Below are 72089 nucleotides of genomic sequence, written 5' to 3' on the forward strand. Positions count from 1 at the left end.
AAGGATCTATTTTTCCTTTGTTGAGTTGTGTTTGTTCATGATTTGATATCATTCCTTGTGTGAAGTTATTGTTTTTGTTGGAACCCTAAAATTTTCAAATTTTAGAGTTCCAGATTTATGCCAAAAAGCAGATTTCTATGCTCAATCATGTGTAACATCTATAATCAAGTAAGTTCATTCAATTCTAACTTGCAGAGACCAAGTCTGATGCATCCATCAAGAGGTTAGCTCAAGGTATGTATATGTTTCACAAGTTTTGGAATCAAGCCAGGTATACCTTTTCGAACCATAATTCTTTTTCATCTCAACACTTCAGGTCAAATTAACTATTCCTTTGTATTTCATGTATATCTCAAGACCTACATTTCAAATTTCGGATTCATATGAGATTATTTGATATGTTTTCTAAAGGCAAATCTAAATTCAGAGCTTTTCAGTCAGATGTTAGTAAATCATTTTGCAGGAGCATAACTATGTAAGTAAATCATTTTGCAGGAGCATAACTGAAGAACATGGAGTTGCGTCAAAAGAGGGAAAGCCTTTATCCAACATTGTTTGTGGGATAGGCTCTTTTAACATTTAATGTAGGGTCCACCCCCGACTTGACTTGTTTGACTAGAGTTGACCTTTAATTCATGCATGATAGACACTATTGGGCATAGGCTATTTCAGATGATTTATAGGATGTTGATACTATCATTAATGATCGTGTGATTTATTAGACACTATATGCTTATTATGTGATTGACTATCGAAAGATTATATTGATCATGTGATTTGATAAGCATAATTGTTGACGGATTTTACATGCCTTACTATAATCGTGAATTATACTAATCATGCACTTGATGATGTTTTTATGTACTAACCATATTTAATGATTATCTATGATGAGTTGATCTTATGGTGTGTTTGATTGTTGTATGACTATCTTCGAGATAGAGACAATTCCACATCACTCATTTGCGAGCGGGATGTGTCGTTGCAATTCTCTAACCCTTGTCTGTTATAATATATATATGCATATGTCATATCATTGCTTTGTGGATGCAGGATTTGCAGGTACCAGACATCGACTCCACTTGGCTCCACAGGTCTGAGTGTGTCTTTAAATCCCAATAGTATGTGGTTCGGAGTTGGCACAATTTCCCCTCACATACTCTAGGTCTAAGTTGTTCATTGTGAGTCGTCAGTGTCTTGGCGCAAGTCGTCATGATAATTAGTAAGCTGAGTTTCTTCTATGTTGTGAGTATGTTAGTATTGGCTGATTATTCCTTTTATGTTGAGATTGACTATTTGATTATTGATGTGAGATTAAATAATTAATGATATTTATTTTAATTATTTGGATTAATAGCGATTTGATTAATTGGTTATCTAATGTTTAATTTAATTTATTGGATTCTTGCCTTTTTGGTTATTTGATTATTTGATATTTAAATGTTTATTTATTTTAATGATGATTTAATATTTATTGTTTAGCTTATGATGTGTTTTATATTTATTTGTGATTTGACCTTTATTGGAATTTATTTATTTATTTAATCGCCTATGGTTTAATATTTATTTGGCTTTTAATGTTTACTGGTTCATTAATTCATTTATGAGCCTTTGGTTTATTTAATTTAATTTCCCCATTTGATTTATTTAATTGCGGCTCTTGTTTTATTTATTAGTTTGACTTTTATATGAAGTGGGTTGTATAAATAATAAAATGATAAAACATTCCCACCAAATTGTAAAAGCATGATTTATATTTACTTTACCTACCCTTTTCTCTTATTGGTTGAATTTAAAAAGGGAGGTAAAATTATGTTATATGGTGGGGTTGGTAAAATATATTATAGATTGGAATATTTTGATTGGCTGAGATTGAGGCTAGGGTTTTTGGTTAATGTTTGTCTTTATATTTTCTTTTTCGTGAAGTTTTCGGGGGTTGGTTCCTCTCTAGAAAATTTTCTCCAGCAAGTTTTCTTCTTGGTTTTGGTTTTCTTCTCTCTTGGATTTTGGCTGGAGCTTGGGTTGGATTTGGTTTGGCTGGTGGAATCTCTTCTTCGGCTTCTTCCATAACATGGGTTGCAGGTTGGAGATGTATTGTACCTTTTTATATTTTATTTTACAGTTTTCTTGTATGCTCTATGTCTGTAGATTGAATGTGTGAGCTTGGGGAAATGAATTTAAAATTTGTATAGTGAGGAAGGAAATATATGAAGGCATAAATTTGTTGTAAGGTTTTATTCTATAGTTTGTGGAAAATACTTGTATTTTTGGGTTTACTGAAAGCCTTCTGTGTCTTTCTGAGTTTGTGTCGTGCATGGAGTCTTGATTTAATATTGGTCTTCAAGTGTTTATTATTTATTTAATGTTCAAGTGAATTTTATTTATTGGGTAATATTATTTTACCCATTAAGTAATTAAAAGGGGGGGTAATTTGTATTCTTTTATTTAAAAGTCATTTTCACCCCAGGTCAATGGTTTAATTTATTTTACCTACCCTTGGATTTGATTGGCTAGAAGTTTATGGTAGGTAGAAAAAATATTTTATTTTCTTGAACTTTGGGAAGGTAGGTATGGAATATAATATTTTTGAAATATTTTGATTGGAGCATAGTTTTGCTTGGTTTTGTTTTGTTTTTATTTTTATTTTTGATAAATAGGCCTTCCTGTGCATTCACGGGGGTTGGCATCTTTGGTGAATGAATTTATGAGATTAATTTGGAGATTTCTGGTGGTTGGATTTAAATTGGTTTAAAGGCTTGGACTGGTATTTTTTTGGATTTTTAGAAATCAGATTTGGAAGGGATTATTTTATTCTTCTTGTTTTTGAGAAATGGTTTCCTGTGGTTTTTCCTTGTAATTTTTTCCTGTAATTTTTCCTGTAGTTTTTTCTGTAATTTTTCCTATAGTTTTTCCTCTAGGTTAATTTGCTATTTGGCTTTATTTGAGGGCTGTTATATTTTCTAGATTTGGCTTTTATCAGTTTCGATGTATTTGGATGGTCTTATGTATATTTGCTCCTTTGCACCATTGTGGACATTATAGACTCTCTTCCATGTGAATAGGCCATGGATGATTGAGATGAATATATATGCTATTTTGGACCAGCAAGTGAGTAGGCCTTGTTATGATGTTATTTTCTATTTGATGGCAACATTTGATGGCTTGATATGCCTTTGTTTATTGCTAGCCAAGAGGCTCATTTTGTTATATTGATGTTGTTGTAGCCTTGCATATGTTGTGAGAGTATGTGCGAAAGTTATTGGCTGCATTGAGTATTATTTTAATGTATTTATGTTGGTAGAGCCTCTTGTGATGTGTTGTTGGGCCATGTTAGGAGGAGTGGACTTCCTTGTGATGACCGGGGTCATGAGAGATAGGCTTGCATGAGGTTCCTTGTAAGGATGCATGAAGTCTAGACCACCAGGGCACATTGGAGTTTTCCATGATTTGTAAACAAATGATAACATTGATAATGAATTTATTGGGATGGGAAAATTATAACTCATTTAAACAAGATAATGAATAGTTTTGAACCTCATGACTTATGTCCTAGGGAGGATGTTTTATGATAAGCATGAGAAGGCCGTGTAGACAGTAAGCTAATCTCCCTTGGTCTCTCATAGGTTGAGATGGCTCCACATGTCCATCAGGCTAGTGCCCTGTGTTATTATGTTATGAGGATGACATGTGATGACACTCCACTCTTATATGTGTTCCCCCTTTATGATTTATGATTATGCTTATTGGATGCATTTATGTCCTAATGAGTTTTACGCCTCTGGGAGTTTATTCTTGTGGCTCTACGTGAATTCTTGCTTGAGGGTCCTTGTTGGTTAGTCTCTTTGGTTTTGAGTGTCAGCCTAGATGTAGAGTGTGTGTTGGGACCTTGTGTCATCTCCTAGCACGGGGGTGGTTCCTTTGATTCCACATGGTCGGGTGGTTGGTGTTTTAAAACCATTGGGATGTTCCTATCTTGTGTGGATGAGGATGCTTCTTTAGATTATTCATGGATAATAATTACAGCAAGAATGTAAATGATGATGTGACTTATGTAATGAAATTTTTATGTAATGGTTGTAAAAGAGATCATGTTTATGAGGAATGACTATGTTGTTCTAGCTATAGTGATAGATTTTGATTATGGTATATGATTGTGATGATGAACCTTGATTTGTATTGTAACACATTTATATTAAATGAAATGAGTGCATGAGATGTGGATAAGTATGGTGGTTTAGAATTTAATGATGCATTTCGTGTTCTTGATAAGCCATGCTAAAAGAAAATGGTGTAAATGTTATGACAATGGTATTAGATCTGAAATGTTGTCTTTAACTAATGATTTAAGTAGAAGAAATGTTCTGTCTTGATAGGATGTATGAGTTTTGAGTAATGTTGGAAGATATTTTAGGACATGTTTATGAGTTGTGATTAAATAATTTGAAATTATATTATCATACTTCGTAGACAGTGATCTAATGATTGAATCAAAATCCTATAATGCTTGGGATGTAATTGAAGGTTCCTTATGAAATATTGTATGGATGTTCTTAGTGAATGAATTGCTAATCTTATTAATGGAAATTACTAGTAAGTGTATGGGAAGACAACTAAATGAGTTCTTGTCTTTTAGGAAAGGATTAGAATGTATCATGTGTTATAGTTTAAGAATTATATCTCCATTTGGTGGATGCTATTAGTGGTTATGGAATTAGGATATTGTATCATAGTTTGTGTTGAGATGAATTCATGTAGTTACCTGATTTGTAATGAGATGATTGTTGGTTAATTGATGCAGTGTAAGATATTTTATGAGTATTAAACGAGCTATGGGTCAAATGATTAAGGATACTTTGTGAGTATTTCATTATGTGCTTCTGGAATCATGATGAAGTAATAAGTATGCTAGGAGCATATAATTATAAGTGACTATGTAGGAGTTAATTATAAATTGAAATTATGTTAATGCAATGAAAGGGTTAATTTTGATATATGGATGGTGATGTCCATAGTCGAAGGTTGGCTAAAGGTAATAGGAACATTTGGACTTGGCATGTAAAATGAATCTAAGTGAAAAGGGAAATAGATGTGCATTGAAAGATAGAATCTCATGTTAAATGAAAGATTAAGTAGATTTCATATCATGAGTGTTAGGTATTGCTATGATGCACCTATGTGTGTATAATGACTAAGATTATGAGGTATTGATCTAGATGAAAGTAAATGTTTATTTCTTATGTAGGTGTAGCATCCTAAAATTGCGACACTTGCAATTTCGACTGCATTTGGGTCTTCACGATGGCGGCGCAACGTTGAGCCTGAATGGAGACCTCGAAACCTGCTTGCGACATCAAAAACTGCATATTTCTGCACCTTGGCGTGATCCTCCTTGCACCCTGCTGTCTCGGGAGGTGGGACCATGGCGCCCAGCGCCCTGGTCCCTGGCCCTATTTTGGGCCCGGTCTCTTGTTGGGCATCAAGTCTTCAAGTTTGCAATTTGGAAAATAATGTTCCTGGGTCGGCCTAAGGTCAGAAAAATCAGTCTCCTAACCCTAATTGACAAGTATATAAACTACATTTCCTCTCCCAAAAGAGGGAGAAAAAAAGAAAAAAAGAAAAAAAAAACATATGTGTGCAAGACGCGGAAGCGATAGGCAAACATTCAAACATTCAAGCATTCAAGCATTCCTTCAAGCAATTGAGCATTCTAAGTCTCCATTCAAGGCTAGGTGTTGCATTCAAGACAAGGATTCAACCATTGAAGAGGAGATCACATACAACATACAACATCATTACACCTTTGCATGTAAGAATACAAACATTCTTACAACAAGGTATTAGTACTTGATTACATTACAAACATTTACATTTATAGCATTCTCATTTCTTGGTTAATTCCAAAATCGGGGTTTGACCTAAAGGCAAACCCCTAATCCCTAACCCCCCAATCGTCCTCTCTTTTCTGTGTGTAGGTTGCAAGTATGCGGCTGTAATTGAAGATCTAGAATCCTTGTGCAGAGACAAACAGATCCCCCTTCGTTTCGCGGATTTTTCGGAGGACCGTGTGCACTCCGGGCGCCATCGTCCCGTCAACTTTCACTCAAATTTGTAGGATAGCATCGTTTCGACATTTTACTACTAATTTCAGGTCCGTAGCTTCATCCCGTGTCCCTATCTCTGTCTACAAGCGAATCTTTCTTACTTTTACATATATTCCTAGTTCGATCTTTCTATCTACATTCTTTACAAAAGAGGGTATCCTTGATGTCTCAACCCTTGAAACTCATTTAGAATCCAGTCTTGCATTGTGTGGGATTGGATCTTGTGGGTTTCAACCCCTCTTTTGAATGTAAATTCTCTCCTAAGTGAAAACCGTCAATCCTAGTGACCTCCTTTCTCTCTCCATGGAGTGGGGGAACGCCTAGGGTTCGATTTTCTGCTTTACAGTAGGTAGATTAAGTAATGGCATTGAGATACCCTAGGGAGTTGGTAGTAATGATTTATTGTATTCTGCTTGTGTAATTGTTTGAATAGCTTGAGTGAATTATTCTATGTTCATAACACTTAAATGTTGTTGTGTGCTCACTGCATTGCTTAAGTGATGTTATGTGTTGTATTATTTAAAAAAAAAATTAAATTAGTATGTTTCTAGCTATATTTCTCTGGGGTATTTTGGCAGGCATTACATTTAAATCCAAAGCGGCTCGTATGATAACTATCAAAAGACAAAAGGATTTTGGCGTGAAGAAGGCTAAACCCAATGGACCCTATGTGCGCACACATCTTAAGGCATCCAAAGTTTTATGATAGACTGGTGAGGATGGAGGCTAAAGATTGAGCAAGTCAAGCAGATTTGACAGTCGGGTGAAAAGATCCAATAGTGGTCGCTATACCATGAGAGGAAGTTGCACGACCTATATCCCCTGTGACATAGCGACTGCTAAGGTGGTAGATGAGGTGTCATCCTAGTGGATCTGCGGAACGCAGAAGAAGAACCCAAGTCCAAGTGGTGGGTAGGTGGATCTGCAGGTGAACAAAAGAGTGACACGCGACACAGATGGATAAAGAGAAGAGAGAGCCACTCAGGCAAGGTTAAAGGCCAAGTAGATAAGGAAGATCGGATGATTAGATGATCGGTCGAGTCGACCTGACGGTGGTCGCTATATCATGATCAGAAGATGTGCGATGTTTATTTGCTGCAACATGGCGACCGAGTGGTGGGGCCCGCTAAGGAAGCAGTTCGGAGGAGACAATGTGTGAGTAGGTTGGAAAAGATCTAACAACTGTCGCTGATCTGCTATGTAGAGATGCACGATGGATATCCATCGCAGCTAGGTGACAAGGGAGAGCTTCATTCTGGCAATTAGTGAGGCCGTGCTAAGGTGGCAAGATAGGGGCTCTGGAGCCAATTTGGAGGTGACATGTGGTGGGTCCAACAGGTGAGGTGGGCAGCCTAGGTGTGATTACAACCATGCAAGTTGAAAGAGATCCAATGGTAGTCGCTATTCTGCTATGGAAAGTTGCACGATCAATATCTATCGCGGATCAGCAACAAAGAGGAACCAAAGTGAAACGGTGGGTCCGATCAAGATGTGTTATTAGTTGAAGTGGTAGTCAGGTGGCATGTCATAAAAAAATAACTTATCGAACAAACCTAGGCTGTGATGGATCTCTAAAAGGACTCACCGAAAGCAGCAGTTTCATTGACATGAAATACATCAAAGAAATTAGAAGTGGTCCCGCCGATAAAATAAAAAGTATCGATGAAACTACATAATTGATAAGACCTGTGAACAACTCGCTGAGGGAGGAAGTTTGGCCGAAAGAATAATACTAATTCACAATTATCATTATAAAGGGAAGTATTTTCTTTTATTTTATTTGATATAAAAATCTTTTTAGGGTAAATTATTATCTTATGTCAAGGGATGTTATATTTGCACATTATTTTCTTAAAAGAAATAAAATAATTTGATTTAAATGAATTATTTTAAACAAGTATTTATATAAGGAAATAAAGATTGTTGACTTTTCAAACTAAAATCTAAGGTGGAATATGTTTAATTTTCAAATCAAGGAATTTGATTGGCTTATCTTGTGTGTAGGAGATATTGAGAAGATGATGGATATTTGCTAAAGAATTTTATCGAGGTGGAGAATAGAAGATAGATTATTAAAGCATCATTTAGTATTTTTAGGGTTCTCATTTGTAATTATTTATTAAACCAAAGGGTGTGTCCTTTGGAAGGAAACTGTCTATAACTCCGTGTATGAAAGGGTGTGTCCTTTCATATATGCCTTTTGATTTACATAATTATGGGGAGGAATCAGTGGAACAAGAGACTATTGTAAGGATTGAATATCATTTTGTATTAGAGAAGTCTATAGGAAGAAGAAGTATCATTTGGGAAAGCAATTTGTAATGGAGTATCTGCAAGTGCAGCTTATGTATGCAATTATTTCCTAAAGATTAATATACAAGGTTCGTTGTTTCTTTTTCCAAATATTGTGTACACTTTTTTGTTGATGCTTATCTTTGTCCTCTTGATAAATCTATTTATAGATTTTCTATGATGTGAATCACATGCCGTTGCATTAAGTGAAAGATTGAGTTCTTATTGTTTGTGTAACGCATACTGAACCTTCATAGTTTATGACAAATTGTCTGTTGAGTTGATAAGATATTTTGTCCATAAAGTGTCATATATGTCCCTGGATAAAGGCACTGGTCTGTTATTGATCTTTTAAGGTTTTGATCTGTATGCATTCAAGGTCCTTGATAGAGAATCATTCTTCCCAAATCCTATATGAATTGATCTATGCAGATTTCATTTAAGTCCTGAAAGCAATTTCATTTTCAATATACATTCACAATCATTTCTTTTCAAATAATTCATTTAAAGCACATAATAAAGCATAGTTGCAGAACAATAATTTGCTAGTTGTGTAAACTTGCTAAAAGGTTTAAATCCACTATAAATAGCCTCTTTTGTGCTTGAGAGGAAGAGGCATACCCACCTAGGTTTAGTGGAGCCTAAAGTGCAGAGGGATTTGGTCTTTGACCATCCCTGTTCATTGGCCAAGGCTAATTGGACTACTTGAGGATTTGGTAAGTTTTTTGGTTTTCCAATCTATGGTTTTGGGAACCAACAGATTGACAACTTTGCTGGGGAGTTGTTATTAAGATTCTAGTGGAGAGTTAAATTGAAGATATTGGTAAAATATAATTTAGAATCTCTGGTGATAGATCATTGAATTAGTAACCAGTTGAGAGTTCCCCATCTAAGTCCCACAACCAACAGATTGGCGACTCTACTAGGGAGTTGTCATACATAGTTTGACATTCACCTAGAAGCTTTGTTGTTTTTTCCTTGAATATTTAATAAGTTTTTTTTTCCCCATCTAAGTCACACAACAGATTGGTGACTCTGCTGGGGAGTTGTCTGTAAAACATCAATTCCAGAATCTCATTTAAGGTGCTTTACTGGAAGGAAGAACCCAAGAGCTTAATAAGTAATTTTTCCTCCATAGGAGGTGGTGACTCTACCTAATAAGAATTTTTATTTCAATTGGCGACTCTACTAGGGGAAGAGACCCATAGGGAGATGAAAAATTTCCTTTTTGAAATTGTTTCAAAGAAAGCCTTTTATTCCATATGGTATCAGGCCATTGGATCTAAGTGGATTTCAATGTATTCCAAATAAGTTGTTCCCTAAGCTTTCACAACTTGTACCAAAATTCCATGGGGAATATGATGAATCAAAAATTGATCATTTGGATGTATTTTATACATTTGTAAAGGATTATGAGGTTTATGCAGAAGATTATGTGATGAAATTATTTGTCAGGACTTTGAAGGATAATGCAAGAGAAGCTTATGAGTCACTCCCTACACATAGCATCTCATCATAGAGGGAGTTGGAGCAATGGTTCCTTGATGTGTTTTATGATGCAGGTGAAGAGGGAAGTATGAGCTATGAGCCAGAGGAGGACCAACGATACATAATAGAAGAAAAAGTTTGTATGTCTCCTTTGGATGAATTTCTTGACATAGAAAAATAGGAAGATGAATCTACAACACAATTATTTATGAGGATGTTCAATATATACACAAAATTACCTTCAAATCAAACCCCCATTTTCTAAAAAAATGTATGAGTTGGGGTTTTATCATGATCCTCAGGTAAGGCTTCTACTTGAGATTTTATATGAAAACATGCTAGAGGAAGAATCTGATGATAAAGAAGAAATTATGGATTTAAATAGGGAAGAGTCTATATGTGTAGGTACAAACTTTAATAATAAAGAGGAAACATTCCTCGGTCCAAAAGAAATTTCATATTTGTTAGATAAAGAATATGAAAGATATGTTCAGAAGAATGATCAATTTTTTTTTCCAGAATAAACAGACTAATGGATTAAGGCACATCCGGGGTCTATTTGATGAAGAAAATGATGATTCCTAGGAAAATAATTTACATTCAGTATACAGGCATGAAGAAACTTCAGCAAATAGCAATTATGAAGATATTGTTCCTATCAATGAGACATATAGCAATTATCAGGAGAATACTTTCAATAAAGGTATGCAGTATTGATAGTTCTGATACTTAATATAAGTACAGGTCTGATAGACAACAAGATGAGAGGAGGGGGGGGTGAATCATACAAACTTAATCATCAACGAAAACATCAAATTCAACCTTGGTAACATATATCAGTCATAGAATAAAAACTGTCAAACATGTAAACTCAAAAGCATATGAACAATATAAACCTCATAACACCAGATTTAACGTGGAAACCCAAATAGGGAAAAAGCACTGTGGGATTTCGGACCCACTAAGAAATATACTCTTCTAGAGTATGCCCGGTTAAAAGCCAATCCTATTAAAGATTACAAAACACATTGCTAGATGTGACCCGGTTAAGGGATTTCCCTCAGATCTGTTAGGATCTTCACTTTGTTAGAAGTGACCTTGTCAAAGGATTTCAAACACTCATTTAGAATGTCACCTTGTTAGAGGATTTACTTATAAGACTGTTAAGTCCACTCGGTTAAGAGATTTCCTGTTACTTTCACAAGCTAACAGTAATACAATCTATCTGCAACTTTACATCTAAAATGCTAAAGCAGATTCTTATTTGTTCAACACAATCTAGACAAAGAACTATTCTTGTCTATCTGCTGGGCATCAATACTCTGTTATTCCAATAGGTCTTCAAGCTTCTGTGCTCGGTGATCACTATGTAGCATCCCTGTGCAGACACTTGCCCGCATCCACTGTTTATCAACAGTTCCTTATTTATAAACAATCATCTAACCGCTTAATCTCCTTGATCACATTTCCCATGATCAATCATAGCCATCAGATCTTCAATCTTGTCCAGGTTCATTGTATCTTACGATCTGAAAAACATTTTACCCTACCTCGAAACTTTCACAGTCATCTTGGAACTTGTGTTAGGGTAATGCGGTTCAATCTGAGCTGTAGATCTTCTTGCCGACTTTCCATTGCCTTAGATTTGTTAACAAACTTCTTCCACGGCTTGCCAATCATTGATCCGCTCCAGCTCATCAGCTTCTTTCATTAAATATCACATGTAAACATTTAATGCATTCTGTTATAGCTCGGTTACAACTCGATGAATACTAAACTTTACTCGATAGACATTCTGTCTTCATTAACTGACTGCGATAACCTTAGGGTTTACCAACTAGGTTCTTTGCCTGATAACATAGTGTAGTATTAACCTTTACATTTTACAACATATGTATGATGTTAAAACAATCTAAAACATCAAGATCTCATCATTGTTTGACTTGGTAGAGTTTCCCATTGAATAACTTATCCCTTTATTCATCATATTCTTTCCTGTGTCTTTACCAACTTCTTTATAATCTTCATATCATATTTCTTGAGATATGGCAACATCATACTGAATTAGAAAATCAATTTCTTGACATCAATGACAAAATAATAATATCAAGATAGTAAAACATCTTTAATCAGTTATGTCCATAATCATCAACAACCTTCTCAATATCCTTGTTATATTGCCAACAATCTCCCCCTTTGGCATTGATGGAAAAACCAATTCATTTGACCATTAAGAATTCGGATTGCTATGATTCTGAAATGCTGAAATGCTCTCCCCCATACATCAGACTTCTCTTCTAGTTTTCTCTCAATCTTCTCAGGTCTTCTCCTCCTTTGGTAGGTCTTCTCCCCCTTGTAGTCTTCTCCTCCTTGGGTAGGTCTTCTCCCCTTGGTAGTCTTCTCCTCCTTTGACAACAATGCCAAAAAGAAAAGAACTAAAACATAAGTTGTTTCTGTAAGAAGTTATTTTCTGCTAATGTGTATCAACTGAGTCTCGGTCAGAGCATTTGTTTACAATTCCTGTTCCCTATATCATTGTCTGTATTATCCCAATATTGTTCCAGTACACTTTCAGAAAAGCATTCTTAAAGTGTATCACTCCAGCATCAACTCCCTAAAAGATATTCAATAGATTCATTGAAGTGATGCTTTCACCGAACTCGGTTAGTGAGTAAGAGATAGGGGTAGGACCCCTAACTTACTTTTGAGATATTCAAAAGTGTCCTTTGGTAGTGGCTTGGTGAAGATATCAGCTATTTGTTCCTTTGTGTTAACATATTCCAACACCACTTTCTTTTCATGAGCTTCTTCTCTAAGATAATGATATTTGATAGATATGTGCTTTGTCTTAGAGTGCATAACAGGGTTCTTTGAAATATTAATGGCACTAGTATTGTCATAGAATATAGTTACTGGCTTGGTAACTTTCTCATTGATACCTTCCAACAATTGTTTGATCCATGCAATGTTGGTACAATTCAGTGCTGCAGCAACATATTCAGCTTCGACTGTTGACTGAGAAACACATCCTTGTTTCTTGCTAAGCCAACTCACTAGTCTTTCTCCTAAGAAGAAAGCTCCTCCACTTGTGCTTTTCTTGTCATCAATGTTGCCTGCCCAATCAACATCAGTATAGACTTTCAAATCAAAATCATTTCCTTTCTGATATGCTAAGCCATAATCTTCAGTGCCTTTCAAGTATCTAAAAATTCTTTTGATTGCTGTCATGTGTATTTCCTTAGGATCTACAGAGAATCTTGCAACAATACCTACTACATGTGCTATATCAGGCCTGCTGTGAACAACATATTGTAGTTTTCCAATCATGGATCAGTAGAGTGTCTCATCAACAGATGCAGATTCATCATTCTTTGATAGTTTGCAGTTTGTAGTCATAGGAGTACTTACTGGCTTTGAATCCTCCATTCCAAATTTCTTCAAGATTTCCTTTATGTATTTGGATTTAGTAATGAAAATTTCATTTTTCATTTGCAGTGTTTGTAAGCATATACAATACTTTATCTCACCAATTAATGACATCTCAAATTCTTTGCTCATTTCATTACCAAAGTTCTTGCATAAAGAGTCATTTCTAGAAAATATAATATCATCAACAAATATGGCTGAGATTAGTATTCCATTTTCATTATTCTTCATGTACATGTTGCTATTCTCACTTGTCCTTATGAAACCAATCATAATCAAATAAGAGTGCAGTCTTTCATACCATGCTCTAGGTGCTTGTTTCAGACCATATAAAGCTTTGTTCAATTTACATACCTAATCTTTATTATTGTCTTCAACAAATCCTTTAGGTTGTTCAATGAAAACTTTTTCTTCTAATATTCCATTCAAAAATGCAGATTTGACATCCATTTGATATACCTTGAAGTTTTTGAAAGTAGCATATGCTAGCAATGTTCTAACTCCTTCAAGTCTGGCAACAGGTGCAAAAGTCTCACCATAATCAATTCCTTCTTCTTGGGCATAACCTTTGCAAACCAATCTTGCTTTGTTCCGAATGACCTCTCCTTTCTCATTTAGCTTGTTTCTGAAGATCCACTTTGTACTGATTACATTTTTGTCCTTAGGTCTTGGGACTAGTGTCCATGTGTCATTCTTCTTGATTTGATCAATCTCTTCAGTCATATCATTTATCCAATCTTCACTGTTGAATGCCTCTTTTACTATTCTTGGTTCAAATTCAGATATCAAACATGTGTTCTGTCTCAGTTTGTTCCTTGTCATCACTGGATCATCCTTATCTCCTTAATCTGACTTGGTGCATGATGTCTTCTGACATATTTGGCTAATACAGGCTCGATAGGCTCTGTATGATCCTCTTCATCACTTAGTAACTGTATATCTTCCTCATTTCCTTCAACAGTTATCTCGGTAGGACTTTTCGGTTGCACATAGAAAAATTCATCATAGTCTTCTGGTTCTTTGGAATTCCTGTCATCAGTTCTTTCTGCAAATTCATCAATTTTCACATTTGCACTTTCTTCTATTTTGTTAGATGATTTGATCAGACATTTAAATGCTTTGCTTCTAGAAGAATATCCTAGAAATGTTCCTTCTTCACTTTTCTGATTAAACTTGCCATTTCTATCATCTTTATGAACATAGCATTTGCTTCCAAAGATCTTAAAATAACTTACGTTAGGTTTCTTACCATACCAGATTTCATAAGGTGTCTTCAAAGTACCTTTCTTCAATTGAACTTGGTTCAAGGTGTAAACAACTATGCTTATTGCTTCTCTCCAAAATTTTTGTGGAACCTTCTTCTCAGTCATCAGTGTTCTAGCACAATCCACAATAGATCTGTTTCTTCTTTCAACTATTCCATTCTGCTGTGGAGTCCTCGGTGTAGAGACTTGTCTTTTAATACCATGATTATTGCAAAATAGGTTGAACTCATCAGATGTGAACTCTCCTCCTCTATCTGATCTAAGACATTTCAGTTGTCTTCCTATTTCATTTTCAACTCTAGCCTTGTACCACTTAAACATTCGAAAAGCTTCTGATTTTTCTTTTAAAAACATTACTGACATCATCCTTGAATAATCATCCACAAATAATATGAAATACTTATCACCATAATAACTTTGAACTTTCATAGGACCACAAAGAGTAGTGTGTACAAGATCTAAAATTCCTTTAGAAGTGTAGGACTTACTTGTAAAGCTGGATCTTGTCATCTTGCCCATTTGGCATCCTCAGCACATAGCATTCTTAGGTTTTTCAAGACTCGGTAGACCTCTTACTCTATGCTTCTTACTTATCTTGATCAGATTATCAAAATTAACATGACAAAACCTTTTATGCCATAACCAGGTGTTATCAATCTTTGCATGCAAGCACTTGTTGTGAGTAGAGTCAAGGTGAAATGTATTACCTTTTGTTTGTGTCTTGGTAGCAGCTAACTTTCCATTTTTGTCATGAACTTTGACAATTCCTTTTTGAAATTCTATTCGGTAACCTGTTTTGTTTAGCTGTGCTACACTCAACAAATTATATTTCAAACCTTCAACCCAATAAACATCATTGCATCTTGCTTTATCAAGAAGTGTTATGGATCTTTTACCTCTTACCGGACATGGTGCATCATTACCAAATCTAACATGGCCTCCATCATAATCTTCTAACATAACAAACTTGTTTTTATCTCCTATCATATGATGTGAGCATCCACTATCTATAATCCAAGAATCATTAGTGTTTATGTGAGATATTAGGGCTTTTTCTTTATACCTTTCTTCATCTGATCCATCCTTGATAGCCACATAAACAACTTCCTCTATATCAGTCTCATCTGATTTATCATCTTCAGATTCCTCATCAGCAATTAAGCAAGTCTTTCTATCTCTTCTTCTGAATTCTCGGTGACCTCTGTAATGATTATCTTTCTATCTGTCATCTCGGTAATCTCTCTTTTCAATGAAATCTTTGTCAAGACAGTCAAAAGCCATATGTCCAATCTTATCACAATTGAAACATTTCAAGGGTAGTTTTCCCTTATACTTACCTTTTCCTCTTGGTAACCTTTTGGCCAATAGTGCTTCAAACTCTTCTTGCTTTCTGATTTCTTCATACAGTTTGTGTACCTCCTCCATGTTCTTCCGAAATCTTTCACTTGCTCCACTATGATCTCCTCCAGAGTACTTATACTTTCTTTCATTGTAACCATTAGATTCATTCAGATGAAAAGAACTAAATGCAAATTCAACTTTATTTACCGATGACCCACTGTTATCAAAATTACTTAACTCAAATGCATGTAGCTTACCAATAGTAGCATCTAAGGAAACTGACATATTAGGTATAGACCTTAGTTCATTGATTGTAGAGACTCGGATTGCATAGGCAAGTAGAAGGATTCTTAACAACTTACTTGTCACATCCTTTTCTTCAATAGTTCCTCTTGCTCCCTTGATTTGATTTACAATCTCCTTTAGTCTTGTACTGTACTGGGTTATGTTCTCACCTTCATTCATCCTCATCGATTTAAGTTGTCCTCTTAGACTATCAACTTTTGCTCTTTGAACATGTTCATCTCCTCCATATACAGATATGAGCTTAGTCCACATAGCCTTCGCATCATTGCAGCCTTCTAGATCATTAAACTCAGAATCGGTCAATGTAGATGTTATTTCAATCATTGCTTGAATGTGTTCTTGCTTTGCCTTTATCTCTTCCATAGTCAATGGATAGGTTCTCGGTGTAACAAAATCATTCTCTAGATAGTATATAGCATATTCTCCAACTCCTGATAGATGTAGCTTCATCCTTTTCTGCACTGTAGAGAAACTTGACTTATTCAGCTTAGGTGCATCCCTCTTATACATCTTTGGATCTTTAACTCAAGTGCCTTTAAACTTTCCTTTCGGAGTCCAAGGCTCTGATACCAATTGATAGTTCTGATACTTAATATAAGTACATATCAAATAGCCAACAAGATGAGGGGGGGGGGGGGTGAATCATACAAACTTAATCATCAATGAAAACATCAGATTCAACCTCGGTAACATATATCAGTCATAGAATAAAAATTGTCAAACATGTAAACTCAAAAGCATATGAACAATATAAACCTCATAACACCATATTTAATGTGGAAACCCAAATAGGAAAAAAAAACTATGGGATTTCGGACCCACTAAGAAATATACTCTTCTAGAGTATGCTCGGTTAAAAGCCAATCTTGTTAAAGATTACAAAACACATTGCTAGATGTGACCCGGTTAAGGGATTTCCCTCAGATCTGTTAGGATCTTCACTTTGTTAGAAGTGACCTTGTCAAAGGATTTCAAACACTCATTTAGAATGTCACCTTGTTAGAGGATTTACTTATAAGACTGTTAAGTCCACTTGGTTAAGAGATTTCCTGTTACTTTCACAAGCTAACAGTAATACAATCTATCTGCAACTTTACATCTAAAATGCTAAAGCAGATTCTTATTTGTTAAACACAATCTAGACAAAGAACTATTCTTGTCTATCTGTTGGGCATCAATACTCTATTATTCCAACAGGTCTTCAAGCTTTTGTGCTCGGTGATCACTATGTAGCATCCCTGTGCATACACTTGCCCGCATCCACTGTTTATCAACAGTTCCTTATTTATAAACAATCATCTAACCGCTTAATCTCCTTGATCACATTTCCCATGATCAATCATAGCCATTAGATCTTCAATCTTGTCCAAGTTCATTATATCTTACGATCTGAAAAACATTTTACCCTGCCTCGAAACTTTCACAATCATCTTGGAACTTGTGTTAGGGTAATGCGGTTCAATCTGAGCTGTAGATCTTCTTGCCGACTTTCCATTGCCTTATATTTTTTAACAAACTTCTTCCATGGCTTGCCAATCATTGATCCACTCCAGCTCATCAGCTTCTTTCATTAAATATCACATGTAAACATTTAATGCATTATGTTATAGCTCGGTTACAACTCAGTGAATACTAAACTTTACTCGGTAGACATTTTGTCTTCATTAACCGACTACGATAACCTTAGGGTTTACCAACTAGGTTCTTTGCCTGATAACATAGTGTAGTATTAACCTTTACATTTTACAACTTATGTATGATGTTAAAACAATCTAAAACATCAAGGTCTCATCATTGTCCGACTCAGTAGAGTTGCCCATTGAATAACTTATCCCTTTATTCATCATATTCTTTCCCGTGTCTTTACCGACTTCTTTATAATCTTCATATTATATTTCTTAAGATATGGCAACATCATACTGAATTAGAAAATCAATTTCTTGACATCAATGACAAAATAATAATATCAAGACAGTAAAACATCTTTAATCAGTTATGTCCATAATCATCAACAACCTTCTCAATATCCTTGTTATATTGCCAACAACTTTCAATAAAGGTATGCAGTATGATAATCTTTTGTGTAATGAACCAGAAGAGGGTTTGCAGAAAAATATGCATACATATTATAGGTTTTCAAGCCCATTATTTGAAAGATATTAGGAAAATATACCCCTGAATAGTTTTTCAGAAAAATCATATAACAGAACATTGGGAAAAGATGTTACATACAGAGAAAAAAATGAAATATTTTTACATGACTTTTATGAAAGTGATATATGTTTGGAAACCTTATCTAAAAGGAAAGAAAAAAGTATTTCCAAAGATGATCAAAAATTTTCAGGACCACTATGTAATAAAATTATGGGAGATAAACAAATAATATGTGGTAATATGATTAAAAAGGATTAGGTACTCCTGCAAAGTATTCCTAAAAATGATATATGCCCAAAGTTGATATATAGAGAAAATAAAATGTGTAGGGAACATGGGGATGTAATGATAATTGAAAAAATACAATGTGCCACAAAAGGTAATTATGAACATATGGGGGAGCTCAATTTTTATATTATGATCCGAGAGATAAATATCTCAAAAGGTTATGATAAATATTTTATTTTTCACCCAAGGAATATTATGCAATCTGAAAATGAGATACGGTGAAAGGGGTATTCAAAATTATGATCACACTCAGGTAAAGATTACATATAATAATAGTGATTTGACTTTTTCAAAAGAGGAGGTATGATAAAATTTTAAGGCTTCCAAAGGAATGTAAAGTTAAAAGGCAGTATAAGTACAAGATTAAAAATCATAAAGAAAACGGGTATGAATATAATCACTTATATTCAAACCAAGTGATATTTTTGAGATATTTATGTGAGAAATACTATGATAAAATGGATACAATAAAATGTACAAATAGTAAGGCAAGTAAGAGTAATGACATCTTCAGGAGGTGCATGTTATTACAAGAAAAAAATTATGTATTTGACAGAGGAAAGGGAATATTGTTTTTTTGGGGGGGCCTCGGGCCACCTAATTTTAAAGATAAGGGCGCTATCTAATGGTTTGATTTTTCAAAGATAACTAAGATCTCGCTATGCTCACATGCAACATACGTCCCCAGAAAGAGCCACTATTGGAACCCTAAAATTTTCAAATTTTAGAGTTCCAAATTTATGCCAAAAAGAAGATTTCTATGCTCAATCATGTGTAACATCTATAATCAAGTAATTTCGCTCAATTCTAACTTGCAGAGACCAAATCTAATGCATCCATCAAGAGGTCATCTCGAGGTATGTATATGTTTCACAAATTCCAGAATCAAACTAGGTATACCTTTTTGAACCATAATTTTTTTTCATCTCAACACTTCAAGTCAAATTAACTATTCCTTTGTATTTCATGTATATCTCAAGACCTACGTTTCAAATTTCAGATTCATATGAGATTATTTGATATGTTTTCTAAAGGCAAATCTAAATTTAGAGCTTTTCAGTTGGATGTTAGTAAATCATTTTGCAGAAGAATAACTGAAGAACATGGAGCTGCGTCAGAAGAGGGAAAGCCTATATCCCACATTGTTTGTGGGATAGGCTCTTTTAACGTTTAAATCCAAAGTGACCTATATGATAACTGTCAAAAGACAAAAGGCTTTTGGCGTGAAGAAGGCTGAACCTAGTGGACCCTGCATGCGTGAACATCTCAAGGAATCCAAAGTTTTACGAAAGACTGGTGAGGATGGAGGCTAAAGATCAAGCAAGTCAAGTAGATCTGACGATCGGGCAAAAAGATCCAACAATGATCGCTATACCGCGATAGGAAGTTGCATGACCTATATCCCCTGCAACATAGTGACTACCAAGGTAGCAGATGAGGTGTCATCCTGGTGGATCTACAAGCAAATCAGGATGTGCCACCTGGAGGAGCATAGAAGAACCTAGGTCGAAGTGGTGGGTAGGTGGATCCGTGGGTGAACCAAAGAGTAACACGTGGCACAGATGGATTAAGAGAAGAGAGAGCCGCTCAGGCAAGGTTAAAGGTCCAGTAGATAAGGAATATCAGACGGTTGGTCGAGTCGATCTGATGGTGGTCGCTATACCGCGATCGAAAGGTGTGCGATCTTTATTCGCCACAACATGGCGACCGAGTGGTGGGGCCCTCTAAGGAAGCAATTCAAAGGAGATAATGTTCAAGCAGGTTGGAAAAGATCTAATGACTGTCACTGATTCACTATGCAGAGATGCACGATGGATATCCATCACGGCTAGGCAACAAGGGAGAGCTTTATTCCGGTGGTTAGTGAGGTTGTGCTAAGGTGGCAGGGTAGGGACTCCAGAGCCAATCCAGAGGTGACACGTGGTGGGCCTGACAGATGAGGTGGATGACCCAGGTGTGATAACAACTGTGCAAGTTGAAAGAGATCCAACAGTCATCGCTATTCCGCAATGGAAAGTTGCACGATCAATATCTATCGCAGATCAGCGACAAAGAGGAACCAAAGTGAAACGGTGGGTCTAGTCAAGATGAGTTAGCAACTGAAGTGGTAGTCAGATGGCATGTCATCAAAAAATAACTTATCAAACAAACCTAGGCTGTGATGGATCTCTAAAAGGACTCACCGAAAGAAGCAGTTTCATCAACATGAAATACATCAAAGAAATCAGAAGTGGTCCCATCGATAAAATAAAAAGTATCGATGAAACTATAGAATCGATAAGACTTGTGAATAGCTCACCGAGGGAGGAAGTTTGGCCGAAAGAATAATACTGATTCATAGATATCATTATAAAGGGAAGTATTTTATTTTATTTCATTTGATATAAAAATCTTTTTAGGGTAAATTATTATCTTATGTCAAGGGATGTTATATTTGCACATTATTTTCTTAAAAGAAAGAAAATACTTTGATTTAAATGAATTATTTTAAACAAGTATTTATACAAGGAAATAAAGATTATTGAATTTTCAAACTAAAATCTAAGGTGGAATATGTTTAATTTTCAAATCAAGGAATTTGATTGACTTATCTTGTGTGCAGGAGATATTGAAAAGATGATGGATATTTGCTATAGAATTTTATCAAGGCGGAGAATAGAAGACACATTATTAAAGCATCATTTAGTATTTTTAGGGTTCTCATTTGTAATTATTTATTAAACCAAAGGGTGTGTCCTTTGGAAGGAAACTATCTATAACTCCTTTTTGTGTATGAAAGGGTGTGTCATTTCATATATGCCTTTTGATTTACATACTTATGGGGAGTCATTCTTATATGTAAAAGGGGAGGAATCAAGGGAACAAGAGACTGTTGTAAGGATTGAATATCATTTTGTATTATAGAAGTTTATAGGAAGAAGAATTATCATTTTGTGAAAGCATTTTGTAATGGAGTATCTGCAACTGCAGCTTATGTATGCAATTATTTCTTGAAGATTAATATACAAGGTTCACTATTTCTTTTTCCAAATATTGTGTACACTTTTTTGTTGATGATTATCTTTGTCCTCTTGATAATCTATTTATAGATTTGCTATGATGTGAATCACATGCCATTGCATTAAGTGAAAGATTGAGTTGTTATTGTTTATGTAACGCGTGCTAAACCTTCATAGTTGATGAGAAATTGTCTCTTGAGTTGATAAGATATTTTGTCCACAAAGTGTCATATATATCCCCGGATAAAGGCACTGGTCTGTTATCAATCTATTAAGGTTTTGATCTGTATGCATTCAAGGTCCTTGATAGAGAAACGTTCTTCCCAAATCCTATATGAACTGATCTATGCAGATTTTAGTTAAGTCTTGAAAGCAACTTCATTTTCAATACACATGCACAATCATTTCTTTTCAAAGCATTCGTTTAAAGCACATAATAAAGCATAGTTGCAGAACAATAATTTGCCAGTTGTGTAAACTTGCTAAAAGGTTTAAATACACTATAAATAACCTCTTTTGTTCTTGAGAGGAAGAGGCATACCCACCTAGGTTTAGTGGAGCCTAAAGTGCAGAGGGATTTTGTCTTTGACCATCCCTGTTCGTTGGCCAAGGCTGATTGGAATACTTGAGGATTTGGCAAGTCTTTTAGTTTTCCAATATGTTGTTTTGGGAACCAATAGTTTTCTCAAGGATTTTGTCTTATGCAAGAGGTGTAAGTCCTTGACTACAACATCTTCTTCATTTGGTGAAGTACATCTATCATAAACTTATCCCTCACATTGGGTCAAAAGCATGTAATCCTTCATCAAGAATCCCTTTCACCTAGCAATAGGAGGAAGGCACACATTCTTGTTCTCCTTTGTTTTGGTAGAAGATACTATATTTGTTAAAGATATCTCATTTTGGAGGTAGATGTAATTTGAGCAAATATCTCTTCTCCTCCAAGGATCCTCTTTACACTTGTTGCAAGATATCTCTTTTTCAACTATCTTATCCTTTCTTGAAGAGTATTCCCTCTCTAGCTTGGATTTATGACATTGTTTCTTGAAGGATATCTCCTTAGTGTTAAAGGTAAGGTATCCTTGTCTCTATCTTCCTTAAAGACATCAACATAGTGTTATGTTTATATCTTAAAGGGGGGCACCCATATCGCTCCCTTTGTATCATATTTTACTATACTTTTTGCATATCATTTTTGCATGTCTTAAAAGGGGTGTTCATTCTGAGAACTAGAGTAAAAAATCCTAGAGAAACATGCTTCAAACTTGAAACTAGATGCAAAATTTGATATATGTATTAGACGGGGTTACACATCACTAAAACTAGAGCAAAGACTCTTAAATGAGATGGCCTCGAAACCAGGCATGTATTTGTCATTCGCCACTTGGCATTTGCATTTACATTAAATGTCTTAAACAATTGAAGCACACTCAAAAATAGATAAAAGACTCTTACACAGGGTTCTATACACTTGAAACTAGACATCACTTGCACACACTCACGAGGATGGATGGAACTAGCTAAAAATAGCTAGACTATTTTACTCTCCTGCCCACATAGATCACCTAGATAAAAACATCTGGGGGTGAGTTGTTCATGTCCTTCCCACCATGGATAACCTAGATTAAAAAATCTAGGGGTGACCAGTCCATACCCTCTCTCATCATTATTCTCATGGATCACTTGGATAAACACCTCTAGAGTGTATTCATGTTCTCTCTTCTTCCTCTCATGGACTCATAGTTTTTCTATTGATAGTTCATGGATGAGGCTTGCTTTTCTCTTTTATGAGATCACTTGTTTTCATGAAATGGCATTTTTCAAGAATCATAATAGTTGTTGAGACATTTTATATATCGAGGTGTCTTAGGCTAGTTGACTTGAGGTCTTGTTTTTGGTCTTTAACTTTTGGGTCTTGTGTGCCTTTGTGTCTTTGCCTTTGTTTGCCTTTTTGTCTTTATTTGTCTTTTTGGTTTCTGTCTTTTTTTGTGTGCCCTTGCATATGTTTTGAGCAAGTTAAGATCCTAAGATTGGGGGCTTAGTTCCTTGAAATTAGTGATATCCTACACTCCTTGTGATTTTTCTTTGCATTCCTCATCTTCTTCATCTCTTTTTGTTCTACTTTACCATGAGTATTTGTGTAAGCTCACACTTCCGCTAAAATGGGGGCTAAATGTAACATCCTAAAATTGCACCCCTTGCAATTTTGAGTGCATTTGGGGCTCTCAATCTCATCCTCATTTTTGATCGATGCCTATTTGTGCCTCCCCCATGCAACCAAGGTTCATTTTTCCAGCTTGCACCTTGCCTAGCCCCTTGTTCCTGACCCAATTTGGGGTAGGACCAGGGTGCCACGCCCTGGTCCTCCCTAATTAGGTCCCATTTTGGTCCCTAAGCCTTATCTCAAATTTGAGCAGGAAAACAATTCCTCATGCCAGTCCATGCCAAAAAATTAGAATGTTTGATGATAGACAAGTATCTAAGGAGGTCTTCCTCTCTCATTTGGGCATAAGGTGAATAAGAGGAGAAGGTAAGGAGACTACATCAAGCATTCAAGCATTCTTCAAGGCTGCATATTCTTCATTGGAACAACATTATATCATTCATTTGTAAGCATGTGTGTGTGTTAGGGTTTTGTCATGTTCATGCCATTTCATACAACATATATGATTACATCCAAGCAGCAAATCATCATTATTGTTGGGAAAATGGTGTCTCAACCTTGCCATGAAGTTACTATTTATAGTAAGTTTTCATTTGAGCACAAAATGGTGCAAAATTCTCACTGAAGCTTTTGGTTGGCTAGATAAGCATTCTGGTAAAGTTACGTCGCAAGATCACAACTAGTTTTGAAGATATTAAATTTTTCATTTTGGAGGGGTCCAATGAAAGGTTTAAATTTGATTTTGAGGACTTTAGAGGCCCAAAAATGCCTTGAAAAATGGGCGTAAATGGTGTAGTAGTTCATGAGGCAATAGAGAACTTTGTGAACTTTCCGACGCTTTAAATGACTCGTTAATAGTACACATGGTTCTCAAGTTATGACCTCCAGAAGTTTGTGCTCTTGAAATAGGAAATATAAAATACATCAAACACATAAATGAGCTGTAAAAAGGGAGGGACATGTCATAGAGTATCTAGAAGGGGGATAAGGTTGGCTACACCTTATTGGGTGGTTTTAGCTCATGGTTTTGTAATATCCTTTGATGGTTTCTTGTATTGTATCTCCTATATATGAGGTGCATGAGATAGAGGTTGTGTGTAAGAGTCTTATAGCTATTGAGTGCCCTTTGAATCTTTGATTAATGGTACTTCTGCAAAAAGATTGTTCTGTAAGTATATTGTAATCTGTTTTGATTGCAGAATAATATATTGGGTGACTTTTAGAGTATGGGGTTTTTCTCTTGAAAGAGTTTTCCCCACATAAATCACTGTGTTATGGTTTGAATGTTATTATATCTATTTCTATTTTATGTAACTATTGTGACAATCTGTAAATTTTTTTGCATTACCCTCTTCTCAAGGTTAGTGTAGGAAGTTTTTCTGCTACTTAACTTCCTTACAATTATCAATCATTGTAGATCTAAGGTATACCTTTCCATTATTTACTTCAGTATTTGCAATATTTCATTCAAGGTTGATTCCTCAACCAAGGTTTGACTTAGGCAAACCCCTAATCCCAACACATTTCCCTTTCTTTCTATGTGCAGGAAATAGGTACGCGACTGTACTTTTGGAAATAAGCTTCAGACATAGAGACGAAAAAACCCTTTTCGACAATTGGAAAATTTGGAGGACCAAGAGGGGGCATCCTGGTCCCTGCTAATTTTGGTAGTTTTTGTAGGGAAATTTAGAATCAACTCATATTACTTAGATCCAGGTAAACGACCGAATCCCAAAACTGTAGCTCACTATTTCTACATTTTTTGTCTTCAATTTCAACATTCTACTTATTTAATAATTCAACTTACAAAAGAGGAGAGCCCAAATCGATCCAATCCACTCAGTATTCAGTCCTTGTCTCATTTAGGATTGGATCTAGTGGATTCCCTTCCCTCTTTTGAATGTAAAGGTTTTCCAAGTGAAATTGATTTGGTGATTTCTCCCTCCTATGTTGCAAATTGCCAAATCAAATTTTCCTCTTTACACTTAAATTTTCTTAAAATCTCTATATTATCATTAAATATCAAATTTAATACCTGAGAGGCCTTTAGGACATGTGTAATGGTGATTTATCATCCTATTAATTTTAAGTTTATTAACATGTGTTACCCTAAGTTTTCTCTAGGAGGTTTGTGAAGTCTTGACTTTGAGACATCCAACATGGCCTAGGTTTGAATTTTCATCCAAGTTTATGAACCTAGAAGGATCTTTGCTTGATTTCCTAGTTTTTCATGTCTTTCTAGCTCTAATTCTCCCCATAATGGAAACTTGTAGGTTTGTAAAGTTATAAGGCATGTCTATGTATGGTCCAAAATCCATGAGTATTTATAGATCATATATTCCCACAAATCTATAATATACTTACAATTTAAAATCTAAAGACTTTTTCTTTGATATTTATTGCACTTATCCAATATAATGGCCTTTATAGGAACTCAATATGAATAGATTTTTAGCTATAGTAATGTAGTATGAATTATAAAGAGTTGTCCATCATATAAGACCACATGCATTCTTGTAAAGATCTTTTGGGTTACATTAACCTTAAGGTATTCAAAACCATAATGGTTTGGTATGCCAATATAAAAAAGGTCAAATGCATGGTAAGAAATGGTACACTATAAGAAATAATATTTCCCACTTTGATGCAATCCATTAATCTAGAGTTATGGCATGTGAAAAACATTACAACACAAATTCCAAGAAAATTTGGACTTGAGCCCAAATAGTATAGTTGAGACCTTTCAAATCTCTCATAATGATGAGGTAATTTTTTTAAATTGGTGAAATAGGGATTCACTAGTTTAGCTATTGTAAACAAGGAATTAATTTATTTCATTCAATGATTACATTAAAGGGAGATGAAATTAATAGATTCACTCCCCAAGAATGAATGTTGATTGATTTAAGGTCATCCCTTTATTTGAGTTGAATTGGATACTGTAAAGATGAAAATTGAATTTTAGATCTAGGGCTAAAGATGGAAAATTGATGTATATTAATATAAACCAACAATTTCAGATTTGATATGAAGTTGTAAACACAAACTTGGAGTGAGGAAGATAAAAGAAATTTGTGACTAGAATTTGAGCTCAAATTTAGCGGGACAATGATGATTCAGACGACCCTATCCTCAGAATGTTAGATGCAGATGAAATTAACCATTTTGAAATTAGAATGCTACTTAGAATCTTCCCTATAAGTTTTTCTATAAATTTTCGGACATAGGTGTGTGGGCCAACCCTATCCTCTATTTTCATGCCTACTTTGATGGTAAAATTTGGAACTAGGGTTACACCAAATAGGTTAAGACCACCGATTAGCCAAATTAACCAAAACATTAAAAGAAGGATTAACCCTCGATAGATCCAACCTCAATTCTATTAGGAAGAGGGTTGAATGTTGATTGAGGTCCTATATCCCCTTTTGTTTGAGTTGAAATTGTGTACTTGAATTAGGTTTGGAAATTGTGAATACTAAATCTATTGGAATAAAATGGTGAAAACATATCGTTGTAGAAGTCAAATAGAGCCACAAACAAATATCTGAGCTATAGAAGAGGATTAGAGTCCGCACCTGAAAATTTGGGAAAATTTGTCAGGACCATGTGTTTGGACCAGGTAGTAGCGCCCTAGTCCTCTTCAAGCGCCCTGGTCCCTTTATAGTGCCTTGGTCCCGAGGGGTCTTTTGAATATATGTAAAAAGTAGTTCACTTTGTCTCGGCCTCCTCTGTCCTTTCCAACCCTGTACGGTTCTTGAATCTACAACTAACACACAATAAGAGGGGAAATTGTGTTGTGGGTGGCTATATAGGGCTTTACCTTAGTCAAAACCCTTGTTTTGGTGATTTCCACCTCCAAAAATAGCTGATAATGTATTGAAAATGGGTCTACAAGAATCTTGTGTGTATGCAAGATCCTAAATGAACAAGAAAGTAGATCTAGAGTTCTACCCTATGCTTTGAAGAGTAAACCCTAAATGAGTGTAAATGTAAATGTAAATACTTCAAATCACAAATGCAATAATGGATCTAAAGCATGAATGTAAATCTGAAAGTGAATGTTATGAAGCTGATACAAAGACATGATAATAACATGAAACCATACCAAACCCTAAGGGAGAGGTACAAGCAATCAATAGTTGGTGATCTCCTATTATTCGTCAATGTATTTAAAGCTCCTAATTGATGTTGAAAATGATTGATGAAGGATTGATAAATGCTTTATGAATGCTTGATTCACTGGTTGTAGATTCCACATAACCTGCACTTTCACTTCATAAGAGGCTCCTTCAATTGCTAGAGAATCAGATCCTTCAAATGAGGAAAGGAAAGGCTATATGTATGAAACCCTAACTTTGTATTGAGTCATAGGCCGACCTACAAATGATATTTTTTGCCAATTTCTTGGATTTAAACATTAAAATACCACCAAAACATGCTCCCAAAAATTGGGGAGAAAAATTCGAGACTAGGTAGCTAGCTACCTGGTCCGAACACACGGTCCGACCAACTTTTTGCCCAATTTTTGAGGAAGCGATAAATTATGAGTTTAGAGCTAATTTTAAGAGTATGTGGAAATTTAAGTTGTCTAGATATGTGAAATTGAGCCTTGAAGGTTTAAATAGGACATAATTAGGGCTTTTGATGAAATAATTAATTGGAAAAATAAAATAAAAGGGGCACACTTAGGGTTAAGGGCCCAATTTTATGATGTGTAGAGTGATGAAAGAAGACTTTAGATTTAATTATAATAATTAATTAAATTCTTAAAGGGAATTTTAAATGCAAGATGCAAACACACTAAGGTGGGTGCTAACCTAAGCATGGAATTGTACCACCCAATTAAGGGTGTATAATTTATGATGCTACACTTGCAAAAGCTGAATCTAATTATCTCTATCTACTCTACTTAATTCCATATTTATAGCTCTTGAACCTATAACCTACACTTGCAAAAGAGAGAAATATGTTGGGAATAGGGGTTTTCCTAGGTCAAACCTCAGGTTTGGAATTAACCATTAAAATGAATTGAAATATTGAAGTAAATGTTAAATATTATAGCTTAGATCTATTGTATATGATTGCAGGTTGATGATGCAATTCTCTTTGAATGTGATCATAAACATTGATGCAATAACATGACATAACATGACAAGAAATAAATCACCTAATCATAAACACATTTTTGGCATGAAGATTGATGTAATTTGTTGCTCCATTATGTCTAGATCTTAAAGAATGCTTGAAAGACATGGTGGGATGAAATGTTGTCTTGATTCTTAATGAATGTTTGATGATGATGGTGCTTGATTATGAATGCTTGTGATGGTAAAATGAATTGAAGGAGTGCTCTTATATAGGATTCTCAAGGAATTTCCCTTATTAGGTCAACCTCTAATGGTAAAATTGAGACATTGTGATCCAAAAAACTCTTGCGAGAAATATGCACTGAGATATTCAAATTGGGGGCACAAGAGTATCCCGAGCGCCACTATCTAGGACAAGGGTGCCCCAGGCACCATTGTCCACTGAAAACAAGGTGAACATGCTAGAGATAGGATGCACATAGCCCAAGATAGAATTTCTAATCACCATGTGAACATTTGAAACCAATTTTGAGGTAAAGGGTCAGAAATAGACTTGAATGAGAGCTAAAATGGGTCACACTAAGGCATGGGCACAAAAAGTGGTGTAAATTGTATAGTGTTATAATTTATGACACTATAATTTTAATGAAACTAGTAGATGAAGTAGAGTTCTTCAATGAAGATCTTGATGGATGCATGAAATTTTTAAATAATAAGTGTGTAGTAAGTCCCTAGACCACCATCTCAAAATTAACTAAGCTACTAGTGAGAAAAAAATTCCAAACAAAAATCAATGAAATAATAATTGTGTTGAAAAAATAACGGGGCAACTATTTATTAAGGGTTTCTCCTTATGAATGACAATATTTATCTCAATAATCCTAGAAGAATAATTAATGATAAAGTGAACCACCTTGTTGAGTGAGAAAATATAAAAAATAGTTATCAAAGGTACAAGACATAAGGAGATTTATTATGACCTCATAAATTGTACGCTTAATACATCTAGAAGAGACATGTTCCTAGGACTATATATAAATAGAATCATTGGAGAGGCTCCTTAATAGATGAAATTATATGAGCATTACCCCCACTTGAAGATTAAGGAAAGTGAAAGGAATTTCGAAAGAGTCAGTGATGTTTTTGTATTTTTTCTTGTTAGAAAGATGGAGGGGATTGGTTCAAGGTGTGTGCCCTTGGTCTCCTTGTGCTATGTAGTGCAATGCTAGGGTTTGTGACATGTCTTAACCACCTCCTATGGATTCTATAAGTCTAGTGGTTGTATTGGGCATTAATAGGTCGATCTTTTGGTGCAACGACAACCACACTTGTAACTAGTGGTATCAGAGCTTGGTCATAGGTTCAAACCCCTCACTTGCGTTGGGGGGATTGTTGCAAGGTGTGCACCTTTGGTCTTCTTGTGTTGTGCAACACAACACTCATGTTTGTGACATGGCTTAACCCCCTCCTGTGGATTTTATAAGTCTAGTGGTTGTATCTGGCATTAATAGGTCGATCTTTTGGTGCAACGACAACCACACTTGTAATAGGGATATGTGATACACATATAAAGGAATTGATGGGTTGAAGTGCAATGGTTTGGGGTTAGGAGGGCCTGTGCAGACTGCGACTTGCACGAGGCTGAATCTGTTAGTGCACGCTTCCAATCATTGGTGTTTTTGGCTCAATTTTTTGTGGTGAATGTGGGGTTGGCTGTTTGAGACGTGTAGGTAAAAGATTGTGGTTGTCCGTCGAGGTTGGGATCAACTTTTTATTTTTTGGGTTTGCATTTTTTCATCTCCCTTTCTTTGTTGGTTTTTGTCTTTTTCCTTTATGGGTAGTGTGTAGTGTGCTTTGGGTATAGTGCGAGGTTCCCAATGTGGGGATTGGTGGGGTTTTGTACCCACGATTGTGGCTCCAGGGGAGTCATCTGAAGTTAAATCTTCCTTGGACTTCTGGGCTACGATTGGGGCTTCTCTCCCAAATCGAACGACAAGAGTTTTTGATAATTGCTTATTCGGTAATGAAGCGGTTAAGGGAAGTCTCATGCCTTCAGGGGGTTCTCGTATCCCAAAGGTTAATGGTGTCCTAGAGCACTTTAAGGAGTGACATGTTTTGGAGATTCAACCAGAGTCAATTGATAAAGATATTGAGTATTTTTTGAAGCACATCTTTCTTTGCAAATTCATGGGAATGAGGATTTCACTCCAATTTGTGGAGTTGTGGTCGCAACATAATTGGTCTCTTGAGCATGAAATTGAGATAATGCTGCTAGCGAATAATTATTTCATGGTGGTTTTCAATTGCATGGCAGATCATAATAAATTTTTTGAAGGTGGACCTTACTTCCACAACCGGGTTGGTTTATTTATGAAACCTTGGCATGCGGATTTTAATCTATCAAAGGAGCTTCTGAATCAGGTCCCAATGTGGGTGCGACTCCCTATATTTCTAGTGGAATATTGGCATAATGACATCTTTCATAATGTTGTCGCGTTGTTGGGGAAACCAGTGGGTTCTTCTCAACAAACTTAGGATAGAAAGGAATGACATCTACTCATATTTGTGTTGAAGTTGATTTAAGCAACCCTCTTCCAAATTCCTTGGAAATTTGTGCAGGTTCATATTCTTGGATCCAACAATTAGATTATGAGACATTACCATTTCATTATCATATATGCCATGAATATAGTAATTTGGAAAGAAGATGTCCAAGGGCTAAACCTATGGAGTCTCAGCCAACTCAGCCTCCTCACAACCCCCCGTAGGTTGACAAAGAAAAAGGTCCCATTCCTAGTGAGGCTGCAGGTGGTGAAGGTTTTATTCCAGTGAAGGAACATAATAGAAATTGTAGTCAGAAGAGGACTTTTAAGGAAAGATAGGAGGATGATACCTTTAACTGATTTAAGATTTTGGATGATCTTAGTCAGTAGTAGGTGAACCCAGGTATGATGGGTATGGATCAAGGTGTAATGGAAATGGTTCAGGAAGGCACTATTTAGGCTGCATGTAGACTTTGTAAGTGGATGGGGATTTGCAAATGGACATGAAGCTTAGTTTGGAGGCTACGGGGGATCTTTGATCTATGGAAATGGTGACTCTAGGGGAGGGAGAATCCTCTACCCCTTCTAGGAAAGTAGGTCCTGAGATGGAGAAAGGAGGAAAGGTTTCTCCCATGTTGGGTGTTCTTTAGAAAGATCTAAAAAAAGGGGTTGTTGAGAAGTCTTCCAAGGTTGGAAGGAAGAAAGATCTAGAGAAAATTAAGTTGATGGGGGAGACCTTGGTAGAGTCAAGTTCATTTAAGACTCCTGATTCTCACTTCTCTAACCCTTTGAAATGATCATCCTCTCTTGGAATGTAAGGGGCTTGAACAATGGTCCTCAACAAAAAATTGTTCATGATTTGGTGAGATTTCATTCTCCTAATGTTCTCTTCTTATAGGAGACTAAGTTGTTAGTTGAAAGCATGGTTTATTTGGTGCCTAAGTTGTGGGGTCAGGGTGAATGTCAGTGTGTTGGGGCTCATGGTATTGCTGGGGGTCTGGCTTGTTTATGGAACCCTTCAAGGATTTAGCCTCTCTGGTGGGTTACCTCTAAGTCTTCTATTTCTGTAATTGTGTCAAGTCTTGAGACGAGGGAATCTATACACCTATCTAATATATATGTGCCTACTGATCTTATGGGAAAGCAACTCTTGTGGCCCCATATAAAGGCTATCCAAAGTTTGGCTCCTTATCATCCATGGATTATGGCTGGGGACTCCAATGCTATTACAGAGTTGGTTGAGAAACGGGGTGGTAGTGCGAGATGAGAGCCCTTTGCTTTCCTGTTTTGTGACAATATCTCGACTTTGAAACTTGTGGATATCAAGCCCAATAATGGTCAATTTATGTGGAAAAATAGGAGGATAGGAGAGGATTGTATTATGGAGAGACTTGATCAGTTTTTGGTTTCTTTTTTTTGGATTAGTGGTGGGTGGTCTACTAGCTCTGAGATTCTTGATTGGCAAGGGTTGGATCACCGACCTATTAATTTGGTGGTTTCTTCTACTCGGGTGGCTCAATATCCTCCATTCAAATTCCAACTTATGTGGTTGCATGATCCTTCTTTGCAGGATTATGTGGCAGAATGGTGGCAGATTGGGAGACTGGCTTATGGCACTCTTATGTACAATTTTGCCAAATTGTTTAAATTTGTTAAATATCAGCTTAAGCGATGGAACTAGTAGTGTTTTGGAAACATTTTTCATGCCAAATTTTCTTCTTAATCAAAGTTAGATGGTATAACTAGGAAAATAAGGGAGGGTGGTTTGTCTGAGGCCTTGCTCCAGGAGGAGGCTAAGGCCCTAAAAGCCCTAGAAGAATATGAATTATTTGAGGAAATTCACTAGAAACAAAAATCTCGGGTTGCGTGGCTTCAAGAGAGTGATAAAAATACTACCTTCTTCTTTATTTCAGGGAAGGCTATGAGGCACGGTAATTCTATTCCCGTTCTTGTGAATGAATAGGGGAGAGCATTTTTCTTCTTTGCATGATATTTCTAGAGATTTTGTGCAATACTTTTCTTCTTTATTTTGGGAGGACTCTCAGGAGGGATCTATTGAGGAAGCTCAAGTTCTTTCTTGTATTCCTCAACTGGTTACTAGGGAGATGAATGAGAACCTGATGAGCTATATCTCACTTGATGAATTGGAGGAGACAATTTTCCAAATGAAGAAAGGTTCGAAGCTCTTGGCCCTGATGGCTTTCTGATTGAATTCTTTCAGGAATTTTGGGATATAATTAAGATGGACTTATTAGAGGTAGTCAGGGAATCCCAGAGGAATAAATAGATTCTTTGTGATTTGAATTCCACTTTTCTTGCTCTCATTCCCAAATGTGATGGTGCGGACTAGTTAAGTCAGTTCTATCCTATTTCCCTTTGTAATATGATTTATAAGATTATCTTTAAGCTGATAGTTGTAAGGTTGAAAAAATGGCTGAAATGTCTTATATCCAAGGAGAAGAGTGGGTTTGTGGAGAATCAACAAATTTTGGATGGAGTGGTTATTGCTACAGAGACCATCCACTCTATGGAAGTTTCTAAAGATAAGGCCATGTTCATTAAAATTGACATGGCTAAGGCTTATGAAAAAGTTAGTTGGTCCTTTGAAATATTCTTAGGACCTATGGATTTGCTGAGTGGATTCGGTGGGTCATGAGCTATGTTACTTCTACCCCAATCTGTATTTTGATAAATGGGGAGCACACTGATATTTTTGGAGCCTCCCATGGACTTCATCAAGGGGACCCTTTATCCTCATATCTATTTATTCTTCTTACTGAAGGTTTGGGGAGATTGGTGAAAAGTAATGTTGAGATGGGTCTTACTCATGGGTGGAGGTGGGGAGATGGTTTACCTCTGCAAACCCACATGCAATTCATGGATGATATTGCTCTGAGGGGTATGGCCACAATTAGAGAAGCTGTCAATTTGTGCAAGGCTTTGAATGTTTATCTTACTACTTCTGGTCAATTGATTAATGAAGTTAAATCCTCCATTTTCTTCTTCAATACACCTAGGCCTATTCAGCTGAGGATTGCACAAATCATGAGGTTTTAGATTGGGTCTCTTCCTTTGACTTATCTTGGCATTCCAATCTCTTTCAATAAGATCCCCAAATATTCTTGGCAGTATATTTTGGACATGTTTCTAGCGAAGGTTGATCACTAGACCTATAGATGGTTGTCCTTTGCTGGGCATGTTCAACTGCTTAAATCTGTGGTGTAGACTCTTCCTCTTTATAGATGTATGATTTAGGTGTCTCTGATGAGTTTTGTTAAAGAATTGGATTCTTTGGTAAGATGGTTCCTATGGGCGGGCAGCCTGTTTTCCTCTAAAAGGAGCTTGGTTAGGTGGAATACTGAGTGTAGCCTGAAATAGTTAGGGGGTCTTGGTCTGAGGTCGTCATTATTATCTGGGTTGGCAATGGTTGTAAAGATTTATTGGAGGTTGTGCATGGAACATGATCAGATTTGGGCTATAATTTTGTCTCATAAGTATCTTCACGAGATTCCAAAGGAGGATATTCCTAGATATCTTGTAATGGGGAAAGGTTCGGTGATTTGGGACTGTACACTCAAGAAAGGGGTGGTGTTGATTAAGGAAGGTTTATTTTGGATTTGTAAGAGGGGGATGGAGGCTCTTTTTCAGTCTAATTTTTGGGATGTCTTTCCTCCCATTGTTTTGCTGTATCCTAACCTTTTAGCTCTCTGCCAATGGTTCCTTAAGGTTGGGTGGTCTAGGGTGAGTGATTTTAAAACTCTTTAGCTTTGTGAGAAAATGGAGATTGATAAGTGGAAGGCCTCGAGGGACTAGCCTTTTGTTGGTTTGGAGGAGGAGTGTGATGTTCTCCTTAATATTTTATCTGACAAACAGTGTAGCTCCCTTAAGGATAAGGATAGTATTGCATGGTTCCTGAATCCTAAGGGTGTTTTTATTAAGTTGTTGGTGTATAAGGTGAACAAAGGGGAGGTCTAGTGGTGGAATTATGTGTGGAATAAATTCTCTTGGTGGAAGTATAACTGTTTTGTGTGGACTCTGGCTTAGAATAGACGTTTGACCTGGGACAATATTCAGAAGCATGGATTTCATGGCCCCTCTATTTGTACTTTATGTGGTGCTAGTGAAGAGGATTATTCACACTTTTTCTTTCATTGTCTCTTTTCTTTACATCTCTAGCACTTTTGGTGGGGTGTGTGGAAACAGCCGTGTGTTCATGCTTCATCCCTGGTGGAATTCTAGAATAGTTTGGGTAAACCTCCTACTCTGACTTCTTTCCTCCATATTGTTTGGAGTATTGGACCCACCTTTATACTTTGGCAGATTTGGTTGGAGTGGAATCATAGGATTTTTCAAAATGATAGGTTATTGGTTCAACAAGTTTGGTGTAGAATTGTTGGGATGATCCAGGATACATTGTAAGCCAAATGTGTAGTGATATTTCCTCTTGATGGGGGGATGCTAAAGTTTTGGATAGATTGGGTATTTAGGGCTTGTCTCTTGCCTCTGCCTATGCCAGAAGAAGTAGAAATGTGAGAAAGAAGGTTCAAAGAGTGGGTAAATGACTGCCTCCCCCAAATGATATTTTGAATATCAATACTGATGACTCCTCCCATGACAATCCTAGACCTGCTGGGATTGGTAGAGATTGTTTGGGTACTGTGGTTTTCTTCTTCTCTATCCTTAAAGGGCGGTAGGCTAATAATTTGATGGAAGGCTTAGCGATTCTGTAGGCTTTTGAGTGTGCTTATACTTTAGGTTGGTGTAAGGTTATTTGTGAATTTGACTCATAGGTTATTGTGAATTTTTTGATTGGATGAAAGGTGATGGATGTTAATTGACAGCTAGCTTCGGTTATTCATAAAATTTTCTTGATTATTTCTTTGATGGAGAAGGTATCATTTGTGCATATTCTGTGAGAGTCGAATAGGGTTGTTTATTGTTTGGCTAAGTGGGCTTCAGAGCATGCTAGTGATTCGAAGATTGAGGAGTGGAGGCATCTTTCCCCTAAGTATTGTAGGGATTTTAAGAGGATCTTTGTTGATGATATGGATGGCTATGGTGTTGGGTGATGTTGGTCGCTACTTTTTGTGGAGTCTCTTTTTTAGTTGTCTTGGAGCCTTTGGTTCCTTGATTGTTTTGTTTTGATTGGTTCTATATTTCAATAATTTTTTTACCCCTGTATTTAAAAAAAAGATGAAGGGGATATGCATAAAAAATTCTCTCTCAAAGCTAGTAAAGCCATCTCAAAACATGAAAATCAATCCACCCATTTCATAAATTTTATATGTAATAGGGTAGGTAAATTCATAGGTTCATTATTTGTATTGCCTAGGTTTGTTAGTGACAAGGTGGTATCCTATGAAACCCATAAGGACTTGGTAGAGAAGTAGAGAATTGGGGTCCAATTCCCCTTCTTTATTTGCTACACAGTAGGGCCTTAGATGTAAAATTAAAAAGATTAAATTTCTATATTTATAAAAAAACAAAAACAACAAACAAAAAACAAAACAAAACAAAAAAATTGATCTAAAAGTAATTTCAAAAAAGTTCTCAAGATCACACCTCAAGCATGTGCCTCATTTGGAAGACTATTAGTAGACCATCATGATGAGCAGATTATAAGGTAAAGAAAATTCTCGAGTCTAACTACCATTCAAATAAAAGACTTTGAAATAATAATTATTCATGATGAAATTTGAAATGGTGGCAAGGTCTTGAAAGTGAATTTTATATTATAGGAGGTAATTACAAAAAAATTATTCCTCCTATGGACTAGAATGATGAAGAAGAAGAAGATTTACTAGAGAACCTTAGTAGGTCAGGAAATGATTACAACTTAAAGTGGATTGATGCAAAAGTAGAAGAAAATAATCATGTTACTAAGAAGGTCACAAAGATAGGTTAGACTTAAAAACATCAACAAGTTACTAAGAATGAAAAGGAGTCAAAGAAGCATAAGAAAAAGAAGAGGAAAATATCAAAGTCCAACAATCACACAATTTGAGTGTATTAAATGTGAAATAATAGATGTAAGAAGAAGAACCCATTTTAAAAGTGAGGTCAAAGATCACATCAAAGAGTAGATAAACTTATAAATATGGTAAATATGTTATAACTGCTCTAGTTTCCCAATGGTAAATGTGTTATAATTTCTCTAGTTTCCCAAGTTCTCACTTTGCAAGGGAAATCTCTAAGTCATGTCCCTATCCTCCCTCCTCAAAATTATTATTAAGACTTATGTTCTAGTAGTTTCACCACAAACCTCTAAGAAAGTGGCACCTCCATCTCCTATACAAACAAAAAATAATTATTTTGGAACCATTGTTCCTCCTACAACAAATAAATTGATCTCTACAAGCCTATTTAGTAAATTGATCAAACTAGTAGTCATGATTTGGTTCCCACTCTTCATGCTTCACATATCAAGGAGCTTGCTACTAAGAATGTTATCCAAAATAAGCCATCTCCCATCTCTTGAAATAAACCCTTATTTTTCTCCAAACAACTCTATCCTACCTTGTCAAACATAGATAGGATAGCCCACCAAATAGAAGAGAAAATGGTCCATTCCGAGGAGGATGCAACCCAAGATGCACAAGAAATACCAATTTAGAGAAGGAAGTTGAGGAGAAATTTTTAACTCAAGGATAGGAAGTGATGAAAGTACATGTGGGACCAATAGGAAGTAGTATAGAACAAAAGGAGCAAGCCTCTATGTATGAAAATTGTAAATGAAAAGGTTGAGAAGAAACTAAAGGACAATGAGAAGTGAATTAAGTAGAAAAATATAATATTTTCATAGAAGAAGTTGAACAAATAATGGTTGAGCTTGAATAAAATTTGGGGTAAGAAAATGAAACAAAAAAGTAGAAAAACCAAATACAAAATATACACTTCAAACTATGTTAAGCCAATTGTAGGCTTCTCAAAAGGATAGCTCAAATATGTCAACTATCCTTATATGGTTAAAAAATAATCAAAAGAGAAAGAAGTTTGTGAAGCCTATTTATGCATATTGTGCTATCATTTTAGCCATATTAGATGTGACATTAGCAAGGAAAATCCTAGATTACTATCTTTCATATTCACAAATACTTCAAGATCAAGAATTACATAAGTTGCAACACTATTTGTGGATAAGGATGATAGAGAAATTCATGCCTTCATATTACCTTTTTTTAGGATCAACTTGGGTAAGAAGTCTAAATAACCTAGCATCTAAGGTTACCCATACTATTATTTTTGTATAAGGACTAGAAGATGAAACATGATCTCTAAAAGAGCAAGTTTATTTATTGACCTCATTCATTAAGTAAATAGTAAGTCCTTAATAGCCATTGGATGGAACTCCTATTGCTTTAACAATATGAATCCTCATATCTATATGAAAAAAAATGTATCTCAACTTCCACCATGTAATGGATAAGTGATTTTTGAATATCAGGTCATGACTATGCATAATAAGGTCAAATAAGATAGAGATTCGGTAAAGGCATTGATGGATGAATTGTAAGATGAATTGCATACCCATTCCAAAAACTTTCCTCACTTAGACATGATGTTAAAAATTAAATTTGGTACATTATTACTTGAAGGTATATTGGATATGAAAAATACCTCATTAATTGGATGAATAAATGAAAATTATAAATTTGAGGGTAGAATTTTGTTGGAAGAAGGCATGGTAAGCGCAAGGTCACTTGAACTAATGTGGTAGATGCTATAATAGACATCTAGGAGATAATACAAAAAAAAAAAAGGACATTATTATAAGGATGATGCTTCAAGATCTTGATCAACCCATATGTTTTAATCCTACCTTATGTTATATGTTGATGCCCATAAAAATTTTGTTCAAAAAATTTGAAGATAAAACACTAAAGAGGAATACAAAGGAGCACCAAATTGCTAGTTTATATTTTAATTACTATTTTTTATCTAATTTAATTAATGTACTAGACATGGATGTAATGAATAAGTCTTTTGCTAAAGTCATGGAATATAGGAGGAGAAAAGAGGTCATAAATAATAAAATCAAAATTGAAGAGGGGGTTGACAAAAAAATATTATACTTGATTTTTGTGTAATTCATTTTATTTTTCTTATTTCAAATATAATATTTAATATTTTTCAAGGTATATTTATTTAATTTTTTATTTTGGACCCAAGGATATTTCAATCCATGTTGATGTAAAGAGACCATTGAATATTGTGTTGAAGAAGTTGTCTATTTGTAGGAGGTTCATAAACCTTATTAGGGTTTAGAAACTATATGATATAGTACTTTGGAAATTAAGATGATAGTTATATTTATTTATCATCTTATCTCTACAAACTATTTCATATTGTTGTGAACATATTTTTATAATTTGATTGATTTCAATGGAGCCAATATGGATTTAATGCTCAATGATTGGATTGAATGGATTGTGGGAGGTGATGTATGAAATTCTCATGTGAGATAAAGTATTATATGTGTTACCTTATATTTTCGATATTCCTTATATGTCCATACGAATTTTTTTAATTAGATATGCGTAATACAAATCATGAAAAGTTTGTTCCTTGTTGTTAAATTATCTTAGCCAAATTGAGAATTGAATTCATTGTAAATCAACTCATATTTTCCCTCTAAACCCTAACACTTTGTGTTTTTTGGGATATAATTAGATTAAGATTAGTTTAGGAAGATACTTACAAGTCAATTGTTTTAGAAAGGTTAGATCTAGGGTTTGTAAGTATACCTATTGTTGTTAACAAAAAGTGGAATAATATTTGATATAATATAAACATTCATATCAATTCACTAAATAAAAGTTAAATAAAAATGTTGATCATTTATATAATTAATTATTTTTTTGATTGAAAAAGTTATAATGACTTGATTGTATTCCAATATTTCCATACCACATGTCCAACTAAGTCATTAGCACTCTCATGAAATAGTAACAAGCCCAACTAAGTTATAATCTTCTTTTGAGAGGTTGGTTTCCTTTTAGGAGAAGTGAAGTGATCTTGTACTTAACTATAATTGGTAAGTGTGTGTCATGTTATATTTCCTAGTAAGTCCAAGTCTATACATGTTAGATATGTACTCGTGTCTCCCAAATTTTCATCAATTATGTGTTTTCCCTTCCTAAGGATGCCTTTTATTTGAATTTTTCTCTCTCCTTTTCCTATTAGAGTTCCAAACTTCCCCTTACTAGTATGTCATTTCTCAATTCTTGATGTCCCAACCTATAGTAAATGTTTAGTGGTAAGACCAATCCTAATATTTCAACTAGTGTTCATGTTCCCCTCCTAACTTCCTGACAACTATCACATTGTTTTCAATATTTTATTTTGACATATTTTTAGCCCAAGATCTATTCAAATTCGAAGTTGTAGATGTGCTTGGTAGCTAACCTATTTTATTTGTGAAGGATATTAAAGTGATTTTTTTTCATTTGGGAGACTCATCTACACTTTACCAAAACTTATTTTTAAATTCATTTGAGCATTCATTTTTGGGTGTGAGAATCCTAGGATAAAAAGCCTAGTGATTTTAGAGGGCAATATCATACAACTTTCATGATTGTGTTTCATTAGGCATAGTTTCTAGCAGCATTATATTGATTCAATTTGTCATTTCTATTGGTATGACTTGATGTTGCATAACTATTTGAATATAATCCAATTATTAATTTACTAAGAAAGAGATCAAGAAATGTATGTGTTATTTGATGTTCATTATAATAAGAAGGGTAAGAGTTATGTATGTCATCATTATATAGAATGTAATGATATTGTTGATGTATAAATAAAAAATTAAGTCTAAATTGTCCAAAATTTGTTTTACAACCCTGTTATCCAATTAATAAGTTTTTGTGGGAGGTTGAGAATAGGATTTGCATTGTTATTTTAGCTTGAGACATTATAATGTGTCAACACACTCATCAATAGAATCCATTTTGTTTGAATAAAAATGATATTATCATTCTTTTATATTTCTCACATATCTATGTCAAAAAAATGTGTTTATTATTTTAACCAGAGACATTATAATGTGTCAAAACACTCATCTGTTGGCTTGATGATGATTGTAATGAATGGATTCATGTTTTATCATTGATGGAACATGCACACACACATATGTTCACATTGTCTACGGGTATTACTTCTTAAGTTGCTTGTATTGCAACCAGTATTGGAAGTTTAGTTTATGATGGTTTAGAGAGTGTCAAACCGGTACATGTAGACAACCGATATATGCATGAATGACTTGACACCAACTTGAAGATTTAGCGGAGACCATCAAAGAAGCAATTGGAGGACAATCGGTTTACATGTTGACAGTGGTTAACTCTAACCGGTATCGGTGTTCCAACCGGTATTCATTGATTGTGTGATGAGTTATCACTGATCGTGATGAGTTACCCTAACCGACAAATTTTGGTGGTAATTTATGATGAGTTATGTTTGATTGTCTAGATACACCGCACCTAGGAAATTGTGATATAATTTCTAAGCCAACATGAAATCTAAATGTCTATATAATGACATTATGATGAACTATTTCATATGAGATGATTTGATGCGAAGATAGAAGTGTTAAGTTGTTGAAGGCATTGAAAAATATGTTGGTGATGAAGTTTTGAGTGTGCAGAAGAGGATCTATTCAAGCAAGTTGTGCTACTTCTAGATCACACCACCTGTTGTTTTCTAATCACTACAATAGTCAAATCCCCTAACCGGGTAAGCTCTAAAAAGCTTCATTTTACAAATCCTTTAACAAGGCAATCCATTAGTTTGGATTCAGAAATCCTCTACCAAGTTTTCTCCTAACAGGGTACTACCTTTAACAGGGTATAGCTCCTAATAGAGCTTTGGGATCTTTAACAAGATTTGCTCCTAGCATAGCACTTTTGTAGACCTTAACTGGTCAATTACCTATTATTGCAGATAGTTAAGTTGTGAGTCCCATCTCACCGTGGTTTTTCCCATTTGGGTTTTCCACGTATAAACACTTGTGTTATGGTGGATGTTTTAATTATTGTGGATGATTTAATATCATTTTGGATTGCATGCATAGTGTTTAGTAAAATTATTAAGTATATCTACCACTTAGTGTTTACAGTAGTATTGTTTTTGGTGTCACTGATTCACCCCCCCTCTCAATGCTTTATAAGTCTATCATCCTCAATAGACTTGATTTAGTTTGAATAAAAATGATAATATCATTATTTTGTATTTCTCACATATCTATGTCAAAAAATTCTCTTATAATTCTTAATCCATTTATAATTATACTCTCTTATTTATTAATATTGTTGCTCCTTTTTTGTTTATATTATGATCGTTTATCTTATGTTTTTGATTAAGTAAAAATAGGTTTTAAGGGATCCGAAACCCGATTATATTCGATAGATAGCCAAAAAGGAAACAAAACAAGACAACTACAAAAGACCAGCAAAAAAACCAGCAGCAGAGAAAGGGACAGCAAGAGGCCAGCAAGAAATTGGTCCCAATCCCAACATTACAAGTTAATTAAAAACTCTTAATATTAGATTAAAAGTTTAGATAATGGATATAAAATTTTATTGTAAATATGAGTTCTGGTTGTCATTGATGTCAAACTTGTTGGTCTGGAAGAGATACTTAGACATTCTTTGGGTCTAGAGCTGGTTTCAAAATGATAAATTATTGTAAGTTGGTACATAAGACATGTAGTTGTATGGATGTTTATGGCAATAGATTATGGTGTGTTATGGTATTTTTGGAGCTCTGTTGGTGTTCTGTGTATACTGATATGATGATTTAGTTATGTCCGACTATTTTGGTGAACAATTTATCATGAAGTTAGGTCTAGTATGTGACATATATGCATCAGATTGTTATGTGATTTAAAAGTAGTGTTTGTGGATGTAAATTCTCATTATATCTTGGTTTTCAAAAGGATAGGTGATCTACAATTGGAGTTAATTAAGTTTGAATTTTGATTGATATAGTTGTAGTGCAATGATGTGGAGGAGTGCATTGCATTCCTCGACTTACTATTGGTGAAGTGTTGTGTATAGTTGATTCAAGTTCCCTAATGTGTTATGTTTCTTTCTTGATTGCCTGCAAATTTTGCTGGTGCTTTGAATTGAAGTTAATTTTGTTGTATTGGCATGAGTTAATTGTTTTATTTTTTAGGTTGACTAATGTGTTTTATTTCCATGTGGTTGTGTGTGGGTGAATGAGATCTATATTGGGGGTATCTGGAAGGTGTGTTGACATTGTGTGTCCCTTCACACATTTCATTTGTCTTCTAAATTTGCATTGGAGAGTGTTTGTGGTTGATGGTTATGTATGAACACATTACATCACATTAGGCCGACCTAATGGATATTATTAAGGTTACAAATAGTATATAAAGGTCACTTTCATAGTGTGGATGTATGAACAAGTAGAGTGTGTTGTGTGAAGTAAATGGGAAGTGGTGAAAAGGTTTGGATGTATAGCAGAGTAGTGATAAAGATAGTTTCTGATGTGTACTAAGATGCAAACATTCCAGTAGATCCTTTTTCTAGAGTTCAATATTGTTGATGTCATTGTGTTAGAAGAAGTGTATCTTGCACTGAAGAAGTGATCTTCAATGTGTGCAAATAATTATTATATCTTTCCGTTAGGTTGTGCACCTTAGCTTACAAGTCATCTTTTGGAGCAGTGAGTTCCTTGGCCTTTGGCCTAAACTCTATAACTAGTTGTACATATATTGTGAGTTTGATTCTCACCATGGTTTTTCCCAATCTAGGTTTTCCACGTGAAAATCTTGATGTTCATATGTGTTTAGTTTAGTGGTTTCATTTATTTACTTTGATGCATATAGTTGATGAAATGAATGATAAAGTAAGAAGTTAAATCTGATCAAGTTTTTAGTATGTGCTGATTTACACTCCCCCCCTCTCAGCATCTAGTAGTGTTCAATAATTGGTATTATATCCAGGTTCTTGAAGAAGCAGTTTAATCACTGAGATAAATATGAGATTTGAAGATTATGTTTGAAGAAGAGAATATGGATCCAAATGAGTGGTATTTTGAATTCGTTATCGATATGGAAGGAGAATTGAGATATGCTCTGGTGGATTTGGATGAAAGTAGAAAGAAATACAAGAAAGTAGAAGAAAAGATTGTTTATTTAAGAAAGTTACTTGATAAAGGAAGGAAGACTATGGATGATCTAAAAACAAAGCTAAATGACAAGACTGAAGAATGTACTAGAATTGGAAAGGAAGTGACTATGTTGAAGAAGGAATTGAGGGATGCAAATGAGAAGATTGACAAAGGATTGATGGTAATGAAGTTCTTGATGTGATGCTGAGTGCCCAAAAAAACAACAAAGACAAAGGTGGACTTGGTTTTGATGAAGGTGAAAGTTCTACAGTTCCAAGCAAAGAAGATGAAGGAAAGTAAAAGGTTAAGGATGAGTCGATGAACAATAATGGTGATCAACTGGGTTTTAATCAAGTTTGAAACAAGAATAATTTTAGAATGACTCCTCCTACTACAACAAAGTAATCTTCAAATTTCAATGGTAACTATTTTTCATGAAATAAGTTTGTGCATAGAGCTAGTGAATGTAGAAATCAGATCAAATCTCAATCATTTAATGGTCAATATTACAATTGTAATAAGCTTGGTCATAAGAAATTTGAATGCAAAAGTAGGCTAAATTGAAATGGATATGGAAGTACCAATTATGGTAGAAATGCTCAATCTTTCAATGGATATTGTTATTATTACAATATATTTGGTCACAAGGTTGTTGAGTCCAGGTGTAATTTTAGAAGGAATGGAAATATAAATGGAAATGGTTTGCAACAAGGTTCGATATGCTACATCTATAACAAATTTGAACATATTGCCAAATTTTGCAAAGGAAGAAATGGGAAGAATGGTCTGGAAAAGAAGGTTGATGTTAATGTGGAAAATGAGAAGATGGAAGAGCTATGGGTAAAGAAATATGATGGAAATGTGGAGAAAAAGATTGGGGATGGTTCCACACCTACTAATGGTGTTGATTTCTCTTTTAGAAAGTAAACAAATATGCACTGTTTGAGGGGGAGAATTGAATTGCAGATAATGTGTGCCCCCTTGTATTTTGGATGTTGAATTTTTTTTAACATGGTAGAGGTTGGAGTATATTTTCAAATGTTATTAGATGGTTTCTTTGTTCCAAAGAGTTGTTTGTGAATAGTGGCAAAATAGAGTATCAACTTTTGAGTGGTAATGATAAAGTGCAACCCTAGTTGGTGGACACTATAGATAAAATGGGATGTTGAGTTCATTTTGATCATTGCAAACTTTATATTTTGTGTGTTCTTTCTTGTGAAGAAGATTTTGTGAGAGTTGAGAAATACAACACCATAGGATCCCAAAGATCTCTGCAAGCTGAATAACCCGTTACAAGGAGAAGCAAGGAAGAAAATAACAGAAAAAACAATACACAAAAAATATGCTAAAAAAGATGAGAGCTCAATATTCACAAAATGTGTAATGTGTAATGTGATAATGATACAAGGAAAATAAAATTAACCTCTAATAGGTCAAGAAACCCTAAAAGGGAAAACCTAGGCTTGCACATAATAATTAATAAAAAAAATAATTATTATGCACCTAATGTTCTGATTAATATGAACAACTGTTGGTGTAAATAAATATTCATTATGGATATTATTACACTTTACTTAAGTTAATTTAGGATAATGCATCTCTTCATAGTTTGGATTTGAGACACTTAGGAAAGTGTGCACATAGGGATAGAGCTTGTAGGAGAAATTCCACCTTTTGTGGTCTTGTTTTGTTGTTACACTCCACATTCGGTAGATCATCCACCTCTTATGGAATATTATATTATTTCTCCTACCTACCTCTAGTATCTCTTACCTACCCTTGTTTCTCATTGAGCCACATGTCATGATTGTGTGCTCGTACATCCATATGGCCTTGCCTATATAAGAAGGCTTATATTCATTGTATTGGTGAATCCAGTTGATCATTTTCATATTGATGAGAATACAGTTTGTTCTTGTCATTTTTTTGTCTCTATTTTTATACTTTTCATTGTGCCCTTGATCTTGGCAAAATCTCACATGGTATCAGAGCCATTGGGGCTTCATTGATTGGTTTTTGGAGACGTCATGGAAGGCTTCTATTTTCGGATTTGAGGAGCTGCACTTTTTGGAGGCATCTTAGAGCGTTTTCGACCTCACCATTGCATCTGGAAGGCCGTTTCCATAAAAATCAAGTATAAATTCAACCTATTTTGGTGAAAATCGATTTTTGGGTGTGGAGGAAATTTTCTGCCCAATTCAGGCGGTACGGTACGGAATTTTTGGATTTTTTTCAAAAAAAATAAAAAATAATTTTTTTTTTCTGTAAATTATTTTCTAGTTTGAAAATGTTTTTGAAAAAAAAAAAAATTGAAAATTATTTTTGGGATCTGTACCTTCTGCCCAGTCAGCAGCGCACAGTCAGCGCCCAGTCAACATTTTCTTTGGAAATTTTTAGACCCCTCTTCGTTGAGCAGTTTGAATTTTTGGGTCAACTTTGGAGGCTCATAACTTGCTCAATTTTGCTCCTTTTTGGGTGCAATTTTTTTTTTATTTGGGCTAATTTTTCGTGCTCTTCACAGTGGTGTGGTTATTTTCTGGTTTTGGTGCACATGGTTTTCGGAATTTTCAGATTCTCTCAGCTGTACCTGTCCAATCCTCAATTTTGCAACTTCAAAGGTCTTGTTTGAGCTCATATGACCTCTTTTTCAGGTGCCGTTTTTTTGAAAGTGCATTTTTTTTCATCTACTTTCATAATCTATGATAAGATTTCAGAGATTTTAAGTAGAAATTGTACTTTTAGATATTGATCTTATTTGGCCTATTTGGTACTTGTAAATTGCTTGGATCTTAGTTTAGATCTCTTGCATTATTAGTTTGAGTCTCTTTTAGCCTTATTGAGGCAGTTGTAAAATTGAAATCAGAAGTCCACTTTGCCATTTTTTGCAAGTGGCCCATTGTACATGCACTAAGTATAAAGTGCCAAATCATCACTTTTGGGGGGGTTCTTTGATTGAGTGAATTTGGGGGAGTGTCTTGTGTGATTGTGCCTCTCTTTCCTTGTGCTCTTTCATTTTTTTTGCAATGAGTCCTCATAAATTTCCACCTTTAACTCCACATAATTATGCATCATGGAAAATTAAAGTATGGAGCAAATGAATGGAAAAAGGTCTCACACATTACATAGATGGAACAATAGCAGCACCACCTGATCCTAAGGCTGATCCTAATGCTTAGTTAGAATGGCTCACTAAGAATTTCATGGCTCTTGGAAATTTGCGCAAGTATTTATTAGATGACCTCATCTTTCATATTGAAAAGTGTACTACAATCAAAGATGCTTGGGATATGTTTCAGAAATTGTATGGTCAAGTTGATGAAATCAGAGGTTATAAATCCCATGCGTTGTTCCTCATCCAGGATACTTCCTTAGTTTGCAAACTAAGGAAATCTCTCTATGGCCTTAAGCAGGCCCCCAGGGCTTGGTATGCCAAGATGGATTCCTTTCTTCTCTCAACAGGGTTCACCAGGTGTCATTCTGATCTGAATGTCTATATTTTGTGACAGGATGACTCTCACTTAATACTTGTTCTCTATGTTGATGACTTGATCATTACAGGGAGTACTGCATCCATCATTAGCAGGGTCAAATCTGCTTTGCATGACAGATTTTCTATGACTGACTTGGGTCTTTTGCACTACTTTCTCGGGATAGAGATTTCACACTCACCTGCCAGGATTACACTATTGTAGCCCAAGTATGCTCTTGATCTACTTGCACGCTTTCATATGGCTGATTGTAAGCCTGCCCCGACTCCCTTTTATTCAGGAGTCAAGCTTGAGGCTTAGTGTTCTTCTCCACCAGTTGATGCCACTTTGTATCGTCAGCTTGTGGGTAGTCTCATCTACTTGACCCATACATGCTCTGATATTTCATTTGCAGTTGGCATGGTTTCCCGCTTCATGCAGGAACCACATGAACTTCATTGGAAAGCTGCCAAATGCATCCTTCATTACATCTAGGGTACTGATCACTATGGGATTCACTATGCAGCAGGCACAAGACTTTGCTTGGTTGGTTACACAGACTCTAATTGGGCTGGCGATCTTGATGACCGTAAGTCTACTTCTGGTTACAATTTTCACCTTGGTTCCGGCCCCATTTGTTGGTAGAGCAAGAAGCAACATGCTATTGCTCTCTCTTTGACTGAGGCTGAGTATCGAGGCACTGCTATTGCAACAACTGAAACCATTTGGCTTCAATAGATTCTCACAGAGTTTGGGTTCACCACTCCACAACCGACAGTTCTACATTGTGACAATCAAAGTGCTATTTCTATCTCGAAGAACTCGGTCCAGCATTAACGGACCAAACACATCAAGATCCATATGCACTATATCCAAGAGTTGATTTAGGAGCAGGTCATTGATTTGCAGTATTGTCCTACAGTGGAACAGGTTGCAGACATATTCACCAAACCTTTCACCGAGAATAAGTTCCAGCAGTTGCGAGCTCTCTTGGGGGTGTGGGATGTGTCATTAGGGGGGGTCAGCTGACTTCTCCTTCCTCTCTTATGGGGGGGACTTTTCCTCTTTGAGTTTTTGTCCATCTTCTTTGAGAGTCTTTTGTACATTTATCTCTCTTTTGGGGGGGAGTTTTTTCCTACTGGGTTTTCCCCCTTTCTCCGTTTGTGAGAGATTGCATTGCATAGTTTTTCTTGCATTTGCATATTGTACATGGGTACCTATCATGGCCTAGTAGCCGGGACCCATCTTGCATTGTTGACTTAAGTCTTCATTCCCCTAAGTTGCACTTAAGGGGGGGTGTTGGTGTAAATAAATATTCATTATGGATATTATTACACTTTACTTAAGTTAACTTAAGATAATGCATCTCTTTGTAGTTTGGATTTGAGACACTTAGGGAAGTGTGCACATAGGGATAGAGCTTGTAGGAGAAATTCCACCTTTTGTGGTCTTGTTTTGTTGTTACACTCCACATTCAGTGGGTCATCCACCTCTTGTGGAATATTATATTATTTCTCCTACCTACCCCTAGTATTTCTTACCTACCCTTGTTTCTCATTGAGCCACATGTCATGATTGTGTGCTCGTACATCCATATGGCCTTGCCTATATAAGAAGGCCTATATTCATTGTATTGGTGAATCTAGTTGATCATTTTCATATTGATGAGAATACAGTTTGTTCTTGTCATTATTTTGTCTCTATTTTTATACTTTTCATTGTGCCGTTGATCTTGGCAAAATCTCACAAAAACAAATGTTGTTTAATTAATCAAGTAAAGACCAGATTACTCTAACACCCCCCCTTAAGCTAAAATTAGGGAGAAGCTAAAACCTAGAACAACTATTGAAAGCAGGAAAGATGAGTCCTGACAACAAGGCTCGATCAGGTACCCAAATACAGTGAAATCTCTATGAAACGGAGAAAAATGAGAAAACCCAGTGGGAAAAAACTCCTCTCCAAAAAGAGATAAAAGAACATACTGAAAGAAGAAGAAGGAAGGAAGGCCTCATAAAGACCCCCCAGGGACAATTTCCTTCACCCTAAGCATAGAGCACAACTGAAGATAGAAAGACAATGCAAAAGGTTTTGTGAAGATGTCTGCAACCTGCTCGGCAGTGGGAAGGTACTCCAGAATGAGAGAACCATCCTGAATCAACCGACGGATAAAATGCATGTGAAGCTCAATGTACTTCATCCGCTGATGCTCTACCGGGTTGCAAGAAATATGAATAGCACTTTGATTGTCACACCAAAGAACAATGGGACTATCAGGAGGAAAACCAATAAAGGCTCTGAAAAAAAAGATTATCGTTCAGAGAGGGAATGAAAAATAAAGTTACAATACAATCCTTATGACTGGAGATTAGAAACCCTAAAGATGTGCAACCCTAAAGAGATAAAGAGTATTTAATAATTAGAATAATTATTAAATACCTACAATATTATTAAATGCCTAAGTTTAGCTTAAGTGTAGAGTATAATAAACTAATAATTAAATAAATAATTATTAGCTAATACAAGATAACTCTAACACCCCCCCTTAAGATGAACTTAGGGAGTAGCTAAAAAACTAAATGCATGAAGCAAAAAAATATTTGGGTCCTAGTAACAAGGCTTGATGAGGTATCCAATCACAACCAAATCTCTATAAATCGAAGAAATAGAGAAAACCACGTGGGAAAAAAAATCTACTCCAAAAAGAGATGGAAAAAGCAAGTAAAGGACTGAAGAAGCCTCCCAACAAGAATGTTCCAAAAAGATAGGAACAAGAGAAGATCATGAAGAACACCACTGAAGCATAAAATAGCTACAAACACTATCGAAGAGTAACTGCTGATCTGAAGAACCTCCACTGAAATAGAACATGACCAGGTAGAGAAGACTGTAATCTGCATGAGTGCCCTCAAATGATACTACTTGAATCAGATGGCAAATAAGGGCAAACAACTGAACTTGAAGATACAGATGGCATGAGACACCAAAGTCTGAAGAGCTGATCAATTGAACCAAGGAAGCATTAAAACAACAGGACAAACCTCCCCATAATGTTGAAAAGGGAGAGGGACATGTACACTGAAAAGAACGGCCAACAAGAACTGCACGACGAAGAACCAAGAACATTGAAGGTGTAAAGAAAAAGTACACAGTGTCGTAGAAGGAACACTCACTTGACACATATCATGAGGCGAATGTCATGAAAGGAACACTCACTAGAAAAAGATAGATGGCAAAAAAAAGGTAAACATCAACCCCCCCATGGCACTTTATAAGTAATGCATGTACAATAAGGCACAAGATGTGCAAGATCCCAAGTAAACAATGCATGATGGTACTTTATCTCAGTGTGTTTGCATAAATAAAATTCTACAATGATAAGAAGAGATATAAGACTGAAAACAAAAAGAATAAAAAATAATGAGACATCGTACTCAGAGAAAGAGATCCCAGGACCTGAAACATCCAAGATATTTACCAGAGTGTTGAAAAGCAAAAAACTGAATAAAATATATTTGGAGCAAAATCTGGAAAGAAAACTCATATGACTGGAAAGTACATAGAACAAGCTTTCCAACAATATAAAGTTTTTGAAAAACAGAGTTCGGATGCTCAAGTTATGTCTCCTGGAGTGCAAAAATGAACCTCTGACTTGGACAGCAAAAAATGCCATAAAAAAAGCAGAATCAAAAGTTCAAACCTCCAGATCCGAGTAGAGATCAAAAAGAGCTTTCCGGTGCCTATTTGTTTTTGAAAAATCGACTCCTTTAGCCCAAGTTCCAGCCAAAAGAAAAAAAACCCCTCTTGTAAGACATAAAGAAGGTTAAAAAAAAAAATTCTTTTTTTTACGAAAATTTTATGATGCATTTGCAGGTATAGCCGTACGGATTTTTTTGCCTCGTAAAATGTGCCAATGAAAAAATCATGGCCCAGATGCCCTTGTCATCGAAATAGGTCGAATTATATATCAAAATGACTAGAAATGCCCTTTGGAAGCCAAAAATGAGGTCTTTTTTGGCCCAAACTGCATTGAATTTTTTTAATGATTTTTCAAATGAATTTCTCAAAATTCGTGCCAAAAATGTCCAGAACCCAAATTTGTCAAAATTTGACAAATTTTATGTGGAAATGGGGGGTTTCTGGGCATTTTGAGCTCAATGGTGAGGTCCATTTGAGCCCAAAATGATCAAAAACAAAACAGCTACCCCAGATCCAATAAAAAAAACTTTGAAAAAGTTTGAAACCCTCAAAAAATCTTTAGGAAAAATCAGGAACACGCAGCAGCAGATGTAGGCTCTGATACCATGTGAGAGTTGAGAAATACAACACCACAGGAGCCCAAAGATCTTTGCAAGTTGAATAACCTATTGCAAAGAGAAGCAAGGAAGCAAATAACAAAAAAAATAATACACAAAAAATATGCTCAAAAAGACGAGAGCTCAATATTCACAAAATGTGTAATGTGATAATGATACAAGGAAAAGAAAATTAACCTCTAATAGGTCAAGAAACCCTAAAAGGGAAAACCTAGGATTGCACATAATAATTAATAAAAGAATTAATTATTATGCACCTAATGTTAGCTTAAGTGTAAAAAGAGATAATAGGGAACTTAAAGAATTAAACAAATGTTGTTTAATTAATCTAGTAAAGACACGATTACTCTAACATATTTCCTATGTGATTGAAGTGCGTGTGTGTGAAAACTAGGTTTTGTATAGTCTAAGAAGTAAACTAAGATGACTACTTTGATTGTTGTTGAAATTGAGTTGAAGACATTACCAATTTTTAATCCCTATCTGTATGTGGCAATCGTAAGAGATAAGAAAGGTGCATTCTCATGAGGGTTGATCGACTATGTTTATATCAAAGATGTAAGGGCATACATTCATTCTACCAAGGAATATGTGAGTCATTCTAAGTTATATGACATTTGGAACAAGCTTACTAAGAATGATTCAATGAATTTCAAAGATGAGTATTGTTGAATATCTGGGCAACTGAGGTGGGGGGGTAAAATGGTTGATAACTTAAATAAATTTCTTTTATCCTTTTGCACATCTAGAGTAACCAACAAAATGAATTAAGACAGATATAACATGAAAACATAAACATACAATAGATCACACAATGAACACCAGATCTGACATGGAAAACCCAAGAAGGGAAAAACTACGAAGAATGTTAGTTCTCAATATAAAACACTAGTTAAGGTGATTTTTACAAAGGGTGTCTCACTACCAAAATGCTCACTACAGGATGGCTCACTAGCCAGAAAAAAGGCTCATTGTCAAAGAAAGAGAGAAAGAAAGAAAGAATCCAACACTGAATCACACTCTGCAAAACTGGATTGCTTATGGTGCCTCGATACCAACACACTTTCACATATCTCCAACAATTAGATCTTTCCTTATCAATCTCACATATCTTCAATAACAATACCACACTTTTTCCATACTAACTTATCCTAATCATTGTCATATATATACTATCTTCAGGAAACATAATCTTCCAAGTCGACCAAGATAGGGATCTAAAATAGGTCAACACTAAACATTCCAGTGGTGGGAAGGAATGAGAAGTAGGCCATACCACAACACACATTATTGGTCAAATCAACACATTACAACCATTACCAATTTCAGACCCAAATCATGACTTACATGCTACACCAAATTTTAGACTTAATCTGGACCCAAAAATAATTGACCAATACACCAAAAATAAGAATCAAGATATATATCAATAGAATTGATCAACACCATACCCAATAAACAAAAATATCTAGATCACCATCAACACATCTTTAGGAGCACCAAAGATTCTAGGAACACATCTTTCGGATCACCAACACCAAGAACATCAAAGACATCAATGACAACCATTATGTTGACACCAATGAAAACCAATCAAAATCATCAACATCACATTTGCAACAATGTCCCCCTTTCTCATTGATAGAAACATCCATCAACAACAAACACATGACACTCTCTGCATAACTTTGAATCTTGAATCTCTCATAATTTCTCCCCCTTTGACATCAAGCGTAGGGGTTCCAGGTTCGGGTTTAGTAGTCAGTTAGTTAGTTTATTGAGATCATAAATCCCCCTAAGAAACTCACTCCTGCTTCCCCTATGAGGAAGCGCCCAAGCATCGATCCAAATAAAAAATATGCAAGTTGTTCACTAGACCAATGCACAACCAAATGTACATTAGCTCACACTAAGTAGGGGTAAGACCCCTAACTTTTGTCAAATATACTCAAAAGTATCTTTACACAATGCCTTCATGAAGATATCTACAATCTTCCCTTTTGTAGGTACATACTCACACACAACTTCATTATCTAGTACATTTTCCCTCAAGAAGTGATACCAAATGGATATGTGCTTTGTTATGGAATGCTATATCAGATTCTTAGAAATGTTTACTGCACTAGTGTTATCACACATAGTAGAGATGGGTTCATTGAACATTACACCAATATCTTTAAAAGTCTACTTCATCCATAGAATATGTGTGCAACATGAAGATGCTGCAATATATTTTGCTTCGGCTATAGATAAAGAGATGGAATCCTTCTTCTTACTTGACCAAGCAACTAACCGAGAGCCAATAAAGAATGCTCCACCACATGTACTTTTTCTATCATTAATGTTTCCAGCCCAATTTGCATCAGTATAAGCTATTAGAGTGAAATCTAAATTTATAGGGTACCACAAACCAAACTCTTCTATTCCTTTTAGATATCTAAAAATTCTTTTCACTGCCACAATATGTGATTCCTTCAGTTCTTGCTGAAACCTAGCAGCCAAATAGACTACATACATGATATCCAATCTAGTAGTAGTGAAATATAACAATCCTCCAATCACTGATCTATATTGAATTGCATCCGGTGGTCATAGGTGTACACATTGGTTTAGAAGTCTCCAACCCAATCTTCTTCAACAATTCCTTAATGTATTTAGAATGAGAAATGAAAATTCCTTTATCATTTTGATTTACTTGCAAATCAAGAAAGAAATTTAACTCACCAATCATGGACATCTCAAATTCCTTCTGCATCTCATTAGCAAATTTTCTGCACATACCTTCATTTCCTCCAAAAATTATGTCATCAACATACACTACAACAATTAAGATTTTACCTGAATTAGTTTTGAAATATAAATTGTTGTCAGCTAAACCCTTCGGAAAACCTCGATCAATCAAATACTTATCTAACCTTCTATACCAATCTCTAGGGGCTTATTTCAAACCATACAGGGCCTTCTTCAATCTGCAAACAATGGTCGGATCATCTTTCAACTTAAATCATTTCAGTTGTTTCATGTAAACTTCTTCTTTCAACTCTCCATTCAAAAATGGTTTCACATCCATCTGATAAACCTTAAAATCCTTAGAAGCTGCAAAAGCATGAAACATTCTGATTGCCTTCGTCCATGCAACTGGGTCATATGTCTCCTCAAAGTCAATCCCTTCAACTTGAGTATATCCTTTGTAAACCAACCTTGCTTTATTTGTCACAACCTTTCCATCTTCATCCAACTTATTCTAGAATACCAATTTTTTTCCAATCACATTCTTATTTGTCAGTGTGTGAACTAATTTCCATGTCCGATTCTTCTCAATCTGATCTAGCTCTTTTTTCATTTCCTTTATCCAATTTTAATCATCATAGGCTTCTTTTATTTTATTTTTGATTCAATCTCTGAGAGTAAACATAACAGGACTTGTTCTTGAGCTACTTTTCTTCTTGTGATGATTCATTTGTTATCTCCAATAATCTAATCTATTAAATGATTCTTCTAAACATATCTTGGGGGCTTAGATGCCACAACTTCCTAAGCTTCCTTTTCTTCTTCTCCTTCTCTTCTTTTTTCTTCGCTTTTTCTATCATCTAGTTCATTAGACTCATATCCTACCAATTTGCCAGACTCTTTAGAAGTATCTTCATGAACTTTCACATTTGCACTTTCAACGATTGTGCTCAACCTTTTATTGAAGTATCGGTATGCCTTTCTCCTTGTGGAATATCCTAGTAATATGCCTTCATCTACTCTGTTGTCAAACTTTCTAATATTATATTCATCTCTCTAGATGTAGCACTTGCTTCTAGATACCTTGAAATATTTCACTATCAAAGTTCTACCATGCCATAGCTCATAAGATATCTTTCATGTCTTTTCCGGTATAGAAATCTATTAAGAGTGTAGACTGTAGTATGAATTGCTTCTCTCCAATAGACTTCTAGGAGTTTGGTTCTTTTGTTACTAATCAAATTGCCATCAGTTTTATATACAAAGTCATTCTATATTCTAGTCGGTTAATATTACTGAATCATGCAGTTGGTACACACAGAGAAGTAGATATGTACAATCTAGTCGGTTACAGAAAGAAAACAGTCACAAAGCCCAGTATACACTGAGCTGTCTACCGAGCAGTAAAGATAATACACCGAGTGAAATGTGTTACCAGATTCATTGAACCTGGACACACATATGAAAACGTGTTACAAGATCGAGGCACACAGAACCGTTATCACATTGGAAATTGCACATACATAATTTGTATAATTTTGAGGTCATCTAACCAATGAAATATTTTGCATGATTATTTATTCAAGAAATCATGTTTGTAAGATTGAAGCAATGAATCATATCACTGACTTAAGAAGTCTATTTATACAACATGAATTTAGGGTTAGAAACAGAGATGTGAATGTGAGAAATGTGTGTGCATGTGCATATGAAGCAAGACTTATGTGATACATGAGAAATCATAAGGCATTATGACTGTTATAGAGATAGAGGTCACCGAGAAGGTTATCGGAGAACAGTCGAGGAATAGAGTAAACAGAAGGGTTTACCGAGTTACTTTATGAGTTACCGAGGTATGCTATAGGCAAGGTAATCTTATTTTGAGCACATAGAATCTGCTACAACATTTCAGATGTAAAGTTGCAAATATTTATATTGATTCTATTGTAATATTTTGAAGTTGTAAGAGAAACCTTTAATAGGGTAAAAGACTCTAACCAAGTCTATAAATTGTAAATCCTTTAACCAAGTGCTACACTTATATAGTGTTGTAAAATCCTTTAGCAAGGTAGATCTAACTGATCTTAATACTCCTAACAGGGTAAGCTATCAGAAATAGCCAAATGTAGCTCTAATCGAGAACTCTTTATTATTGCAGTAGTGAAGTTGTGGGTGCCATCCCCACCACAATTTTTCTCTCTAACCAAGAGTTTCTGCGTGACCAAAATATATGTGTTATGGAGTGAATCATGTATGAATGTTATCAGTTGATTATAGTTTTGTTTTATGTTACTGTACTATTCTTTTTATGTATAACAGTAAGGTTATTACAAATTTTTTTTTTTGGAGTACTGATTCACCCCTCCCCTCTCAATACATTAGCTTTCCATATTGGGCCTAACAATTGGTATCAAAGCTTGAATCTTGGAAAAGGGTTTAACTACCTAAAGAGAAAGATCTTATCAATGGAAGGCTATAAACAATCTCGAAGGATTGTGTATCTACAAGAAGAGCTGGATAATGCAAATCAAGTGATTGCAGACATGCAAAGGCAAATGCAAAAATCTCTGAAAGTAAGGAGAAGATTATCTGATGACTTGCAGGATTCTCAAGAGTTAGTGGAACAAATCAAGACATCATCTGACAATAGTATATCTGAAGAAACTGAAGAATTGATTGGAATGTTGAAAGAAAAGAACAAAGCATTGGCTGATCAACTAAAAGCAATGAAAAGAGAACATGAACATTTCAGTACACAGATGACTGAAAATCTAGATGCATTAAGGATAGCCGAGGATAAAGCAAGAGATCTATAAAGAGAGAAACAACAACTTGAAGTCTTCAACAAAATCTGATAGATCAACTAGGTTATACACATCATGAAGCAAATCTGAAAGATGATGAGAATCAAGCATTGAAACTTAAAGTATCAAGGTTGAGCAATGAACTTGAAACATAAAAGAAATCCAAGGAAACACTAAAGAAGAGTTATGAAGCATCAAAGATGTTGGGTGAGCAACTGAACACAAGACGACCCTACAAAGAAGGAGGACTCGGTTACAAAGGAAAAGACTCTACCAAGAAGGGAATCTGCACTACTGAGAGAGGAGAATCATCAAAACAAGCTGGAAAAAGGAATAACATCAAAAGGAAGAAGCCTACTTGCTACTACTGTGGAAATCAAGGTCATACTGCCAATATGTGTCAAATCAGAAAAGGTAAGCAACTGAATACCACTAAGACCAATGGTTATTGTTACAATTGCAATAAATATGGTCACACATCTAATCAATGTAGGACAAAGTCTGTTAACAATTATCAGAAGGCAAAATTCAAGGGGTTTTGCAAAAACTGCAATAGATATAGACATAGTACCGAGAAGTGTTGGTTTAAGCAAAAGAATCACATATGGTCTCCACACTGAGCAAATACTAGAGGTTAGCAAACTCACACAGACCCTTACCGACAATATTCTACAGTACCATGGGATTACAATACAAGGATATGGTGTGAATGTTGTGGAAGATATGGACATATAAGTGCCAACTACTTTATAAGGTTTGGAATGAATAACCGAAGATCATGGAGAAATCCTGGTATGGCTTGTTTTCATTGTCACAAAGCTAGACATTTAGCTGGAGATTCCAGAGATCAACCTAGAGAAGACATTGAGGAAATAAAAGAGAAATTAAAGATGATTTGGAGAAAGAAGGAAATTGTGTCAAATGAAGATAGCACCTTACCTACCGAGTTAGGTGTTCCCACTCCAAATTAATCGGTAAAGGTATGAAGGGACTGCATTCTCAAAAGGTTAAATCTTAAAACAGTTCCTATCTAAGTATGTACTGAATTCAAAATCTGCATAGTAAGATGTAGGAGTAAGTTTGAAATTCTATCAAAATTTTTGAAGCACTTTACAGGAAAACTGTTAAGTTAGTGAATTTAGGAAGCCTATCAAGTTGGTATATGAAGGAAATCTGGTTACTCGGTTAAAGCAAAAAAAAAGAAAGAAAGTTAAGTAAACTAAGTGCATTTAATATCTTTGACCTAACTTGTACGGAGCCCGATAAGGTATTTTTGAGTACTTAAAAGGTTTTTCACGGTCATTTTCATTCACCAAGTTTTTGAGAAGCAGAGTAGAGTGAATCAAGGTGATAAAACCATCTTCAAAGCAAAATCCAAGGTATTTACATCAAATCTCATTGCATTGCTAAGCTGGTTTACCGAATTCATTAAGTTGTTATCTGCTGAGTGTGAAGCATCTGCCGTGTGTTAAGTTCTCAAACCCTAAGGTTCCTATGTCAATATTTATCTGAAATAAAAAATGGCATCTAAGATCCAAGACCCCATTGTTGTCACCAATGTAGAAAAGCCCTCACTAAAATACTCTATGACTCCCAAAATTGCATCTGAACCGGATGACAAGACTACTTTTTAACTCATCCCAGATCGAGTCTTGTTAGTTGAGGATGTGAGATTCTTCACTAAATGTCATGTTGAAGAACTCGGTCATGTTGAGATCAAGGATGCATACGATGAATTGTGCACAGATGGTAAAATGGATAAAAAGTATGAGCATATCAAAATCAAGGGATTGACTGAAGCCCTAACCTATCCCCGTGTGTTCAAACCCCAATGGGTCAAGTTTGTACTAAGCTGAGTGCATGATGATTTCATGTGGCTACAAGAGCAACCATTTAAGATCACTAAAGAAATCATTCATCTGATCACTGGTTACCCTATCTATGATCATGCCCGAGCATAGAAAATGATATCACAGAAGGAATTGATCAGTTTTACTGGAGTTGAATCGAATTACAGAGGTCTGAAGTTGAACAATGTTACTGATCCTGAACTCAAATTCGCCATCAGAGTAATTGGTTACTATTTCTTCCAATCGGCAAGGGAAAATAGTGTACCTTGTGCAGCAGTGGACTTAGCATACAAAATTGTTAAGAAAGGCTTGAAAGTTGACTTGTGTGAAGTGCTACTGAAGAACTTGTTTGAAAATCTGAGCACAATCAGGAAGCTGAAGAAGAACAACTCGACAAACACTCTAAAATTTGGATCACTACTTGTGTGTATGTTTTTCTACTTTGAGAAGTTTTTTCCAATAGTCAGTAAAGTTGTTTGGGAACTACACCGACCAATCACCCATCAAATCAATGACTTCATCAAGAAGTTAGGTGATAACTTTAATGATATAATGGATGATTACTTCAACAAGTTCCAAGAGAAAATGCATAACAGATACCAGATTCCACCACAGCTGGTAGAAAAATACAAAGATGAAATATGTTTTGAGATAGACACCGATTACTGCTATGTGACTGCTGTGGAACCAAGGACTCAATCTTTGTCACCTATGGGTTATGAGATTGATTTTGATATCACTCAACAGTAAATTGATGCCTATCTGTCATTGCCAAGGCATACAACCGAGCTGAGGTATGGAACCTATGAAGAAAGGAAAGAAAAAGTAAAAATGAGCATTGTAGTACCTAAGGCTACAAGAAAAGCTACAAAGATGATTAAGGCATTAACTAAGAAATTTGGAGAAGAGTCTTCCTCCACACCTGTCAAAGGAGTTCTAGCCATCACCAAAGATGAGATAGAAGCCCAAGAAGCAGCCATAACACTTAGCACTGAATTTCCTAAGGGAAAAGTGTTGAAAAGAAAGAAATAGGACACTTAAATGGCTCTATCGACCCCTCCAACAAAGAGACCTAACACAAGGGCATCTGCTGCATCACCAAGTAAGAAACAAAAGACTATTGCCATTCCTAAGGTAACTAGAACTTATAAGAAATCTACTCGGAGACTCATTTTGCCAAAAGAGTCAAGTGATACCGAATCTGAAGATGTAAATAAATTTCAGATTGTGAAAAGCAAGAAGGTAGATATACATAGTGTAGAAATTTTTTGTAATAATCTAAAGGAATATGGTGGATTTGGTGGATTCAGATTTGTTAAATATGAATCCAGATCAGTTGATGAAAAGAGGCAAATTGAAGAAGCTGTCATTTGTACACTACTCAAATTCCGAGTGGTACCATTAGAAGTATGTAATTCTATTCCTAAGGAATTATATGCACATATTGAAACCAGATGGCAATATGCCCTAGACTCGGAGAAACAAATCGGAGAAAGAAGTTTGGTGCATCTCTTTCCTGATATGTCGGTTGATGAAATAAAAGAACATTTGACAAACAACCAAACTCAATTTATAGTAAAACAGAAGGCCTTGAAATTGATGAATGGCCTATATATAGAGGTAGAGAAGGAAACAAAGGAGCAATGGAAGACCATCTTTCGAAGAAAGAATGCTGGTGAACAATCTACAGTGGAAATAGTCGATGTCACCAACCAAGAGCCTGATGTCACTAAGAAAGACCTTGCAGACACCATTCAAATAGATGAAGATATCATGGATGCAGAGGCACCTGAACAAGAAATGATAGAAGGCAATTCTTATGCAAAACTTGTCTCAAGTGAATCTATTTTGGAACAAGTTTAGCCTTACCCACCGATCAATCAACATGCTGCAACCGAAGCTCCTTAGGCTATAGGAGAAGGCATCGAAGGTCAAAAGTATACAGCAGAAGGTACTTCACAAGAACCAACCTCTCAAGCACCTTCTAGCACGGAAAATGTTACAGCTGAGACACTAAGCACCGAGACACCAAAGGACACTACCGAGGCTAAAGAAACTGACAAAAGTGTTGTCTCTACCGAGCAACCTACCGAGGGTCCTCAAGCCTCTCAAGCTATAGTAGTGGTTCACCCGGTGAAAGGTAAAGAAAAGAAATTGAAAAAGCATAGTTTCAAAATTGATTTATCAAAACCGATAGTGTTGCCCAATGTAGACATCTCCAAACTGAAAGGGCAAGCACTCAATGAATTCGGTAAACTGTGCAAAGAAAAGGCCAAACAGGAGAAGCAACTAGCCATACAGAGGAAGAATAAAGTACTTCAGAAGGTAAAAACCTTACTATCAGATATGCTACCCTTAGCTACAGTATCAACCGATGCAGCCATCCATATTCAATTGGATGAACTCCTCAATTAGATTGAGACATCTGGTGTAGATGCATCCAAATACTTGAGCAAACTAAAAGACAAGGAGCTAACTGCTAAAATGATAGAGGAAGTACAAAAATCAATTACTGTTGGCAAGGTAAAACTTGTCAAATTTATTGCTGAGTTGTCCCCTCAACTCAAGCACATTCTTTCATTATTTCATAAACTCTGCACATTTTCTTTATTTCTTAAGGACATTAAGAATAAAATAGATGCAATTGAGAAAGAGATCACCGATCTCTCAAATAAGTTGACCCCTAAGTCAAATTCAGTTCAGAACTTTTATACTAAGCTCCAACAGCTCATGGCTCAACAATTGGAATTGAGGAATGAAGAACACAAGATTAGGATGGACATAATGACACTTCAAACATTATTCCTTCCTCATTTTTCATCCGTTCAAGAACAACTAAATCGAGCCACCTCTCTCTCTACTATAAAAGAAGGAAGCACTTTAGATGGCCTAATTTCCTTATTGGTTGATATTAATGCACATAATTCTTTAATGGACAATGTCAAGGATGCACTTTTTGTCGCCCTCACCGATGCCCAGACAAAGTACAAATCCATTTTTGATCAGCTGCCCCCTCCCAATGGTAACTAAATTTTGATGTTTGTCAAAAAGGGGGAGTATATCAGAGTATATCTTCAGGAGTGTATAGTAGTGTATAGTATTCAAAGAATCAAACAACCGGAGTGTAGTATACAAGGGGAGTATACCAAGCAGTGAACCAAGCATGAACAAAGGAAAGAACAGTGATTACAGAGTTTTGTATAACATATTGATAAGGGGAGTATATTTGATTATAATATTTCAATGACTAATGTATATATTGCATGTTTAGTCAATTTTGTAATGTATATAGATTTTTTTTGAGTAATGACTTTGAAAGTAGTTTTGTCAAACATCTCAACTAATGTCAAAAGGGGAGATTGTTACTACTTAAAGGGGAGATTGTTACTACTTATCAAATTGCCATTAGTTTTATATACAAATTCATTCTATATTCTATTCGGTTAATATTACCGAATCATGCAGTCGGTACACATAGAGAAGTCGATATGTACAGTCTAGTCAGTTACAGAAGGAAAACAGTCACAAAGCCTAGTATACACCGAGCTGTCTACCGAGCAGTAAAGATAATACACCAAGTGAAATGTGTTACCAAAATCATTGAACCTGGACACACATATGAAAACGTGTTACAAGATCGAGGCACACAGAACTGTTATCACATTGGAAATTGCACATACAAATTTTGTATAATTTTGAGGTCATCTACCAATGAAATATTTTGCATGGTTATTTATTCAAGAAATCATTTTTGTAAGATCAAAGCAATGAATCAGATCACCAACTTAAGAAGTCTATTTATACAGCATGAATTTAGGGTTAGAAACAGAGATGTGAATGTGAGAAATGTGTGTGCATGTGCATATGAAGCAAGACTTATGTGATACATGAGAAATCACAAGGCATTATGACTGTTATAGAGACACAGAGGTCACCGAGAAGGTTATCAGAGAACAATCGAGGAACAAAGTAAACAGAAGGGTTTACCGAGTTACTTTATGAGTTATCGAGGTATGCTATAGGCAAGGTAATCTTATTTTGAGCACATAGAATCTGCTACAGCATTTTAGATGTAAAGTTACAGATATTTGTATTGATTCTATTGTAATATTTTGAAGTTGTAAGAGAAACCTTTAATAGGGTAAAAGACTCTAACCAAGTCTATAAATTGTAAATCCTTTAACTAGATGCTACACTTATATAGTGTTGTAAAATCCTTTAGCAAGGTAGATCTAACTGATCTTAATACTCCTAACAGGGTAAGCTATCAGAAATAGCCAAATGTAGCTCTAACCGAGCACTCTTTATTATTGTAGTAGTGAAGTTGTGGGTGCCATCCCCACCACAGTTTTTCTCTCTAACTAAGAGTTTCTATGTGACCAAAATATATGTGTTATGGAGTGAATCATGTATGAATGTTATCAGTTGATTATAGTTTTGTTTTATGTTACTGTACTATTCTGTTTATGTATAATAGTAAGGTTATTACAAAAGAAAAAATTTGGAGTACTGATTCACCCCTCCCCTCTCAGTACATTAGCTTTCCATATTGGGCCTACCACCTTTGATAATTTTTTGGCTGCCTCTTGAATTTTTCAATTCATCCTTTTCACTACCCCATTTTGCAGAGGTGTTCTCAGGCTAGACAATTATCTTCTAATGCCATGTTTCTCATAAAAAATGTTAAACTTATCAGAAGTAAACTCTCCTCCTCTGTCAAACCTCAAACACTTAATCTTTCTATCAACTTCATTTTCAACTTTAGCCTTGAATATTTTAAATTTCTCTAATGCTTCTGATTTCTCTCTAAAAAATGCAACCCATGACATTCTAGAATAATCATCAATCAACAACATGAAATGCTTCTCACCTTGTATACTTCTTGTTCTTGTCAGATCACATAGGCCTATGTGCACTAAGTCCAATAATTTGGTGGATGAGTGCTCCTTTTCTCTATATGTTCCTTTCATCTATTTTCTAACTTGACATTCTTTGCAAACGTTGTTATCCGGTTTGGTTAGCCTAGGCAACTCCTCACTGCACTTGATGAGCTAATCTTCATGAAGTTGTCAAAATTGATATGAAATGTCCTTTAATGCCAGAGCCAACTATCATTGATATGAGATAACAAACAATTCTTTGTATCTCCTTCTAGTAGATACATATTTTCACCAGTCCTTTCCCTACTATAATAACAATTCTGGATCCCTTCCGGATCTCACAACCATCATCTTGAAAGACAACATTGTAACCATTTTCGTACATCTGTCCAACACTCAAAAGATTGTGATGCAAACCCTTCACATAGTAAACATTGTTAGTATTATTCTTTTCATCAAAATAAATATAACCAATTCCCACAATCTGTGTTGTCTAATCATCTCCGAACCTAACCGAACCACCATCATACTTTTTCAAGTTTCACAAATTTACTTTTGTCACCGGTCATATGATTTGAACATCCACTATCAATTAACCATTCATTTATATCTCTTCTATCATGTAAAGCAATAACACCAGTATTAGGAATATCAATCTTAGGTACATCTCTTTCTACCCAAAACAAACAATAACCATCTTCACAATCTGATTCATCATTTGAAATACTAGCATCATCTTTGACATAATAGACTCTCTTATTAATTTTTCCTTTACCTTCTCTAGACTTTTGTCTTGAACCTTTTTTTTGGACACTTAGTAGCAATATGACCAATATTTCCACATCTAAAGCATTTAAGGGGTATCATACCTTTGTATTTGTTAGTGCCTTTCTTTAGTCTTCTTACAAAGTTTGCTTCCATCTCATCTGAACTTTCATCTTCTAGATCTTCCTTAGAGGCTTTAAAGGTAGATGCAGTCTTAGCTTTGTATTTTCTTAACTTCCTTATCTCAAATGCTGATAGAGTACCATAAAGTTGTTCCCTAGTGAACTTCTTTGAATCATAGGTTTCTTCAATAGCTGAGATCTCATCACTGTAGCTTTTCAGCAGGGACATCAAAATCTTCTCAATTATGTCTTCATCTATCAAGGTGCCGCCAAGTTCTTTGATTTCATTTACCACACTATCAACCTTATGAAAATAGCTAGTTATGTCTTCTCCTTCTTCCATTTTCAAATTCTCATATATGCTCTTAGCTATTAGCTTCTTTTATAATTTGGCTCTATCATTTCCTTCATAGATATCTCTCAACTTTTCCCAAACCTCATAAGCAGTATTTAATGAAATAACCTTTGTCAATTCACTTTTTGATAAAGCACTAAAGATTGCATACCTTTCCTTTTCATTCTCTTCATAAGCTTGAATCTCATCTGGAGTGCTAAGACCATTTGCCAATTGAACATGCTTAATTTCCACTACTTTCCAAGTGTTTTATCCCAAAGGGATCAAGGTGTCTCTCATCTTCACTTTCCAAAAACTATAATCGGATCCTTCAAAGATAGGAATAGTCAATTTATGTGTGATTAGATCAGGATCTACCTCAAGCGGTTAATCTCTTCTCCAAGGAACCAAATCTCTAATATTGATTGTTGAATATCCGAGCAACTAAGAGGAGGGGTGAATCAGTTAATAACTTAAATCAATTTCTTTTATCCTTTTGCACATATGGAGTAATTAATAGAATTAATTAAGATAGATATAGCACGAAAACATAAAAATAAAAATAGATCACACAATGAACACCAGATATGACGTGAAAAACCCAAGGGAGAAACCACATAAAATATTAGTTCTCAATATATTTCACCAGTTAAGGTGATTACAAAGGGTGGCTCATTGCTAGATTGCTCATTATAGGAGGGCTCACTACCCAGAAAAAAGTTCATTGTCAAAGAAAGAGAGAAAGAAAGAATCCACCACTGTATCACACTCTGCAAAACTAGACTACTTATGATGCCTCGATACTAGCACACTTTCACATATCTCCAACAATCAGATCTTTCCTTATCAATCTCACATATCTTCAATAACACCACCACACTTTTTCCATACTAACTTATCCAAATCATTCTCATAAATATATTGTCTTTGGGAAACATAATCTTCCAAGTTGGCCAAGGCAAGGATCTAAAATAGGTCAACACTAAACATCCCAGTGGTGGGAAGGAATGAGAAGTAGACCATACCACAATGCACATCATCGGTCAGATCAACACGTTATAACCGTTACAAAATTCAAAGCCAAATCATGACTTACACGCTACACAAAATCCACTACAAATCCTTGAATTTCGGACTTAATCCGGACCCAAAAATCATTGCCCAATACACCGAAAATAAGAATCAAGATATACATTAATGAAATTGATGAACACCCTACTTGTTAAATAGAAATATCCAGATCACCATCAACATATTTTCCAAAGCACCAAAGATTCTAGGAACACATCTTACGGATCACCAACACCAAGAACATCAGAGACATCAATGACAACCATTATGTTGCAAGAACATCAGAGATGTATCAATAATAAATATTATGTTGACATGAATGACAACCAATCATAATCATCAACATCACATTTGCAACAAAATCCCCCTTTCTCATTGATGGCAACATCCATCAACAAAAAACACATGACACTCTTTGCACAACTTTGAATCTTTCTTCTGAATCTTGATACTCTTAGAATCTCTCCCCCTTTGACATCAAGGAAAAAGGCACACATAAATCCCCCTGAGAAACTCACTCATGCTTCCCCTATGAGGAAGCACCCAAGCATCAGTCCAGAGAATAAAATATGCAAGTTGTTCACTAGACCAATGCACAACCAAATGTACATTAGTTCACACTAAGAAGGGGTAATACCCCTAACTTTTGTTGAATATACTCAAAAGTATCTTTACACAATTCCTTCATGAAGATATCTGCAATCTACTCTTTTGTAGGTACATACTCATGCTTCACTTCATTATCCAATATATTTTCCCTCAAGAAGTGATACCGAATGAATATGTGCTTTGTTCTGGAATGCTATATCAGATTCTTAGAAATGTTTATTGCACTAGTGTTATCACACATAATAGATATGGGTCCATTGAACATTACACCAATATCCTTCAATGTTTTCTTCATCCATAGAATCTGTGTGTAACATGAAGATGTTGCAATATGTTTTGCTTCAGCTATAGATAAGGAGATAGAATCATGCTTCTTACTTGACCAAGCAACTAATAGAGAGCTAAGAAATAATGCTCTACCACTTGTACTTTTTATGTCATCAATGGTTTCGACCCAATGTGCATTAGTATAAGATGTTAGAGTGAAATCTAAATTTATAGGGTACCACATACCAAACTCTTATGTTCTTTTTAGATATCTAAAAATTCTTTTCATTGCCACAACATGTGATTCCTTCAGTTCTTGTTGAAACCTAGCCACAAAATAGACTTCATACATTATATCCAATCTGGTAGAAGTCAAATATTATAGTCCTCCAATCATTGATCTGTATTGGCTTGTGTCCACTTTAGAGGACTTATCACTTTTTGTCAACTTGCATCTGGTGGTCATAGGTGTACACACCACTTTAGATTCTCCAACCCAAACTTCTTCAACAATTTATTAATGTATTTAGACTGAGTAATAAAAATTACTTTATCATTCTGATTTACTTGCAAACCAAGAAATAAATTTAACTCACTAATCATGGACATCTCAAATTCCTTTTGCATCTTATTAGCAATTTTTCTGCATATACCTTCATTTCCTCCAAAAATCATGTCATCAACATACACTACAACAATTAAGATTTTACTTGAATTAGTTTTGAAATATATATTTCTATTAGCCAAACCCTTTGGAAAGCCTTGATCAATCAAATACTTATCTAACCTTCCATACCAATTTCTAGGGGCTTATTTCAATCCATATAGGGCCTTCTTCAATCTGCAAACAATGTGCAGATCCTCTTTCAACTAAGCATCAAAAGATTGAAGGTGTTAGTCTATAAATTGATCTGTATAGCCATAAAAGAGAAAAAAAACTAAGATTGTTTCAGATGATAGGAAGGAAGAAGAAAGTGTTGGTACAAAGTCTATTCCAGGTGATTAGGTTAATGGTGGACAAAATGTAGATATTATAGCAATGGAGATTCCAGGTGACAAGGAGAAGAAGATGACAAAGGAGAAGAAGGATGAAGAGAAGACAAAGGAAAGAGTAGAAGAAAAGGAGAAGACAAAATATAAAGAAGTGAACACAGAGAAGAAGAAGGAGATAGAAAAGGAGAAGATTATTAGAAGGATATCAGTGGGAGAATCTTTTGAGGATTCTAGAACAAAACTTTTATAGCTTCAAATGAAGTTTGAAGTAGTGGTGACATCACAAATATTAGAAGTATTGGTGACTCAAGGAAGGTTGGATTTTGACAAACTAACACCCTTTCACATGCTACACTTGGGTGATGTCCTACATCATAGAGCTAGGAAGATGTACACAGTATCCAAAGCTAAGTGCACTAAGTTGATTGAGGAGATAGTGAAGTTTCTCCAAGAGAAACTTACAGATGTAAAGTTGGATGAATATTTGAGTGGTGAGGAGAAATTATAGGTGTTGTTAGGAGACCTAAAGGGTTATTCTTCTAACCTAGAAGCAACAATTTTGGAAAATACTAAAAAAGAATATTGATGAGAATAGATTGAGGGATTTGGTGAATAAGTGTTGAACCATACAATCTTGATTGCAAGATGGTGTGCCAACTTTTGAGAAAAGTGTAGACAGTGTAATTAATATCTATAAGTTTTGTCCCCAGTGGCTTGAGTCTATAAAGGAGATACAAAGACAAATAGGAATGTTTGAAGCAAATATTTTATAGATGACTAAGAATGTGAATCTAAAATAAGATTAAGATGGAAAATGGAGAATGAAAATAGAGGAGTACACAAAGTTGAATCAGCTAGTAAACCAGAAGGAGCAAATAAAGAAAGATTTTTGTTGACTAAGAGATATAGTAGACATGCACCTCACCAATATGGTGTAAATCCTGAAAGACCTAGAAATTATGCAAGTTAATATTAGTTTTGGTCAGTTGTGAAGAGGCAAAATATTTCATTTTGCAAATGGAAAGTCAACTAAACATTTTGATCTTTGTGGGAGTTGATTGGTGTAATTCTTGGGCTTAATTAAAAGCAATTCATAAGGAAATCATATTTCCTACCTAGGAGTGTTCTTAGGTGGATTCTGGTAATGCAATTTTGACAATGTATATATGTGGTTGAGCTAGTTTTGGTTTTGAATTTTAGGAGATGCTATAGACAGGAGGAGTTATGTAGAATATTTAGTTTCTATTGTATAGGCACCCTTTGTCCTTGATGTCAAAGGGGGAGAACATTTGGAAAGATAAGTTTTTGAATGAAGACAAGTGGTTGAATTGGCACAAGTGTTTCCATCAATGACAAAGGGGGAAATTGTTGTAAATATGAGTTTTGGTTATTACTGATGTCAAAGCTTTTGGTCCGAAAGATATACATAGTCGTTCACTGGGTCTGAAGATGGTTCTGAAATGAGCAGTTAATGTAAGTTGGTGTAGAAGACATGTGATTGTATGGAGTATGTGTATGGATGTTTGTGGCAAAAAATTATGGTGTATTATGGTATTTACAAAGATCTGTTGGTGTTCTATGTATACCGGTATTATGTTTCAAATATGTCTAACTATTCTGGTAAATATTTTGTCATTCAAATTGGTTTGGTATGTGGTGGGTATGCATCATATAGTTATGCAATTTTAGAACACTATTTATGGATGTACATACTCATTATATCTCAGTTTTAAGAAGGATAGGTGATCTATAGTTAGAGTTAATTAAGTCTGAGTTATGGTTGATACAGTTGCAGTGCAGTGGTGTAGAGGAATGCATTACATTCCTCAACTTATAGTTGGTGAAGTGTTGTGGATGGTTAATTAGGTTCCCTGATGTTTTATGTTCCTTCCTTGATCATCTGCAAGTTTTTTTGGTGGTCTGGATTGAAGTTTGATTTTGTTGTATTTGCATGAGTTAATTGTTTTATTTTTTGAGATCGACTTTTTCTTTTCTTTTTCCTGTATGGTAGCATGCAGTTGCATGAGAGTTGTATTGGGAGTATTTGGAAGGTGTATCAACATGGTGTGACCATTCACATGTTTCATTCGCCTTTTGCATTTTCATTGGAGAGTGTTTTGGGGTCGATGGCTATGTATGAACATGTTACATTGTATAAGGTTGACCTAATAAATGTTATTCAGATTGTAGATAGTATATAAAGGTCAGATTGATTGTGTGGATGTATGAACAAAAAGAGTGTGTTTTGCGAAGTCATTGAGAAGTGGTGAAAAGGTTTGAATGTATAACTTAGAGCAATGAGAAAGACAATTTATGATGTAAACTAAATTATGAATTCTTATAAGCATTCCAATAGATGTTTTTTCTATAGTTCAATCTTGTTGATATCATTGTGTTAGAATAATTATATCTTCCCCTAAAGAAGTGATCTTCAGTGTGTGCAAGTAATTACTATATCTTTCCCTAAGGTTGTGTGCCTCAACTTGCAAGTCATCTTCTAGAGTAGCGAGCTCACTGGAATTTGGCCTAAACTTAATAATTAATTTTATATATATTATGAGTTTGATTCTCACCGTGGTTCAGATTTTCCACATAAAAATCTTGGTGTTCATGTGTGTTTGGTTTAATGGTTTAAGTTATTTAATTTCATGCATAGAGTTGATGAAATGAATGATAAAGCCAATCAAGTTTTTACTATATGATAATTCGCCCACCCTCCCAACATCCGGTAGTGTTCAAGATATTTTTAGTTTAAAAATTATATATGTAGTCTCCTTTCTATGTGTATATCTACTAAATAAACTTTGACAATTTTTCAATAGATTAAACATTATCTCAATTATCAATGTATATGTGTTTTTAATGTGAGACAATGGCTACTAGTTGTTGTACACCTCAAATAATTGAAATTAGTGCTAATTGGATCAAAAAGGGAAATCATGAAAGCCCTATCTAATTAACAAATTTATACGTAACATCAATGAAAGTACACATGCAAATAAATAAGATAATGAAATAATGAATCAATCAAACTCCCTATTGATGTGATGCACGTACCTTCCATTGCTCTTCTCTTTCTTACAGAATGATGGCTCTTAGAGTTGCACTGCTAACTTGCAACTGTTGGAAAGAGACACTATATAGATCATCTAGTGTTGTCATTGATGGCAACTAAAGTCAGATATCCTATCCACAGTGATTGATTTTTCTTATGTAAGAAAGTTAAGTAGTGAAAAAACTTCCTACACTAACCTTGAGAGGAGGATAATGCAAAAACTTTTACAAATCATTATAGT

Source organism: Cryptomeria japonica, chromosome 11 (assembly GCF_030272615.1).
Source record: "Cryptomeria japonica chromosome 11, Sugi_1.0, whole genome shotgun sequence".
In the NCBI taxonomy this organism is placed as follows: Eukaryota; Viridiplantae; Streptophyta; class Pinopsida; order Cupressales; family Cupressaceae; genus Cryptomeria; species Cryptomeria japonica.